The 72,089-nt window shown below is 38.7% G+C and overlaps 1 protein-coding gene across 1 annotated transcript; it reads right to left on the bottom strand.

The window, feature by feature from the left end:
* Positions 1 to 36,500: 36,500 nt before the first annotated feature.
* LOC121986635 lies at positions 36,501 to 37,612 on the bottom strand. Its single transcript, XM_042540589.1, has 4 exons — positions 37,544 to 37,612; positions 37,278 to 37,457; positions 37,007 to 37,201; positions 36,501 to 36,533 (listed from the first exon to the last, which is right to left on the bottom strand). The coding sequence occupies exons 1-4, from the start codon at positions 37,610 to 37,612 to the stop codon at positions 36,501 to 36,503; spliced, it is 477 nt and encodes a 158-aa protein (XP_042396523.1).
* Positions 37,613 to 72,089: the final 34,477 nt, after the last annotated feature.

Genomic DNA, 72,089 nt, shown 5'->3' with positions numbered 1-72,089 from the left:
AATATTCTTGCAGATGCTTTGTCTCGTAGGTATACCTTGATCTCTACTTTGAACACTAAATTGTTAGCATTTCAATACATTAAAGATCTATATTCTAATGATCATGACTTTAGAAATGTGTTTAAAGTTTATGAACATGTTGCATTTGGAGAGTTTTATTGGAATGAGGGATTTCTTTTTAGAGTGAATAGGTTGTGTGTGTCTAATTATTCATTGAGGGAATTATTAATCCAAGAAGTACATGGTGGGGGACTAATGAGACATTTTGGAGTAAGAAAAACTCTAGAAATATTAGTAGAGCATTTTTTTGCCACACATGAAACGAGATGTGGTCAAGTTTTTTGAGAAGTGTATTACATGTAGGCAAACAAAATCTAGATCTTTACCTCATGGATTGTATACACCTTTACCAATTCCTAGTGAACCTTGGGTTGAAATTTCCATGGACTTTGTTGAAGGACTACCAAGGTTAAAATGAGGTATGGATTCTATTTTTGTAGTTGTGGACAGATTTTCTAAAATGGCTCATTTTATTCCTTGTAGGAAAATAGATGATGCTAACCATATTGTTGATCTATTTTTTAGGGAGATTGTGTGGCTTCATAGAGTACCAAGGAGCATAGTTTTAGATCATGATGCAAAGTTCCTAAGCTACTTTTGGAAGACATTGTGTGAAAAGTTGGGAACAAAGCGTTTGCTTTCTACAACTTGTCATCCACAAACAGATGGACAAACTGAGATAGTAAATCAAACTTTATCTACTTTATTGAGAGCTATCATTCAAAAGAATTTAAAAGGTTGGGAAGATTGTTTACCACATATTGAATTTGCTTATAATAGATCTGTGCATTCTACTACTAATTTTTTGTTAGTTAGAGCCCTAGAGCCAATCATTTGATGATTGTATGGACTCATGTATATCATATTCTTATATATATATTAAGGCATTTGGTTTTTGGTTATTATGCTTATTTGTATTAGTGCCAGATAAAATAAGTATAGTAGCGTCCTTGAGTAGAAGGTTCATACCTATATCAATCGATTAATTGAATCGATAGTGAGATGATATAGGGACTAATGACTCGCCATGAGAAAGTATCATGGATCGTTATATGAGTGTCATATACTTTCTCATGTGGCTATTAGTATGACTATTAGTCCTTAGACCTGAAGTCACCATGGATCCCTACATAAGGAGTTATGTACTTTGGTTTCGTCAAACGTCACCCGTAACAGGGTGGACTATAAAGGCGATTACTGGGTATGTAACAAATTATGCAGAGGGATGTGAGTGATGTAGATGGGATCTATCCCTCCCATATGACGGGAGCGACATCAATATTCTTGATAGAGTTAGACCACGAAGTGCATGGCCATGCCCAAATGAGTCAATATGAGATATTGAGCTCATTTATTTTAGTGAGTCTACTTGGAGTTCAAGATTTAGATTGATCAGAGGATGACACGGTCTATGCCTCACATTGATCAATCTAGATGTCTAGGATAGAAGGACAATGTCACATATTGTGAGGAGTCACAATTAGTAGTCACAAGGTGATGTTGGATCTCGACATTTCTTGTAACTTGGGTAGCAATGATGTATTGCTAGATGCCGCTCATTGCTTATGTTTCTAAAGGAGTTTAGAAACATTGCCAACGTTACAATAACCTATTGGATCACACACAAAGAACAAGTGGATGGAGATTAGGTTCATATGATGAACCAATTGGATTAGGTTCATATGATGCACCAAAGATTGGATTCAAATTAGACTTATTGAGTTAGACTCAATTAGATTCAATTGTTAAATGAGTCTAATTTAAATTTGATTCATTGAGTCAATTTATATTAATGAATTGAGATTCATTAAATTGAAATTGACTTGAATCAAAGGTTGGATTTAACTCAACAAGGAAGAAATTGGTCAATTTTGACTTGACCAAATGGAATTTGAAACATCAAGTTTGACTTGATGTATTGCCACATCATAAGGATGACTCATCCTTGCCATATCACCTCCACCTCATGAGGTATGCCACCTCATGGGGGTTACACTCTTCCCTTGGGTTTTAATGTGGCCGGCCACATTAATGAAGGGGGTTACATTGTGTGGCCGGCCACACAAATGTTGAGAGGAGTTTTGATTTTGGTATTGATGTGGGCATTCATTCTATTATCTTCTTCCTTGCTTCTTCCCTCTCTTGGCTGGTGGTTGCCGTGACTTCCTTGGTGAGGAGAAGGTGGTTGAGTGAATCCAAGAGCAAAGGTAGAGTGAAGGTCACAAAGGAAGGATACTACTAGTGAGTGTATAAGATTTCTTTTGTACCTTCTTCTTTTTCTTCCTTTCCAATCCCATTCGAGAGCTCCAGAAAGTGCTAGCACACTTGGGGCTTTCTTCTCCATCCTTTGAGTGTGAGAGACACTCCTTGTTCGTGTGGATATCACTAGAGAAGTATCTACCTTGATACTTTGGAGATCCGACAAGTACCTTGGACGAGCGGGATTTTGCAAGGGCACGCATCGAAGGTAAAATGGTTTTTCCTTTGTAGATCTACTGTAGATCGTAGTATAAAACTCGTATTTGTGGTTTCAAAATTTTTCCTTGCACGGATCTACGGCTTTGGGTGATTCGGGGTTTCCGCGACGCGAAAAGCGGTTTTCGCGGCCCGAAAAACCCAACATTTTTCACCTTTTTAAGTGGTATATGGGTTCAACCCTTTAACTCTTTTAGATTTGCCACCATTTCCTATCTCTGAGAGTGCCAATTTAGATGGTACCAGAAAAGCTATGCTTGTGAGGCAACTGCATGAGAAAGTTTAATTACAAATTTAAAAGAGGACTAAACAATATACTACGTAAGCCAACAAGGGATGAAAAAAAGTGATCTTTGAACCCAGAGATTGGGTTTGGGTTCATATGAGGAAGGAAAGATTCCCTACTAAATGTCATACTAAGTTGCATCCACGAGGAGATGGTCCATTTCAAGTCATTGCTTCAATCAATGATAATGCATACAAGCTTGACTTACCAGGTGAGTATAATGTGAGTGCTACATTTAATGTTTTTGATCTTTCTCGCTCTGATGTAGGGGATCAAGATTCAAGGACAAATCCTTTTGGGGAAAGGGGGAATGATGGAGACAAAGAAAGAGAATAACAAGTTGCCCAATAAGCTAACGATATGGATCATGCTCAACCAACTTTAGATATTAATGATAATCTATTATACATCAATGGAGGCTCAATTAAAAGGGCTAAGGATAAAAAGATGAAGGAAGCACTTAATGTGCTAATTGAAGATGTGAAGGCCAAAGCTACCATTGAAGAAGGATTGACCAAGAGCAAGTCATCCGGCTTAGTCAACCTAATTCAAGCCTTAGATGAGCTTAATTAGCACTTAAGTCTCATGTCTATGTAGTAGGGATATGTAGGCTCAATTTAGACTCAATTTCTACCTTTATTTGGGTTGTATTAATGGCATAAGCTTAAAATGGCTAAGTAATATACATAGGTCTTTACTAAATGGCCTTTCTTTTGGCCTTTTAGAGAGTTTTAGTCCCCCTATAGCTATAAATAAAGGGGGTGATGGCCACACATGTATCTTGTAACATATTTTCAATATAAAGCATGGTGAGGCTCTCACTTGTTGGTCTTCATTGAACTAGAACTGATCAAGGCATTCCCTTGTGGCGTTCGAAGGCTTATCAACCACCATCCCAAGTTTATGTCATCTTCCATCTTCTATACCAAGGTGTTGCTTTCCTAAGCATTGGGTCGAGGTTCTTTTCATCAATCTTATCGATTATACCTTTCTTTCTTTCTTCTTCAATTCGTTGTGGGGTCTTTAGATATCTTTCTCATTGGATTCACATCAATTTTGATTTTTGTGGTTCCAAGTCCAACTCTATGATCTGATCTACACTGATTAGATCTAGAGATGGAACTAATGCAACAGGGTTTGTAGTAGATCTGCCACTCTAAAGCATGACTTCACTAACATTTCCTTTTGGGTTCGGAATGGTCTAAGAAGGTAACTGACTAGACCCTTATAACTATAGCTAATTTAGGTTGGAAGGAAGCTGACTTATTTGTCAATCTATGTTCTGTATAGATGCATCCATCCTCTACTGATTTTGTTGTTTCCATAGTAGAAGTTGCTACAAAAGAGCTTTTATTTTGTGTCCTGTTGTAAGAGTGGAAGTTGTTATTGGTGCGAACTAGTTGCAATTGGGTTGTTTTGAAACTTATTCAGCCTCTGAAATGCATATGGTAGAGATGAATTTTCATACCTTAGATTTGGGTCATCTCTCCGGCCTGGATTGTATGGAGCAGACATAGGATGAGAGCTTCACCAAAGCCTTGAGTCACAATCACTCTGCTCTCAAACTACTGTGAATTCTCTACCATATTTGAAATAAGTTCCCTAACTTGACTTGGATTCTTGTTCACCAAAGCACCTCCATTGGATGCATCTATCATACTCCTGTCCATGGGAAGCAGTACCTCATAGAAATACTAGACAAGTAGTTGGCTGTTGATTTGATGTCGGGGCAACATGAACATAATTTCATGAATCTCTCCTAATAGTCATATAGAGTCTCCCCCAAAATATGTTGAATGCTGCAGATACTTTTCTAGATAGTTGTAGTTCTGGAGGTGGGAAAGAACTTCTCCAAAAAAGTCTCTTTTATATCGAGCCAACATGTGATATATTCAGCTGGGAGTAAATATAACCAGTCTCTAGTTGCTCTTACTATTGAAAAGGGAAAGGTTTGAAGTTTAATATCCTCCTCTGAAATGCCATGTGATTTCATAGTAGAGCAAACCATATGGAACTCATGTTGATGACTATTAAGATCTTCCCCTGATAGCTTGTGAAATTTGGGAAGCAAATGTATGATACTAGATCTAATCTCAAAATCTCCATCTAAATAATCACTAATGAACTTAATAAAATGTTAATCCTTTAATTCATTAATTAATTAATGGATTATTTAATCATAATAATCAAACTTTAATTAGCATAGTTAATCAATTAAACCAAACAATTATTCAGTAAATCAATTAACTAACTAATAAATTATTTAACCCAATCAATTAATGTCATTAACAAGATAATCTAATAATTAATCAATCAATAACATAATTAATTTTCTTTCAATTAATTCCACCAAATATTCTACCAAACATTCAATCTATTCGTGAATTAATCCCATTATTTAATCATTAAATTGATTTCCTAACTTAATTAGTATTTAGTCGATTAATCAATCAACCATTAAAAAAACCTAATTTAACATGTACCTACAATATTATCAAACATGATTACTTTCATAAGCCATCGTATAAAGTTATCATGATAAGAATTAAGAAGAAACATAAATATTAACCTAGAATCCAAAATTCACACACATTACTTATAACATTATTATGATAAGAAGTAAGAGGACACATACACATGCCTAAACCTAATCTGAAACTTATCAAAAACCTAGAACCCAAAATCTACATAGAATGCCCAAGAACTCCAAAAGACATAGAAACTAATTAAAGCATTAACAAACTAGGGAACATGCCTTCAATCTTTAGCTACTAACTACTCTCTCTTCTTTGTCTTCCCTTAGAGCTCTAGAACTGGTGGAGAACAATGGGGAGGGGAGCTTCTTAGGGCCGGCAAAAAACATAATGAGATGGAGCTTTTGAAGGTAAGGGTTTTTAAAGTGGTTAGAAGCTTAGGACTTGGTCTCTTTTTTCCTTCTTCTACAAGAAACATTGAACCTAGTCCTATTAAAATTACCACATAACAAATTTATGAAAACATCTAAATTTCATCAACTAAGTTATATAAATTTTATTATACTAGGTCATATAATTTTTTTATATAAAAATTTATATTCATGTGTTATATAAATTTTTATCTATATACTAAGTCTTATAACTTTTATAATGTAAAGTCATGTATAATTTTTTTATATAAAAATTATAACTCTATGTTATATAAATTTTTATATACACACTAAGTCTTTATAAATTTTTATTCATAATAAAAATTTATATCCATGGTTATAAAAAATTTTATATATGTATACTAAGTCCTATAAATTTATATAAAAATTTATTCACATGGGTTATATAAATTTTTATATATTTACTAAGTCATTTATATAAAAATTTATTCACATGGGTTGTATAAATTTTTATATATTTACTAAGTCATTGAAATTTATATACATGGGTTATATAAATTTTTATATACACATTTGATTTTTAATTAAATTTTATACATATTTATATTCACCTATCTTTTTAATTGATCAATTCAAATTCCATAAATGTAAGTTGACTTAATTAATTAAATCTAACTAACTCCATCTATTTAAATTAATAAATTCTTAATTAATCAAATAAATCACCATAATTAAATAATTTTGAATTGTAATTAAATTGTAATTAATCAAATAAATATCCTTAATTAAATAAATCCAAATTATAATTAAATTACAATTAATCTAATAAATCTCATTAATTAAATAAATCTAAATTCTAATTAAATTATAATTTAATCCAATAAATCTCCTTAATTAAATAAGTGATTTCGGACACTACACAATCTCTCTCAAAAGAACTAGCTTACAACAAGGAAGAAGAAGAAGAGAAGATTACAAACTTTGAAATAACTTCTTCTTCTTTGAGTAGCTTGAAAATCTAGCAAGGAGGAGAGCTTTAGTTGATGTTGAGCACTTGAGAGCAATGTAACAGTGTTTGCAAGAGCGATGCACGTTTTACATTGAGAAGCTCTTTTAAATGTCTTCAAAAATATAGTCGTTTCTCATGGAGATGCCGCCATGAATTGATTAGGGTAAATCTCCAATCAATTCTAAAATATCTGTTGAGCACTACCAACTCTAGATCAACGGTGTAGATTATTTCATTTGAATCCCAATCGATTGGGCTAAAGCCTTAATAAATTGAATTCACCAATTGATTAGAGCATCTGTTTCTTAAATTGACTAATTAAATTGGTTTAAGTAAATTGATGAGGCACTACCTCATCAAAATTCCCATATGTGTGACCAGCCAGATAAAGATCGGATGGGTTAAAGGCACTTAACCTCATCAATTCCCATATGTGTGGCAAGCCAAAAAAGACCAACCGGGTTAAAGGAACTTAACCTCATCAATTCCTATATGTGTGACCAACCAAATAAAGATCGGTCAGGTTAAAAACACTTAACCTCATCAATTCCCATATGTGTGACTGGCCAGATAAAGACCGGCCGAGTTAAAGGCACTTAGCCTCATCAATTCCCATATGTGTGATTGGCTAGATAAAGCCCAACTAGGTTAAAGACACTCAGCCTTATCAATTACTATATGTGTGACCAACTAGATAAAGACTAGTAGGCTTAAAGGCACTTAACCTCATCAATTCCCATATATGTGACCGGCCAGATAAAGGTCGGCCGAGATAAAGGCGCTCAGCCTCATCAGGTCCCATATGTGTGATCGTCCAAATAAAGACTGGCCAAGTTAAAGGTACTCAGCCTTGTTAGCCTTTATATATGTGACCAACTATTCAGACTTAATGCCCCTAGCTTCATAAATCTTTCTAGGTACATCCGACCAAAGTGCACATATGCCCGATCAAGCAAAGATTGATCGGGCATACGACAGTTATATTTATGTTATTATCAATCGCCCGAATGGAATTGCAACACAACATATGTTATTATCAAAGAGATTTCCTGGGATCCTGATACACTCTACCATTCACCTGCAAGTATATTAATGTTGTGCAGTGTAACACCCATAGGGTCCTAAGCAAAAAAATTCTAGAATATTCTATCATGAATAAAGAAAAATATATATGCTTTAGTTGAATTTTGCTCCTAGCCGAACACTTAAACAAATAAAATAGAAATAAAAATATATAAGGTCTAGGACTTGAACTCTAGATCTCTCATTAGATGCCTGAATAAGATAACCACTAGACCAAGAGAAATTATTGTTAGGAAATAGAGGGAAGCCATAATTAAATGTAAGAAGAAAAGACTCTTCTCTTAGAAGGAGAAGTGAGAGTTGTCTTCTCCCTCTCTAATCAAGAGATGCTCTAGAATATTCCTTTCTTACTCACCAAGAAGGGATATATCTAGACTTTTCTCTTAATTATGAAAAGAGTAAAAGAAAGGAGGAAGAAAAATATATTTTCCTTCCTCCTCTCATAATGAATAAAAGGAGGAAATTAATGATGAGTTGTCATTTGCTCTCATTCTCCTCCTACTCTCCCTCACCGTGACCTCTCTCTCCCTCTCATCCTCTTGCCGAGACCAAGGAGCAAGGAAGCTCTCCCCTAGGAAGGATTCACAAGCAAGGTTCCCTCCTTAGAGAATTTAGCGAAGGATGTGAGTATTCCCCTCACTGCAGTACAAGTTGTTGTCGAATGTCGAATCGATCGTTAAGTTTTTTTCAAGAGTTTTCAAAACCGTAAAATTTTCTTGTGGGTTTTGATGGATGATCTTTTAGGGTCAACAAGTTTCAAGTTATGTTTTATAAAAAAAAAAGAAATCTAAACCCTCACTATGAATATTTCGGCCAATAGACAAAAGAGGGTTAAGGCTAGGTTCTTTTTCTTGTGAGAACATGCTTGATTTCATACTTATATGATATGTGAATTTTATGTGTTGATAGTTAAGTTCTCATTCTTCATGTTGTGACAAAAACAAGGAGATTTCTATACATATGTTTCGGCCAACATGACTTATAGGCCTTAGGTCAAGAATTTTGCATAGAAACCATAGTAGTTGTACTCTTTTATGATGTAGGAAAAGTTATATGTGGATAACTTAATTTTTTATGCTTGATATGGAATGAAAAATCATGAAACCCTACTGATATGTTTCGGCCAAATTTAGATAAATAAGTTAGGGTTATAATTTTGAACTCAAATAGTCTCATTCATGAAGTATGGTAACTTGTATGTGCTTGTACAATGCCTTGTATATACTTAGATTAAGTTTGCATGTTATATGGTTAAGTTTCATGCTTCATATGGAATAAAATGATATGAAACCCTACTGATATGTTTCGGCCAAGTTGAGATAAATAGGCTAGGGTTAAAGTTTTGAACTCAAATAGGCTTATTCATGAAGTATAATGCCTTGTATATGCTTGTAAAGTGCCTTGTATATGCTTAGATCAAATTTGCATGTTATATGTTTAAGTTGTATGCTTCATATGGAATGAAATGATATGAAACCCTACTGATATGTTTCGGCCAAGTTGAGATAAATAGGTTAGGGTTAAAGTTTTGAACTCAAATAGGCATATTCATGAAGTATAATGCCTTGTATATGCTTGTATAGTGTCTTGTATATGCTTAGATCAAATTTGCATGTTATATGGTTAAGTTGTATGCTTCATATGGAATGAAATGATATGAAACCCTACTGATATATTTCGGTCAAATTGAGATAAATAGGTTAAAGTTAAAGTTTTGAACTCAAATAGGTTTATTCATGAAGTATAGTGCCTTGTATATGCTTGTATAGTGCCTTGTATATGCTTAGATCAAATTTGCATGTTATATGTTTAAGTTGTATGCTTCATATGGGATAAAATGATATGAAACCCTACTGATATGTTTCGGCCAAATTGAAATAAATGGGTTAGGGTTAGAGTTTTGAATTCAAACATGCTTATTCATGAAGTATAATGCCTTGTATGTGCTTAGGTCAAGTTTACATGTTATGTGGATAAGTTTTATGCTTCAAATGGAACCAAATGATATAAGAACCCTACTGATATGTTTCATCCAAATTGAGATAAATGGATTAAGGTTAGAGTTTTGAACTCAAACATGCTTATTCATGAAGTATAATGCCTTGTTTGTGTTTAGATCAAGTTTACATGTTATGTGGGTAAGTTCTATGCTTAATATGGAATGAAAGGAGGATGAAACCTACTGATGTGGTTCAGCCAAGATGGATTAATTGGGTTAAGAAAGAGTTTAAACCTAACTAAACATGTTTATGTATTCTCATGATATGTAGCCTTTGATATATGAGTAGATTAAGCTTTCATGCTTCATGATATGATGAAAATATGCCTTATGATATGTTGCATTGCTATGTCTTATGATATGATATGCCATGTTAATGATATGATATGCTAGACTCATGATATGATATGCCATGTTCATTATATGTATGCTAAGTTCATGAGATGATATGCCATGTTCATGATATGTATGCTATGTTCATGAGATGATATGCCATGTTTGATGATATGAAAATGACATGTTATACTTTATGTTATGATAAGAACATGTTATGTTTCATAATGCATGTATGAATGACTTATGTAAGAAGAAAAGCCTAAAGAGTTGCTTCCCTTAAGCTGGGACCAAGAGCACTCTTCATGTTATGGAAAAGAGTTGCTTCCCTTAAGTTGGGATCAAGAGCACTCTTCATGCTATGGTAAAGAGATGCTTCTCTTAAGTTGGGATCAAGAGCTCTCTTAATGATATGACAAGAATTATGACATGTATGATATGATGAGATATGATATGCATGATATTTTACTTTGTTTGGCTTGTACCAAGGGTGGGCTCCATAAGTGCCCCGGGGTCGACGGACTATGAACGGACCTCGTTAAGGGATGGGCTCCTCAGTACGCCCCTAGGTCGACGGACTATGAACGGACCTAGATCCCTAGTAAGTTCGGGGCTAGCTACCCTGTCCTAGGGATTGCGCGCATTTATGTTTACATGTGGTACAAGCCAGGGCCCTTCTCATGATAATGATATGATATTCAAGTATGTATACTATATGTTTTGAAAGAAGCATGATGCATATGTGCATTCCATGATACATGTTTTTAAAAATATACATATTGCATCTACATGCACATATTTATGAAATTATGTTTATGCACCCATTATGAACAGGTATGAGTTATGATACATGTTTACATGATACGATAAGCTTCATGATATGTGCTTACAGAATGTGATATGAATCATGATATACACTCACATGATATACTTTGATATGTTATGCTCCTTATGTGATATGATATATAATGTTCTGTTTCCTCTCATGTTATGTTATGAGATGTTATGGTTTTTACATGATAAGATAAGTTCTATGTTATGATTCTCCATGCTATGTTATGCTATGCTATGATTTCTACATGTTATGTTATGTTATGTGTTTTTTTTCGAATTTATGGGTAGGCAAGGACCTCACTAAGCCTTTGGCTTATAGCTACACGTTTTCCTTGTACTGCAGATAAAGGCAAGGAATGGATCAATTAAGGGGAGTAGCAGGAAAGGTGATGGATGTGTGTGGAAGTGCTCGGTGGATAGATCTACTTAAGTTTTGGAACTTATAATTAGTTAAGCTGTGCATGTGAACTAAGTTGGACCCTATGCTTATGATGATGATTTCAGCTAGTATTTCATACACTTATGATATTTTATTCATGTTAGAATGATGATGATATGATGAAATGTTCAGTATGCTTTGATTCATATGCCATGTTAAGTAAACTAAATGCATATGATAAAAGAAAGAAAAATTTTAAATAAGTCTTCCGCTGCCATGAATCCATGTGCATTAGTAATTGATGTCTATGTTTCAGTGACGTCCGTCCCTCCGGGGTGGCCTTAGTGCTACCTGGAAGGGCGGGCATTACAGTATGGTATCAGAGCAGGTTTACCTTCCACTACACACACATCAAGCCTTTATCCTGGCGCTCCAAGTAAGAATTTTATGCTTAAATTTTATTTTGATGTGACATTTATGCTTGATCTATTTCTTTATGATGTTTGATAATATGCATGCTTATTATCTTATTTATTTAGTTATCACATTTTTAGCTTAGATATATATGATGGTAGATTAGGAACAATAACAACCTTTGGGTAGCCTGGTTATGAATAACAATAACTTATATTAGCTTATTGTGATTATTGAAGATAAAGCATGGTTAGAACACGAACTACCCGAGCAGATGAGACGGTACCTCCACCCGATCTGATGCATGTGATTACCGAGCTCCAGCGTCAGGTCACGGAACAGCAACAAACGATCAATCCTGTTACACCACAAGGAACCTGAATGCGATACCTATTATACCTGCGGCTGTACCAGTACCTCCGGCACCGGTACCACCGGTAGCTCCTATTCCAGTGGTCCGACAGGAGGCATACCTGATTCAGTGGCAGAGGTTGAAGCCAGAAGCCTTCTCCGGAAACTGTGAGCCATGGGATGCTCAGGCGTGGCTTAAGACTGTGGAAAGCATCGTGGAGCTTTTAGATTGGCCCGAACACGAGAAGGTTAAGTGTGCATCGTTTTGTCTTACAGGCGATGCCAGAATGTGGTGGGACCGAGTCAAAGCAAGGAGACAGGTGAATCAGATGAGATGGACAGACTTCGAGACTGAATTCCTTGAAGAGTTCTTCCATATGCGGGTAACCAATAAACACTACGACGAGTTCACCGAGTTTCGGCAAGGTGACCTATCAGTGAATGGGGCCGTGAAGAAATTTAACCGATTAGCACGCCTATGTCCAGAGATGGTCAGTACAGAAAGAGAAAGGGTCAGACTTATGCTGAAGATGCTCAGACCCGAGATAGCCTTAAATGTGGCCGGCGGCGTTAATAGACCACAGACCACTGAGGAATTAATTAGTAGTGCTCTGATCACTAAACACTATCAGAAGGCGATGAATGAGGGTAAGAGTCAAGTTCAGAAACCTCAACATATCAGAACCAACTGGAAGGGAAACTCCAACGGTAAAAGAAAATAATGGAACAGTTCTCAGGGTGGTTCAGCGAACAAGAAACCTATGTTTCCTCAGTGCACCACCTGCGGAAAGAAGCATCCGGGAAAATGCCGTGTGGGCACGAATAAGTGCTACAGCTGCGGATTGGAAGGACACTTGGCCAGAAATTGTCCTACTCAGATGCAGACACCTCAGCAGCAAAGTATCCAGAACAGAGGTGCCCCCTCACAGCTACATCTAATGCAAGCTGCACTAGAAGGCCCTCAGATAAGCCAAGGAAGACTGGAAGCCCCGCCAGCTATGACGAATGCCAGGATCCACTCCCTCACTAGAGAAGATGTGGTGAACGCTTCGACTGTTGTCACAGGTCAGATACTCATTTTCAGTCAGTATGCTACTGTATTATTTGACACTGGGGCAACACACTCGTTAATCTCTACACCCTTCACAAGTAAGATAGATGCCACCGCAAGCCTTAGATGGCAAATTTTTAACGACCCTACCTTCAGGAGAAGTAATGCCATCCACTCATATGCTGCGAGCCGCACCTATCCGAATTGCAGACAAGGAACTATACTGTGATCTGATAGTGCTGGATATGCAGGATTATGATATAATATTGGGCATGGATTTCTTGAGCAAATACGGAGCTTCGATTGAGTGCCGTAAAAGAAAGGTGGTCTTCCGGCCCGAGGCAGAATTGATATTTGAATTTAGCGGAATGCCAAGGGGAGAGGCTGAGAAATTCCTATCAGCTCTGGAAGCACGGAAGCTATTGAGCAATGGATGCACGGGGTTTCTAGCTCATGTGGTCGATGCAAGTAGAGCAGAGGATCAGAAGCTAGAGAATGTCAGAGTTGTATGCAACTTTCCAGATGTCTTCCCCGATGAACTGCCAGGGTTAGCACCTGACAGAGAAATTGAATTTGAGATCGAGTTGATTCCTGGAACTAAACCAATCTCTAAGGCACCCTACCGTATGGCGCCAGCTGAATTGAAAGAGCTACAGGAACAGTTACGGGAGTTACTTGACAAAGGACTTATTCGCCCTAGCCACTCTCCATGGGGAGTTCCCGTACTATTTGTGAAGAAAAGGGATGGATCTATGCGAATGTGCATAGATTACCGAGCGCTAAATAAAGTAACAATCAAGAACAGGTACCCTTTACCTCGGATTGATGACTTATTTGATCAATTGAAAGGTGCCACCATCTTCTCCAAGATTGATTTGAGATCTGGCTATCATCAAGTGAAAGTGAAACAAGATGATATACCAAAGACGGCCTTCCGAACGAGATACGGACATTATGAATTCGTAGTAATGCCCTTCGGAGTTACAAATGTGCCTGCCCTATACATGGAATTGATGAATCGAGTGTTCTCGGAATATCTCGATAAATTTGTGATAGTCTTCATCGATGATATTCTTATCTACTCGAAGACCCAGGAAGAGCATGCTGAGCACCTGAGCATAACATTACAAATTCTCCGAGAGAGACAATTGTATGCCAAATTCTCAAAGTGTGAATTTTGGCTTGACCAGGTGTCATTTTTGGGTCACGTGATCTCTAAGGACGGAATTATGGTAGACCCAAGCAAGATAGAAGCCGTGAGTAACTGGAACAGACCAAAGAATGCCAGTGAAATCCAAAGTTTCCTCGGACTAGCCGGCTATTATCGGAAATTCGTAGAGAGTTTTTCCAGAATTGCAGCCCCCATGACGGCCCTCACCAAGAAGAACAAGAGGTATGAATGGACGGAGGATTGTGAAAGAAGCTTCGCGGAGTTGAAGAGAAAATTGACTAGTGCCCCAATTCTCACTCTTCCAGAAAGTAACGAGGGATTCGATATGTACAACGATGCTTCCAGATTGGGACTCGGAGTTGTACTTATGCAGAATGGAAAAGTCATTGCGTATGCCTCTCGACAACTTAAGGAGCATGAAAAGAATTATCCCACACATGATTTAGAGCTAGCCGCTGTAGTCTTTGCTCTCAAGATATGGAGGCATTATCTATATGGGGTCCAGTGTAAGATTTATACAGATCACCAGAGTCTGAAATATTTCTTTACACAGAAAGACCTAAACATGCGACAACGGAGATGGCTCGAGCTAGTCAAGGATTATGACTGCGAGATCTTTTATCATCCGGGAAAAGCAAACAAGGTAGCAGATGCGCTCAGTAGGAAGTTCTGAGTTACCGGAATTCTTATTTTAAGTTCGAGGATGAACTTTTATGAGGTATGGGAGACTGTAACACCCATAGGGTCCTTAGCAAAAAAATTCTAGAATATTCTATCATGAATAAAGAAAAATATATATGCTTTAGTTGAATTTTGCTCCTAGCCGAACACTTAAAGAAATAAAATAGAAATAAAAATATATAAGGTCTAGGACTTGAACTCTAGATCTCTCATTAGATGCCTGAATAAGATAACTACTAGACCAAGAGAAATTATTGTTAGGAAATAGAGGGAAACCATAATTAAATGTAAGAAGAAAAGACTCTTCTCTTAGAAGGAGAAGTGAGAGTTGTCTTCTCCCTCTCTAATCAAGAGACGCTCTAGAATATTCCTTTCTTACTCACCAAGAAGGGATGTATCTAGACTTTTCTCTTAATTATGAAAAGAGTAAAAGAAAGGAGGAAGAAAAATATATTTTCCTTCCTCCTCTCATAATGAATAAAAGGAGGAAATTAATGATGAGTTGTCATTTGCTCTCATTCTCCTCCTACTCTCCCTCACCGTGACCTCTCTCTCCCTCTCATCCTCTTGCCGAGACCAAGGAGCAAGGAAGCTCTCCCCTAGGAAGGATTCACAAGCAAGGTTCCCTCCTTAGAGAATTTAGCGAAGGATGTGAGTATTCCCCTCACTGCAGTACAAGTTGTTGTCGAATCGATCGTTAAGTTTTTTTCAAGAGTTTTCAAAACCGTAAAATTTTCTTGTGGGTTTTGATGGATGATCTTTTAGGGTCAACAAGTTTCAAGTTATGTTTTATAAAAAAAAAAGAAATCTAAACCCTCACTATGAATATTTCGGCCAAGAGACAAAAGAGGGTTAAGGCTAGGTTCTTTTTCTTGTGAGAACATGCTTGATTTCATACTTATATGATATGTGAATTTTATGTGTTGATAGTTAAGTTCTCATTCTTCATGTTGTGACAAAAACAAGGAGATTTCTATACATATGTTTCGGCCAACATGACTTATAGGCCTTAGGTCAAGAATTTTTCATAGAAACCATAGTAGTTGTACTCTTTTATGATGTAGGAAAAGTTATATGTGGATAACTTAATTTTTTATGCTTGATATGGAATGAAAAATCATGAAACCCTACTGATATTTTTCAGCCAAATTTAGATAAATAAGTTAGGGTTATAATTTTGAACTCAAATAGTCTCATTCATGAAGTATGGAGACTTGTATGTGCTTGTACAATGCCTTGTATATACTTAGATTAAGTTTGCATGTTATATGGTTAAGTTTCATGCTTCATATGGAATAAAATGATATGAAACCCTACTGATATGTTTCGGCCAAGTTGAGATAAATAGGCTAGGGTTAAAGTTTTGAACTCAAATAGGCTTATTCATGAAGTATAATGCCTTGTATATGCTTGTATAGTGCCTTGTATATGCTTAGATCAAATTTGCATGTTATATGTTTAAGTTGTATGCTTCATATGGAATGAAATGATATGAAACCCTACTGATATGTTTCGGCCAAGTTGAGATAAATAGGTTAGGGTTAATGTTTTGAACTCAAATAGGCTTATTCATGAAGTATAATGCCTTGTATATGCTTGTATAGTGTCTTGTATATGCTTAGATCAAATTTGCATGTTATATGGTTAAGTTGTATGCTTCATATGGAATGAAATGATATGAAACCCTACTGATATGTTTCGGCCAAATTGAGATAAATAGGTTAAAGTTAAAGTTTTGAACTCAAATAGACTTATTCATGAAGTATAGTGCCTTGTATATGCTTGTATAGTGCCTTGTTTATGCTTAGATCAAATTTGCATGTTATATGTTTAAGTTGTATGCTTCATATGGGATAAAATGATATGAAACCCTACTGATATGTTTCGGCCAAATTGAAATAAATGGGTTAGGGTTAGAGTTTTGAACTCAAACATGCTTATTCATGAAGTATAATGTCTTGTATGTGCTTAGGTCAAGTTTACATGTTATGTGGATAAGTTTTATGCTTCAAATGGAACCAAATGATATAAGAACCCTACTGATATGTTTCATCCAAATTGAGATAAATGGATTAAGGTTAGAGTTTTGAACTCAAACATGCTTATTCATGAAGTATAATGCCTTGTATGTGTTTAGATCAAGTTTACATGTTATGTGGGTAAGTTCTATGCTTAATATGGAATGAAAGGAGGATGAAACCTACTGATGTGGTTCGGCCAAGATGGATTAATTGGGTTAGGAAAGAGTTTAAACCTAACTAAACATGTTTATGTATTCTCATGATATGTAGCCTTTGATATATGAGTAGATTAAGCTTTCATGCTTCATGATATGATGAAAATATGCCTTATTATATGTTGCATTGCTATGTCTTATGATATGATATGCCATGTTAATGATATGATATGCTAGACTCATGATATGATATGCCATGTTCATGATATGTATGCTAAGTTCATGAGATGATATGCCATGTTCATGATATGTATGCTAAGTTCATGAGATGATATGCCATGTTTGATGATATGAAAATGACATGTTATACTTTATGTTATGATAAGAACATGTTATGTTTCATAATGCATGTATAAATGGCTTATGTAAGAAGAAAAGCCTAAAGAGTTGCTTCCCTTAAGCTGGGACGAAGAGCACTCTTCATGTTATGGAAAAGAGTTGCTTCCCTTAAGTTGGGATCAAGAGCACTCTTCATGCTATGGTAAAGAGATGCTTCCCTTAAGTTGGGATCAAGAGCTCTCTTAATGATATGACAAGAATTATGACATGTATGATATGATGAGATATGATATGCATGATATTTTACTTTGTATGGCTTGTACCAAGGGTGGGCTCCATAAGCGCCCCGGGGTCGACGGACTATGAACGGACCTCGTTAAGGGATGGGCTCCTCAGTACGCCCCTAGGTCGACGGACTATGAACGGACCTAGATCCCTAGTAGGTTCGGGGCTAGCTACCCTGTCCTAGGGATTGCGCGCATTTATATTTACATGTGGTACAAGCCAGGGCCCTTCTCATGATAATGATATGATATTCAAGTATGTATACTATATGTTTTGAAAGAAGCATGATGCATATGTGCATTCCATGATACATGTTTTTAAAAATATACATATTGCATCTACATGCACATATTTATGAAATTATGTTTATGCACCCATTATGAACAGGTATGAGTTATGGTACATGTTTACATGATACGATAAGCTTCATGATATGTGCTTACAGAATGTGATATGAATCATGATATACACTCACATGATATACTTTGATATGTTATGCTCCTTATGTGATATGATATATAATGTTCTGTTTCCTCTCATGTTATGTTATGAGATGTTATGGTTTTTACATGATAAGATATGTTCTATGTTAAGATTCTCCATGCTATGTTATGCTATGCTATGATTTCTACATGTTATGTTATGTTATGTGTTTTTTTTCGAATTTATGGGTAGGCAAGGACCTCACTAAGCCTTTGGCTTATAGTTACACATTTTCCTTGTACTGTAGATAAAGGCAATGAATGGATCAATTAAGGGGAGTAGCAGGAAAGGTGATGGATGTGTGTGGAAGTGCTCGGTGGATAGATCTACTTAAGTTTTGGAACTTATAATTAGTTAAGTTGTGCATGTGAACTAAGTTGGACCCTATGCTTTTGATGATGATTTCAGCTAGTATTTCATACACTTATGATATTTTATTCATGTTAGAATGATGATGATATGATGAAATGTTCAGTATGCTTTGATTCACATGCCATGATAAGTAAAGTAAATGCATATGATAAAAGAAAGAAAAATTTTAAATAAGTCTTCCGCTGCCATGAATCCATGTGCATTAGTAATTGATGTCTATGTTTCAGTGACGTCCGTCCCTCCGGGGTGGCCTTAGTGCTACCTGGAAGGGCGGGCGTTACATGCAGAACGTGATTGAGTAGCTCAATCTGACATAGGGCAAGGGAATATACAGAATGCAACTGAATGACTCAAAAAAGAGGCTGGCTTAAGGATCAGCCAAGATATATTCAGTGTAAAGTATATCAGCTAAACAATAGGCTGGCTTAAGGACCGACCGAGATATATTTAATGAATTATATTACCCTAACAAAGAGGTTGACTAAATGATCGGCTGAGATATACTCAACAAACAGGCAACAGATAAAATTTTAACAGCCTATCAAGGTTATCGGGGAATATTCCTTGGCCACTTCTAACGGAGGTTAGCTAAAAAGACATACTACCTCGACAATTTCATTAAGGGTCTAAGCCATAAACGACAAAAGAGGTACATTTGTGGGTAGAAAAAGATTCCTCAAACTGTTACTACGTATTATCCAGACTGTACTTTTTTCATCACATAACAAACTCCAACGCATGATGTTACCTCATGATCATGGAGGTTGTGAGAGGTGGTATATAAAGGGGGGTCCTCTCCGTTGGTATGGTACACATCATCTGCAACTAGAATCTATGATTATATATATATATATATATATATATATATATATAGGAGTTATATAAATTTTATACACCTATTAATTGATTCAACAACAATTATTAAATTATATAAAGTTTATATACATTCAAAATTTATTCTATAATTTTGTAAAAGTAGGTGTCCTAAAATTTAAATCACATAATCCATAATTATCATTAAACCTACATTATTTAAATTAGAAGTTGTAACTTACTCTAATCATGCATGGAGTTAGCGGGGATAGTTTCGGACACTACATTTTGTAGTGAAATAAGAAAATCAAAGGAAAAGTCGCGCCCAATTTGATGTGAACTCAATGAGAAACATATCTCAAGAACCCACAATGAATTGAAAGAAAGGTCTAGATTGATAAAATTGATGAAAAGAATCTCGACTCGATGCTTAGGAAAGCATGAACCTTGATATAGAAGATGGAAGACGCCACAACCTTAGGATGGTGGTTGATAAATCTTCAAACGTAACATGGGAATGCCTTGATAAGTTCTAATTCAATCAAGAACGAACAAGTGAGAGTCTCACCATGCTTTAGATTAAAAATATGCCAAAAGATACATGTATGGTCATTACCCCCTTTATTTATAGCTATAGGATCACCAAAAAGCCCTAAAAGACCAAAAGAAAGCCCATTTAGTAAAGACCAACGTGAACTACTTAGTCATTTTAAGCTTATGGCATTATTATGACCCAAATAAAGGTAGCAATTGAGTCTAATTGAGCCTACATATCTCTACTACATAGATATGAGACTTAAGTGCTAATTAACCTCATCTATGGCTTGAATTAGGTTGACTTATCTGGATGACTTGCTCTTCGACAAACCTTCTTGAATGGTAGGTTTGGCCTTCACATCTTCAATTATTGGCACATTAAGTGCTTCCTTCATCTTTTTAGCCTTAGCCCTTGTAATTGGGCCTCTATTGATGCATAATGGATCATCATTCATATCTAGAGTGAGTTGTGCATGAACAATATTTTTAGCTTGTTAGCCAACTTTTTATTCTCTTTATTTGATTCCATTATTCCCCCCTTCCCAAAAGGGGTTTTCCTCAAATCTTGATCACCTATATCAAAGGGAGAAAGATTATAATAATTAAATATAACACTCACATTATACTCACCTGATAAGTCAAGCTTGTATGCATTATCATTGATTTGAGTAATGATTTAAAATGGACCATCTCTTCGTGGATGCAACTTAGTATGAAGTTTAGTAGGTAATCTTTCCTTCCTCATATTAACCCATACCCAATCTCCGGGTTCAAAGATCACTTTCTTTCGTCCCTTATTGACTTGCGTAGCATATTATTCAGTCCTCTTTTTAATTTGCAATCAAACTTTCTCTTGTAGTTGCCTCACAAACTCAGCTTTTCTAGTACCATCTAAACTGGCAAGCTCAGAGATAGGCAAAGGTGAGAAATCTAAAGGAGTTAAAGGGTAAACAATCTTTTCAACCTTTTAAATTCTTTTGAATGATAGCTCTCAATAAAGTAGATAAAGTTTGATTTACTACCTTTGATTTACTATCTCAGTTTGTCCATCTATTTATGGATCACAAGTTGTAGAAACAAAAGCTTTGTTCCCAAATCTCCCCATAGTTTCTTCCAAAAGTAGCTTAGGAACTTTGCATCATGATCTAAAACTATGCTTATTGGTACTCCATTTAGTTGCACAATCTCCCTAAAAAATATATCAGTAATATGGTTAGCATCATCTGTTTGCCTACAAGGAATAAAATGAGTCATTTTAAAAAATTTGTCCACAACCATAAAAATAGAATCCATTCCTCATTTTGACCTTGGTAGTCCTACAACAAAGTCCATGGAAATATCAACCCAAGGTTCATTAGGAATTGGTAAAGGTGTATATGCAATCCATGAGGTAAAGATCTAGATTTTGCTTGCATCTAGTTTCATGTGTGGACAAAAGAAATGTTCTACCAAAACTTCTAGAGTTTTTCTTACTCCAAAATGTCCCATTAGTTCCCCACCATGAGTTTCTAGGATTAATAATTACCTCAATAAACAATCAGGCACACACAACCTATTCACTCTAAAAAGAAATCTGTTATGCCTATAAAACTTCCCAAATGCATCATGTTCATAAACTTCAAACATATTTCCAAAGTCCGGATCATTAGAATATAGATCTTTAATATATTCAAATCGTAACAATTTAGTGTTCAAAGTAGAGAACAAGGTATACCTTCGAGATAAAGCATCTGCAATAATGTTTTCCATGCCTTGTTTATACTTAATCACATAAGGGAATGATTTAATGAACTCCACCCATTTTGTATGAAATTTATTCAACTTACTTTCGCTATTCAAATTCTTAAATGATCCATGATAAGTGTGAATGACAAACTCTTTGGGCCACAAGTAATGCTGCCAAGTCTCTAAAGCCCTTACCAATGAATACATCTCCTTGTCATTTTGTATGAAATTTATTCAACTTACTTTCACTATTCAAATTCTTAAATGATCCATGATCAGTGTGAATGACAAACTCTTTGGGCCACAAGTAATGCTGCCAAGTCTTCCCTTACCAATGAATACATCTCCTTGTCATAAGTTGGATAGATCAAAGCTGCTCCGTTGAGTTTCTCACTAAAATAAGCAAGGGGTTAACCTCCTTGTATTAGGACAACTCCAATACATATTCCTGGTGCATCACACTCAATTTCAAAAGTTTTAGCAAAGTTAGGAAATGTAAGTAATGGTACAGAACTTAGTTTTTTCTTAAGTAAGTTGAAAGCTGAAACTTATTCACTATCCCAATAAAAGCCAACATTCTTTTTAACAACTTCAGTCAAAGGTGCATCTATAGAACTAATATTTTTTAACAAATATTCTGTAGAAACTTGTCAACCCGTGAAAGCTACGCACCTCAGTTATCGTTTTTGGTGTTGGTCACTCACAAATTGCCTTAACCTTTCCATCATCAACTATTATTCCTTTAGCACTAACAATATAACCAAGAAACTCTATTTGACTAGTGCAAAAAAAATATTTTTGAATGTTAGAATACAATTTTCCATTTTACAAAACAAGTAGAACTTTTAGAAAATGATTGAGATGTTTATCTACATTTTACAATAAATCAAGTAGAACTTTTAATATAAGCACGTAAAATATTGTTCATTAATCTCATGAAAGTACTAGGTGCATTAGTTAGTACAAATGGCATGACTAATCATCGTACAAACTATACCTAGTCTTAAAAGAGATTTTCCATTCATCTCCCTCACGCATGTGAATTTGATAATAGCCAGAATTCAAATCAATTTTAGAGAAAATGCAAGAACCATGTAGTTCATCTAGCATATTATCTAATCAAGGAATAGGATGATGATACTTTACCGTAATCTTGTTGATAGCCCTGCAATCAACACACATTCTCTAGGTTCCATCCTTCTAAGGCACAAGAAAAATAGGAACTACACAAGGACTCAAACCTTCTCGGGCATACCCTTTTCTCATCAACTCTTCAACTTATTTTTGAAGCTCCTTCATCTCCATTGGATTGCTCCTATAGGCTGGTCGATTAGGAATGGCTACTCCTGGGATGAAGTCAATCTGGTGCTCTATTCCCCTAAGTGGTGGCAATCTATCAGGAACTTCTTTAGGAAAGACATCATCACATTCCTGCAAAAGAGATTTAACAACACTAGGCAAAGAAGGGTTTAGACTATTAGTGTTGAAATAAGCCTCCTTGTACAAAAGTATAATTATCGACTGTAGAAAATAAAAGCTCTCTTAACCTCTCTTTCTTTTGCATAAAAGCTCCCTTTTTTACTCTCTTGCTCTAGATTTTTTTTTCTTTTTCATTCTTTTTTTCACTCCTCTCATCCTCAAATTTTCTTTTCTCACACTCATTTTCTTTTCCCTTTTTTTTCTCCCGCAATCTTTTCTTTTTTCACTCTGATTTTTGATCCTCAATTGCTCCTCTGATCCTCAATTGCTTAGGAGTTAATGGTACAAGAGTTACAAGTTTACCATGCATCTTAAAAGAATATTTATTTGTGAACCCATCGTGAATGACCCCTCCTATCAAATTGCCATGGCCTATATAAAAGCAAATGACTTGCATGCATTGGTACATCACAAAGAACATCATCATGATACCTACCAATGAATAATGAACCAACACTTGCTTAGTGACCTTAACTTCCTCGCAACCATTCAACCATTGTAGTCTATAAGGTCTAGGATGTTTAGTGGTAGGTAAGCATAATTTCTGAACAAAGATTTACTAGCTACATTAGTACAACTTCCCCCATCTATAATCATATTACATACCTTGTCTTTGATGTGACACCGAGTATGAAATATGTTATCTGATGAACTCTTCATCTTCTCTGATGAATCTTTATCTTCAACAATGACTATTAGTATTTATCTTAGTGGATTCTTGATTAGATTGGGCCCTAATAAGGTCTAAAAGTAATTTTAGAATTAAGGCTCAAACCCATACAATTTTGGTCAAATTAAAATAAATCAATCTCCAAGGAAACATGCTCTTTATGTGTGACCCAATAGGTTTTCATAGCGTTGGCAGCATTCCTAAAACCATTTTAGATACACAAGAATGAACCACATCTAGTAACGCATCATTACTACCCAAGTGATGAGTGATCTATGCCCAAGGGTTGAAGATAGGAGAGATCAATTATCACTTCCGGAAGGCCCAATTACAAGACTACGGGCAAAGCGTTTCAAGGAAGCACTAAATGGGCTAATCAAAAAATATTGGGAGGACTATGAGCAAGGAGAAATCAAGATAATCGCAACTGCTAGTCGTGGCCTAATCCACGTAATCGAGCATAATCATCCATGACTGGCCGTGCTTAAAGGAAGAACGCTAATAAGCATGCGAAGCATGGGAACTCTTTCATGCATGAAGACTTAAGTATTTTAGATTGTTTAATGAAGCATGCGACTTGGGACTCTAATTGTGCATGCATTTATTTTGTTTTGGGTTTCTAGATAGCATGCATGAGGAATGCAACATTGGGACTCTAATTGTGTATGTACTTATCTTGTATTTTTCCTTGTTCACTCCCATATATAAGGGAAGGACATCTTAGTATGAAGCAACTTAGTTATTGGTGAGATTGTGAGCTCTCTTAGTTCTTGAAAGAACTTGCTGAACTTATCGAGTCTACTCTCGTGGCGTTCAACCCATCGAAACTTATCACCCCTAGGTGTGGCGTTTCTTTTCTTGGTTATGGGCCAAGACTCACACTCTTGTCATTTAGTTCTTGGGGTTCTATCCACCTTTGTTTCGGGTTCCATCACATTTATTGGTGGGGTTCGTATCATCTGCCTCCTTTTGTATAAAGAGGCACTCCTTAGCACTAACGACCTTAACGATTCTTTGCCTAGTGTTATTGTTTCTCTCTTACAGGAATTCGAGGAGGTCTTTCCTGAAGAGGTTCCGCATGGTTTACCTCCCATTAGAGGAATTAAGCACCAAATTGACTTCATACCTGGTGCATCCATTCCGAATCAACCTGCCTATAGAAGCAATCCGAAGGAAGCAAAGGAACTTCAGAGGCAAGTTAATGAATTATTAGAAAAGGGGCATGTTCGAGAAAGCATGAGTCCTTGCGTCGTGCCTATTTTACTAGTTCCCAAGAAGGACAGAACATGGAGGATGTGTGTGGATTGTCGAGCCATCAACAACATCACAGTAAAGTATCGCCATCCAATTCCTAGGATTGATGATATACTTGATGAATTGTATGGTTCTTGTGTGTTCACAAAAATTGATCTTAGAAGTGGATATCATCATATTAAGATGAAGAAAGGTGATGAATGGAAAACTGGTTTTAAAACTAAGCATGGCTTATATGAATGGTTAGTAATGCCTTTTGGCTTAACTAATGCTCCTAGCACTTTTATGCGTTTGATGAACCATGTTTTGCATGCTTTCTTAGGAAAATTTGTAGTTATATATTTTAATGATATTTTGATTTTTAGCAGAAGCTTAGAAGAGCATGTTACACATTTAAGGTTAGTTTTGAGTGTGCTAAAAGAAGAAAAGCTTTTTGCTAACCTCGATAAATGCACCGTTTGTACGGAGAAAGTCATGTTTCTTAGTTTTGTTGTTAGTACTAAAGGTGTTGAGATAGATGAGGAAAAGGCGAAAGCAATCCAAGAGTGGCCAACATCGACAATAATTAGCCAAGTGAGGAGTTTCCATGGTTTGGCCAGCTTCTATCGATGGTTTGTTCGTGATTTTAGCAATATTGCAGCTCCTCTTACTAAAGTCATCAAGAAAAATGAGTCATTCAAGTGGGGAGAGGAGCAAGAGAGGGCCTTCAACACTTTGAAAGAAAAGCTAAGTTCTGCTCCTTTACTAATCCTACCAGATTTTTCTAAAACCTTTGAAATCGAATGTGATGCTTCTGGTGTTGGTATAGGTGCTGTGCTAATGCAAGAAATGAGATCCATTGCTTATTTCAGTGAAAAGTTGAGTGGAGCCACTCTCAACTATCCTACATATGACAAGGAAATGTATGCATTGGTGAGAGCATTGGAGACATGGCAACATTACCTATGGCCCAAAGAATTCGTGATTCACACAGATCATCAATCTCTAAAGCATTTGAGAAGCCAACATAAGTTGAACCGATACCATGCTAAATGGGTAGAATTCATTGAGACATTTCCTTATGTGATCAAATACAAGCAAGGAAAGGAGAACGTAGTTGCTGAAGCACTATCTCGAAGGTATGCTTTACTGTCCACTGTAGATGCGAAGTTACTTGGATTTGAATATATCAAGGATTTATATACTAACGATACTGATTTTTCTGATGTGTTCAAAGCATGCGATAAGGTTGCATTTGGTAAGTTCTATAGGCATGATGGGTTTTTATTTCATGAAAATAGATTGTGTGTGCCTATGTGTTCGTTACGTGAATTATTCACTAGGGAAGCCCATGGTGGTGGATTGATGGGTCATTTTGGCGTTACTAAGACATTAGGGGTTTTACAGGATCATTTCTTTTGGCCTCATATGAAACGTGACGTGAAAAGACTTTGTGAGATGTGCATCACTTGTAAACAAGCTAAATCTAAATTGAAACCCCATGGCTTGTAGACTCCTTTGCCTATACCTAGTGAACCTTAGACTGATATTTCAATGTACTTTGTTTTGGGATTACCCCGGACCAAGAGAGGGAGAGATTCAATTTTTGTTGTGGTAGACAGATTCTCTAAAATGACGCATTTCATTCCATGTCATAAAACCGATGATACATCGCATATAGCTGAATTGTTCTTTAAAGAGGTTATTAGGTTGCATGGCATGTCTAGGACCATTGTCTCTGATAGAGATGCAAAATTTTTGAGTTATTTTTGGAAGACTTTGTGGTAGAAATTAGGAACTAAATTGTTGTTCTCTACTACTTGTCACCCCCAAACTGATGGGAAAACTGAAGTGGTCAATCGAACCTTGTCCTTTTTACTTCATGCAGTCATTAACAAGAATTTGAGAATATGGGAAGATTGTCTACCTCATGTTGAATTTGCTTACAATAGGAGCATACATTCTGCGACTAAATTTTCTCCATTTGAAATTGTTTATGGTTTCAATCCCTTGTCACCATTAGATTTGATTCCTTTAGCTGTAAGTGAGCATATAAACTTAGATGGTAAGCAGAAGGCCGATTTCGTAAAGAAGATTCATGAACAAGCACGACTGAATATTGAGAAAAGAACTCAGCAATACATGCAACAAGCTAACAAGGGGCGCAAGAAAATTGTGTTTGAACCAGGAGAATGGGTTTGGTTGCACCTTCGAAAGGAGCAATTTCCGGACAAACGTCGTTCTAAACTTCTACCTCGAGGGGATGGCCCATTTCAAGTATTAGAGCGTATCAATGATAATGCCTACAAACTTGAACTACCAGGTGAGTATGGCGTACATTCCACTTTTAATGTTGTTGACTTATCCCCGTTTGATGCAGGTGATGATTTGAAGACAAATCCTTTTCAAGAAGGGGAGAATGATGTATGCCCAAGGGCTTCGATAGGAGAGATCAGTTATCACTTCCGGAAGGCCCAATTACAAGACTACAGGCAGAGCGTTTCAAGGAAGCACTAAATGGGCTAATCAAAAAAATATTGGGAGGACTATGAGCAAGGAGAAACCAAGATAATCGCAACTGCTAGTCGTGGCCTAATCCACGTAATTGAGCATAACCATCCATGACTGGCCGTGCTTAACGGAAGAACACTAATAAGCATGCGAAACATGGGAACTTGTTCATGCATGAAGACTTAAGTATTTTAGATTGTTTAATGAAGCATGCGACATGGAACTCTAATTGTGCATGCATTTATTTTGTTTTGGGTTTCTAGATAGCTTGCATGAGGCATGCAACATTGGGACTCTAATTGTGCATATACTTATCTTGTATTTTTCCTTGTTCACTCCAATTTATAAGGGAGGGGCATCTTAGTATGAAGCAACTTAGTTTTTGGTGAGATTGTGAGCTCTCTTAGTTCTTGAAAGAACTTGCTGAACTTATCGAGTCTACTCTCGTGGCGTTCAACCCATCGAAACTTATCACCTCTAGGTGTGCCGTTTCTTTCCTTCGTAGGCTTGATTCATGCCAATTCTTGGTTACGGGTCAAGGCTCACACTCTTGTCATTTAGTTCTTGGGGTTCTATCCACCTTTGTCTCAGGTTCCATCACATTTGCTGGTGGGGTTCGTATCAATGAGAATATCAAGATTCGACCTAACTTATCTGTGTCCATAATATTGTATAACTCAATCCTTCTATCCTCGATATCTCGATTGATCCATGAGGCATAGACCATTAATCATCTTATCAATCTTTGTGTTTCTTAATTTCCAAGTAGGCTCACTTAACCAAATGAGCTCAATATTTCATATTGACTTATTAGACCATGGTCATACCTTTAAGTAGCCCTACTTAATCAAGGGGCCCATAGATATCTCACTTTTGTCATATTGAAGGGATATATCTCATCAACATCACTCACATCCCTCCGTACAACTTATTGCATACCCAGTGATCAAATTTATAGTCAACCTTTTTACAGGTAACGTTTATCGATACTAATGTAGGGAATTATAGTGACTTTAGGTCTAAGGACTATTTATACTAATAGTCACTATGAGAATATTTATGACACTTAAATATATAACGATCCATGAAATATTATTATGAAAGGATAATTTAGTACATATTCTCTAATATATACTCATGTGTTAACTTGATATCTTGTATCCATGACTTTTAAGATGAGGTCATCAGTTGACCTACATGCTAGTCTCAATGCATTAATATTGCCCTTGTATATTAATGCTTGATTATGAATTATTAAGAGTAGTGTTCTATATATATTTACAGCCTCCCACTATCAATTCAACAAATTAATATGTTGTACACTAGAACCTACTAACCTAGGACATTATACTTATTCAACTAGCATAGATGTAAAGTAAATATAATAACCATAAACATTAGTGTTAAGACTGAACTTCATAATTTTTTCATAGGGTTGATACTAATAATATAATCGTTAAATATCTAAGTTAGAGTTCAGACCAAACTTCCATGATACACATTAAGGAGTTATTCATAATAATGCACATCAAATGAGCTATCATTTGTCACTTCTACAAGGTCCAGTTACAGGACTTCAGGCAAAGCATTTCAAGGAAGCACTAAATGGACTAATAGAAGAACAATTGGCTGATTATGAGAAAGGAAAGATCAAGATAAGTCCAAGTGTCGATCAAGGCTTCATCCATGTGATCGGGCTTATCCATCAGTGACTTAGCTTGAATGGCGATATATGGACTCTTAATGGCTTGCATGCATGAATTGATTCTCTTAAATTGCTTTTATGCATGCATTAATACTCTTAATTGCTTGTATGCATGCATATGGACTCTTAATGGCTTGAATTCATGCATTGATACTCTTAATTTCTTTTATAAATGCTTTGTAATCTTAATTGCTTGCTCCCATTATATAAGGGAGGGAGATAGTTTATGGAAAGGAACTTTTTGTTGGGTGAAACTCTTATGTGTGTGATCTCTTAGTTCTTGAAAGAGCTTTTTGAACTTTGAGTTTATTCTCATGGCATTCAATCCACTAAAACTTATCACCCTTAGGTGTGGTGTTTCCTTTTCCTTCTTAGACTTGGTTCATTCCAATTCTTGGTTTGGGTCAAGTCTCAAACTCTTGTCTTCTAATTCTTGGGGTTCGTATCATCTAGTATTAAAGCTTAGGTTTTAAAGGCAAGTGCAAATCTATCTTTAATTGCTATTCTGCACAAAAAAAATTCATGGTAAAAAAAAAAGAAAAGAAAAGCACAATGAAAAATAGTGCAGCAAAACAAAAGAAGAAGTTGCTTCTGTAAGTTGAAGTTTTGTAAAGTAACTTCAACAACCCATTTCTTGTTTTCTCTTACTCTCAATTGTTGGTGCATGATACAACAAATCGAACCAGAGTTTTAATATTGTCAAAGGTTCAAGTTAAGTCTTGTTGTGATCTAATAAGTTAATTAAGTGTGCAGGATATTTACTCAACCAAAAAAATCTTAGCAGATCATGAAAACCAAGAAGGAAGTTCAAGTGAGTCGAGAGGACCCGACACTTGGTAGGGAAGCTCGATAGGTCTAGAGGAAATGGTATTGAGAGGAAACTTTGGTGAGCTGATCTGATGCTAATCGATAAAGTCTAAACAATTCTGTAGGACCAATGTTTGGCATGTAAGTTGAGACAAGCAACTAGAGAGGAGTAACGATGAGGTTGTGTTCTAGAAAGGAACAAGTTTAGGTCACTGAACTAACTGAAGAAATCGGGAAGGTTTTCTAAGTTGAGATCAAGATAGTTTTACTGTCAATTACTACTTATGCATTATATATTACTGCCCTAACTTTATTTTATAGGAATATTTTACTTAACTCTATTTTATAGGAATTGGTCTGATTGGTCTACTGAACCCATGGATCGGACGACTGAACTAGGTTGATATAGAACAGAGATCAGTCCGAAGCAAAGTTTGACAAAGTGACTAATCGGTTGACCGAACTAGTAGATCGATCGACCAAACAAAGGTGACATGGTAGAGATTAGATCTATCCACAGTAAACATGGAAGTTAGGCCAATCGGTCGAACGGACCCAAAGATCAGTTAACCGAACAATTAGAGAATTAATGGCAAATCTGGCGAATAGGGAAACTGCACAGATTGATCGACCAATCAAGGGAATCAGTTGATCGAACAATAAATGTTCATAAATGTGTAGAGATCAGATCTCATCGAAGAAGGAAAGCAAGGGGTTTAGTCGACCGATGGGAGGATCAGTTGACTAAAAGGATCAATCGATCTACTGGTTTTTCGATTGACCAAACTAGGCTTATATAAGGGGAACTTGAGGTCCGAGGCAATGTATCAATTCTCAGTTCATCTCTGTGTAAAATTGTTGTTCGTTCTCTTACTATGTGCTCCATCCTCACAAGCAAGCTGCTCCATCAAGAAGTACCAACAGAGCTTCATCTTCTAATTATTGTCGATATAATTTTAATTAAGCTTGCATTGTTTTACTTTATAAAAGTAGTGCCCGAGGCACTCCATCAAGATAGTACGTAGTGTATTACTATCTTTTCATTTGTATGAATTTCTTCTTTATGAAGATTTTGGGAAGAAGAATTATAGTAATATTGCCCAACAGTGCAATCAAGGATCGAGAATCTTGGAAAAGGCGTTGAAATAGGCTCCGAACCAAGTAATCACCTGAGTCACCTGTCCTTCTTTTGCTATCTTATTTTCTACTGTCTTACTTTGATATTTGGGTTATAAATAATTGCTAAAAGAAAAGTTTTAATGAGCAATATTTACCCCCCCCCCTCTATCGTTTCTTTTCAATCCATCAATTGATATGAGAGCAAGTTGCTCTAAAATTACTTAACAGTATTTCGAGCAAATTTTAAACACTATTTCTTTTTATTAAAGGGATTTTTCTTATACATTTATTTCTTTTTATCTCACACTGCTAATCCCAAGATGAGAATCTTGGAAATTCTTTTTGTTAATTTTGTGATTGCAAGAATGTCGAACTCCTACTAAGAAGGTTACAGCACGATCCACCCCCCACTATTCAAAGAGAAAAACTTCAGTTACTCGAAAAATAGAATGGAGTCCTACCTCAAGTAAGATATTGAGGTTCATCATACTTAAAGGATACACACCTCTGATGGTAGATGGAAAGCCAATAGAACCAGAAGACTGGACTCGTTGAATGATTAAGAAGGCATAACTAAACTACAAGGCGATTAACACCATCCAGTGTAGGCTCTGTTAAAGCAATCCCAATGATCCATACGACCATGTGTTTTGATGTTTGGGCAAAGGGTTTAAGTTAGGTTCACCCTTGTATTTGATATGTGTATATAAGTGTGCATGTTTGCAGGATACACATATGACTCAGCTTGATGGCTTCGGGTCCGGTGAAGGATGGAGCATCCGAGGGACCGTGGACAAGGCAGCAAGGACAAGAGCCAAGGGAAGCGACTTCGAGGCATACACGAAGGATGGCATTGGGGATGAGTCATGATCTTGGATACATCCTAGGGACGAGAGCCAAAGGAAGTAGGCTTGAAGGCTAGAGGTCAAGGCAGCAATAAAGGGTCAAGTGAGTCGTGAGGGTACGAGTGCATGAGAGATTATACTAAGGGTAAAATATTAGGTTTAGGGTTTTACTGTAGCAGTTACTGTAGTAGTACTGCAGCAATTACTATAGCAGTACTGTAACAGTCGACTGATGTTTCCATCAGTTGTCTGGTGTAATCGACTTGGTAGTTGACTAGGAGCGAACAGAATACTTCTGTTCACTCGACTAGTGTGGAGCAGCCGACTGGTACTTTTACCAATCGATTGGTATCTAGCCGTTGGGATGTAACGGTCGAATCTCCACAAAGGACAGTCGACTAGTATGCGGAGTTTTCCAACCCGTGGCCTATATAACCAAGGCTTGGAACCTTGGTTAAGGCTAACGAAATATTGGTGCAGGAAGCATCCAACGATTAAACCTATATTTTGATTATGTCAAAAGGTTCAAGTTAAGTTGTTTTGTTATTTAATGTACTTGAATAAGCTTTGCAAAAAAGTCCTAAGTGTTCTTAGGCAAAAGTCCTAACTGTGGTTAGGCAGGTGAAAAACCTTAGGGATGGTAACCCTAGGTCCTAGGGGGTGGTAACCCTAGGTGGAGGAAAACTCTAAGGGGTGGCAACCTTAGGTCCTAGGGGTGGTAACCCTAGGTGGAGGAAAACCCTAAGAGGTGACAACCTTAGGTTCTAAGGGGTGGTAACCCTAGGTGGAAGAAACTCCTAAGGGAACCTTAGGTCCTAGGGGGAGGTAATCTTAGATGGCGAAAAACCCTAGGGGCACTACAAGAAAATTAGTCTATCATGACACACATAAATGTCCTTATAGCATATTTATGGTGGCATTAACGTTTTGGTGACATTTGCCAAAAACGCCCTATAAAGTGATGTCGTCTTAGACCCTCCTCAATTTCCTGACATTTTATAATGTTGTTATACAATATCAATGCTAACAGCAAAAGTGTCCTAATTTAAAGATATAACGACACTCTAAAATGTCAAGAAAAGTCATTTTCTAAGGACATTTTCAGATGTCGTGTTATCATCATAACAGTGATAAAACTAAATGTCACTAAAACTCATTTATTATGATATATATATTTTTTATAAGGACAATAAAAAATGTCAGTAAAGATAATTTATAAAATCATTTTAAATGTCACCTTAACTAATCTATTATGACATTAACAAATGTCATTATAATAATTAATAAATATATTTAAAATGATCATTAATATTTATATATAATATATAACATGAATTCAATATTTGTACATCATCACAATCCATCCATCATTTAGAATAGAAAAAAAATCATAAAATATAATTTAAAGTGCAAATAGATAATCTAAATTCATCCAACAAATATTTGAGTCAAAGTTACAAATGCAAACTAACGACAAGTTCTTTACATCCAAAACTAACAACACACTACACTCAAAATATTAAGTTTAGAACAGTCTTATAAAATAAAAACTAACTAGGCAGACCATCTTCAACCATCGTATTGCTTCACAAAAATCCAAGTACCTATCACCTACAAATACAATGAATAAATTTGTATTAGTGAAATAAAACAATGAAGACAAAAAGTTAATAGAAATAATGATAAAGATTAAATATCATAACAAATGAGAAAATGTAAAATATCATTTCATATTCACCTAATAGTAATCTTCGTTTACTGTTAACTGCAAATACATTTCATATTTATGTAAAATTATAATTACATGATAAATATAAAAAATTAATAATATTTCAATGAAAAGTAGAAAATATATCAGATGATAAGGCCAAGATATCATTCCTCCAAGTGCATCCTCAAACTTCTGTAAAAAATCATAAGGTCTAATTAAACTCTCTTCTGGTTCCTGGACAACTTGTATTCTTACTTCGCACCAATTTGGTCCTAGTGCTTGTCTCCCTACTATAGTATTTGGATCCATGCTATGGAGCACTCCTTTTGCCATAATTTTCGTTGAATCAAATAAACTTTTGATCAAAACAGAACATCCAATCTACATAAAAGTGTAAAAGAGTTAAAAATTTAAAGAGTTTGAAGATATGTGAAACGCATAATAGAAAATGAAATTAAATAAACCTTACTCGTAAAGATGGATGATGAGGAACAGACATTTGTGGATTACTATTTGGTGATGTGTGTTGATTACTATTGTAATTTGAAAAATGACTCTGGTATGATTGCTCATAAATTTTAGCTTCTAACATTGCAATATGTTGGCCTTGCTTTTTAATTTGCTCATCCATTTTTTCTAATTTTGTCTGTTGTTCCATCACTAGTCGATTGCATGTGCCACAACTAGGAACTTCTCCCAATTAATCAGATGGACCAACACCATCACCAAGCATACATACTTGACCAGGTCTATCTGGTCCCATGATTTGAGCAAATATATCATTCTGATTCACTGGATCATTAGAATATTCAGGAAGTTGATTTGTTAATTCATTCATTGCAGCGTTTATCAAAACATAACATGTTGATACTTATTAAATATATAATGATAATTAAAATAAATCATTTTTGCTACAATATAGTTGAAGAGTATAAAAATAGCTTACCAATCTTTCTGCTACAATATTACTTGAAGGACTTCCATTGGCATGAGTAAAGCAAGCCTTGAATAATTCAACTCGTGATGGAGGGTATCCCTTTTCTTTTTCCTGCAAATATTCAAGTTCATCTCAATCTAACAAACATGTGCCAAATTAGAAAACTTTTTAAACAAGTCAATATTCACTTTTTTGTAAAATCATTGTGTTTCCACGATTAGATAACTTTTATATCTAAATTCAAGTTGTTACAGCATGTTATCCATGCATAGACTCACAATAGCTCTAGTTCTATACTATATAAACATGTGCCAAATTTTTATAGTAATTTCAATTTGGTAACTACAATAATTAAAATGCTTATTTGAGCTAGTTGGTCATGATTTGCTTACTAAATTATCTATCTTTCTTTAGTAAAAAGTGACGAATGAATGCAATTATTATTCTTGAACATTCTAGTGGGGATACTAAAACTCGTATAGAATTATAATATGAATACCCAGTGAGTATAACCTTTGATGAATCCATCAACCGTCAAATGATCATAAGCAACCTCTCTTGAAACAAATATACCAATCTTACACCGCACACAAGGACATAAAATCATTCCATTTATGTTAGCATTAGAAAATGCAAATTGTAAGAAAGACTCAACTCCATTTCTATACTCCTCAGTTTGTCTCGGTAAAACCATCCAACTCTTATCCATAACGATTCTAAAAAAAAAATTATTAAAATCAATTTAACAATATGATAAATTGTTAAATTATAAAATGCATATATACTAAATTTAACATTCATAAATAAAGAACTAAGTTACAAGTGAAATTCAAGTATAAGAACTATAGACCACAAATATAGTTTAAATGAAATTTAAAGAGACATGGGATAAGGCTTTACAAATCAAGAATGAAACATCATCACATAAGAGGATACAACAATATATGGTATCTCATAATTTACCTCACCTAAGAATAATACACAGTACAAAAGAAAAATATACAATACAAAAAAAAAAAAAAGGTAACAAGGAAAGACCTTTAAAGCTAAAGCTTCTGGTGTCTTAGACTAAAACCTCCACTCGCCTCACAGCTTCCTTCTATTCCTGCAATTGAGGTTTTAAAGTTTTCAGAATTTCCTAACGCTTGTTGATCAATGATAAGGAGAATGGTTTGATTAATTTAAGGGTTTCCAGCTTTAGCCATATCAAGAGAACAAATCAATGTTTGGAACTTTTTTTGAGTTGCTGAAGAAGATAGAAATGAGAAAAAGCTTTCAATCAAAAAGAAATGAAAGCAGTCATTAGTCAAAGCAACACTTCAGTAGGAGAGTCTTAGTGCAACGATAAAGTTGTTGCTATGTGAGTCCTCGGGTTTGAGTCACAGAAACAATCTCTTACAAAGTGCAAGGTAAGGTTGTGTACAATTGACCCAATGTGGTCTGATCCTTTCTCGAAATCCTAGATTGACGGGAACTATATGCACCGGACTGTCCTTTAGTCAAAGCAACACTTCTAATATGGGTTATATTGATAATTAAGCTAGCATATGAAATTACTAACTACTGATTTCCCTGTGTAACGATCCAGAGAAATTAAGAGCTTAGATATCATTTTTTGAATTTTAAGCATGGGCACCAATGTTGTAAGAATAAAGACACACAGACTTCATATAGCATAAACAGCACAGTGGATTTTAGTTAAATCTAGTGAAGAAAATTCTCAGTCAATACATCTCTTCTATCATGACACAGAGATTATCCTCACAATGTCTGGCTAAAACTACAGGCATCTACCTAGATATTCAGAGATCTTCAGGCATCTCACATTACAATTAATGCCCTAGACTAATGTAGGGAAATGTAGTTTATTATTGATGTATAGAAACTTTTTCATTGCAAAAAGAATTCTCAAACTGTTGGCCTTCTATTATAATGAAGATATATGATTGACTGGCAACCATGAAGCATGGAAGAACAATATCCGTGTTGAATTCTAAAATGACATTTACCAACATATAGGGATCTCACATTGCACAATTGATGTCCTTAGTAAATTAAGATAGTACAATGTAAAAAGAGTTCTCACATTGTTTGGCCTTGTTATTAAAATAAAGATATATACAGATGACTGAAAAAAATAAATGCAGCAGAGGAACATAAAGACTAAAAGGTTATCAATTAACATAAAAAAAATGAAATAATAATCAAACTGTAGATATGGAACCTGGATTAACTAAATTCCTATAAAATATTGCAGAACAGCTTACCCTTTCAGTTACTATGTTTTTAAGTTCTCGCCATTGTCCATATGCTTTTTGGTGAAGAGCATCAGCATCCCTGAATTGTTGAGGAAGAACTCTCAAAATTTTTTGTTCCTCATCATACTTCTTCCTGGCAACATTTGCATTTGCTTCAGTTCGCAGCACCTCAGTTCTAAGAGAATCCAATTCCTTCTTCAAAAGCTGCAGGCATAAAATAAGTTTTAAATCAAGATGAAAGGAAAACATTAAAAAGATTATGACAGTACAACAAAAGTACATTAAATCGCTCATCAATCTGTTCCTTTTGATCAAATGCCTCATCCATTTCAGTAATTGAGCCCATATTAGAAGTGAGTTGGCCTCGCTGTTGCCTTAACTGTTTAAGATCATGAATATATTTCTTTTCTTCTTTCAGTGGCATGGTTACATGCTGAAGATCAAATTCCATTGATTGTATCTGAACAACAAAACATGTAACTAGATGAATAAAAGGAGGAACAAACAGTCAAAACACTTTCAGGAAGGATCACCTCAAAATCTTACCTTGGCATCAAGTTCCTCAATGGACTGTACATTTTTCAGCTTGTTTAACATTAATTGGAGTGACTCCATCTATTGGAGTTTGGCACTAACTGCAGCTCTTGTAGTTCTGTCTTCAGCTTTTTCATTTTCAAATTTCTTCCAGAATTCATTACATATCACCTGAGGATAAAATAGATCAATAAAAATAAAAACTAAAGAGAAACTAATCTAATGTCCTATCGAGATTCTTTGCCTCAAAAGTTAATTAGCATGGAACTGTATGTAACTAATACCTTCTGCTTTTCAATAGAAACTTTGATAGAATCCCTTCTTTGGGTTTTCTCATTTACTTCTGACTGTGCAGTTTGTATGCTTGCTGAAAGTTGATTGTCTTATTTCCAATTATGACCATTTCAGAACCATGCATGGATTAAACAAACTCTATGTAATCATTTAAAGATTACATGAAAACGACATAAAAATGTTTTGAAATTACATCAGACACCTCTCCAAACTACAAGCAATGCAACAAGGAATTATTTGTATTGTTGGGGAATCAATCATCCTTACTTTCATGGAGGTAGGGTTCGGATTGAAAAAATTAATAGTACACAAAAACAAAAGGTAACATGTAACAAAGAAATACCTTTAAAACTTCAAATTTCTTAAACCAAAACCTCCACTCACTGTGCTGTGGAGGAATCGTGGTGGAGACGAGCGATGGTGTAACGTCCGAAAATTCTCAAAACTATTTTAGGAATATTCTATGATTTTTTCTGGAATTATTAGATATTTTTCCGGAATTTTCCGAGTAGCGGAAGTAGCAAAAATTATTAGAAAAGTAAAATGGCTTAAGCGGGAATCGAACCCGGGACCTCTCGGGTCCGCTAAACCTTTAGTTAGCCTTAGTAACCGGTGAACCCAGCAGGGCCGTGCTGAGAGGAAGGAGAATCAAATATATTTATAATTGAGTTGGGCCAAAATACCCACTTAATATAAATAGGAAAACATAAGTTGGTTTGGTTTATTTTTGTGTTGGTTCGGCAACTTCTCCTTCACCCTAACCTCACCGACGCCACCTCTCCCTCTCCTCCCTCTCTCGGCGCCAACCACAAGGAAGACCTAGGGTTCTCTCCCTAGGGCCCCAAGGACATCTTCCGACGATAACTCCGGCACGAGGACGCTCTCCTTCGCGAGGGGAACGCTTAGACGCGAGAAGATCGTCGAGAAGTCGTCTCCACTGGAATTCTAGCGAATAGAATTGTAAGGAAATTAGCGTACCAGGTAAGAAACCCCTCACCTACAGTATAAGTAGCTCTCGCGTGTTTTCTTTTATGCATTAGATTAGTTTTATTGAATTTTGTCAGCATATAGTGTGTATTTTAACTCTTCTCACAGATTTAGGGATTAGGGAGCATCTCTAGATGGGCCGAGCATGTGTATCCTCTGTAGATAGGGGTTTAGACGCTGCTGGGTGCCTAGAGGTGGTCTCCCTGATCGAGAGGAGAGTTAGAGAGCGCCAAATGCTCGATAAAATGCCTAGCACAGCCTTATGATACAGTGGGCATTTAGTTAAATGCCATAGAACATGTTAATTAGCATGATCAATTTTTATTTCAGCTTTTACGAGACTAGATGTCCAAATGGGTGGGCTCCCACAGTCGCCTCTAGGTTCAGACAACCTAGTTCTAGGTTCAGATAACCTAGATTCAGCAAAATAGTATTAGCTATTTCAGTATTTTACTTTTCAGTGGCACTGTACTGGATTAGATATCCATTGGGTTGGGCTCCCATAGTCGTCCCTAGGTTTAGCTAACCTAGTAAACCCTACTAGATTCGGAACTTGCAATCCCGGGTCTAGTTAGGGATGCGCGCACAGCAAGTACAGTTGCTAGGGCCCATCAGCAGCATGTTTAGTATTTTCACTTACTATATATATATGGTTTTCAACCTTTCACAAATTAGTTCGTGAATTCAGTACAGTCCTAGCAGTGGCTCAGTATTAGCTTAGCTCAGTTTTTAGTATCAGCTTAGTTCTTCATTGATACCATGTGATTGATATCATGTTCAGCTTTAGATATGCCATGATTGTATGCTTATATGCCATGCCATGTTTAGTTTATTCAGTATACTTAGCATATCCTTTCAAACAGCATGATTTAAAATCATATTTGCATTGTATGCATGTTTTAGTGAGGTAGTTGGTTTCTTACTAAGCTTTTTAGCTTACAGATACTATTTTCCTTATACTGCAGATATAGGTAAAAGGAAAATGGACTAGCAGTGGAGGCTGGAGGTCAATGCAAATTAAGATGTGTGTGGAAGGAACTGGAATAAAGATCCTAGGGATCTAGTTTTATTTTATTATGCATTAGAACGTGTTCAGTATGCATTAGTACTTATAGCAAGCGTTATCTTATGATTCTGTTAGTTAGCATGAGAACAGTTTAAAACCTTGTTAGTTTTGGTTTCCATATGTTTACATGCCATGAATTAGTATTCTATGCCTTAATTATGTTTAGTATGTTAGTCATTACCTAGTAGAATGTTTCTCTTAGCTTTTATAGTGTTGTGTAATGACTTGGGCACGCATCAGTGCTGATATCAGGGGCCTGATACGAAATCAGAAACCCCTGATCGGTCAGCAGACCGATCAGGGAGTCTCTGATCGGTCGGTAGACCGATCAGGGACCTGGTTTCTACGAACAGAAGCTTTCTGTTCGTTCCCTGATCGATCCGTGGATCGATCAGGAGCTGGGTCGCGAAAAAATGGCTCACTGATCGGTCAGCAGACTGATCAGTAAGCCACTGATCGGTCTCATTGACCGATCAGGGACCAGCTGGATCGGTCGGCAGACCGATCCAGCAGCGTACAGGATTGCAGTGTAGTTTATGGATCGGACGGTTGAACGATCCGGAGTTTCCTACCGTGCCAGTATCAGTAGATCGGTCTGTGGATCGATTCGAAGTTTATTATCAGTTGTAAACACCTCCCCTAGCATGTGTACAACTCCTAGGTACACCCAGAACACTAAGTTAAACATTACAGCATTTAGTTCAGTGAAATTTTAAATTAGCCAGTTTTCATTCCGCATTAATAGTCCAGCACAACATAATGTAGCGATCGGCTTCGCAGCCTAGCTAGTAGGAGGCGGGTCGTTACAGAGTGGTATCAGAGCAGTGTTCCATACTTCCTACACACACATCAGCATTGAACCTACAACTTCCAAGTAAGAATACCTCTACTTTATTTATGCTTTCTGTTTCCTTGTTATAGATCATGTTTATAAATTAACTGCTGCATGATAGTATGTGATAGTATATAACATGATAACGATAGTTATACAATTATGATTGTAATAGTTATTCATGTTCTGTCCTCTATGTCTTTAGCAATGGCACGAGGACGCCCAGCTAGAAGGACACTAGATACTGAGCCCCAGCAAGAGGCAGGCAGTTCAGTGCCTCCTCCCGACCTTACAGCATTAGTGGCTCAGTTACAGCAGCAGCTAGCTGAACAGCGACAGGAAATAGCCACCTTAAAGGCTAATCAGCAGAGTACCCCCACAGTCACCCCGGAACCGAACCTGACGACTCCAGAAGTCTTAGAGGTTCCACCAGCCCAGCCTACAGCGCCAGCGCCAGCACCAGTACCAGCCTATCTGATCCAGTGGCAGCGAGTCAAGCCAGAGAACTTCTCAGGCACTAGTGAACCATGGGATGGACAAGCCTGGTTTAAAACACTGGAGAGCACGATGGAGCTTCTGGACTGGCCAGAACACGAGAAGGTGAAGTGTGCCTCCTTCTGCCTGACAGGAGACGCACGCATGTGGTGGGAAAGAATCAGAACGAAGCGCCCAGTGAACCAGATGTCATGGGCTGACTTCGAGAAGGAATTCTTCGAGGAGTTCTTTCACATACGGGGTACGAACCGCCACTACGACGAGTTCACTGAGTTTCGTTAGGGCAACCTTTCAGTTGAGGAAGCCGTGAAGAAATTGAACAGGTTGGCTCGTCTATGCCCAGAGCTAGTCAGCACAGAGAAGGAACGAATCCGGTTGATGCTCAAGATGCTGAGGCCAGAGATAGCAGTGAACGTGGCTGGTGGCATACATAGGCCACAAACCACAAAGGAGTTAGTGAGCAGTGCCTTGACCACAGAGCATTACCAGAACAGCATAAAGCAGCAAAAGCAAGTCTCCTCAGAGTCCAAAGGCCAAGGAAACTCTCACACTCAAAAACAGCAAGGCCACAGCTCTAACTGGAAAGGGAACTCCAACAGCAAGAGCAAATCAGGGAGTGACCCAAAAGGAGGACCATCTAGCAAGCGACCCAGTTATCCAAAGTGTGCTACTTGTGGGAAATTCCACCCAGGGGTTTGTCGCAAGGGCACACAAGGATGCTTTGAATGTGGACAAGAAGGGCACATGGCCAAGCAGTGCCCGAACAAGACCGGTCTTCCTCAGCCACAGCAAATTCAGTATTCAGGCCAGTCAGCTCAGTTATATCAGATGCAGGCCGCTCTAGAAGGTCCACTTATCAGCCATGGCAGATTAGAAGCCCCTCCAGCGATGGCGAATGCGAGGATCTACTCACTCACCAGAGAGGACGTAGCCAATGTCTCGACAGTTGTCACAGGTCAGATTAGCATTTTACAGTATAGTGTTACTGTTCTATATGATACTGGGGCAACCCATTCATATATAGCCAGGATGTTCTCCAAAAAATTAGAAATACCCCCAGAGGTACTCAGTGGTCAGTTTTTAACGGCACTACCTTCAGGAGAGATCATGGCATCCACGCACTGGCTCAGAGCAGTGCCGGTCATTATAGCAGACAGAGAGCTCTTTTGTGATCTGATAGTGCTAGAGATGACCGACTATGACGTTATCTTTGGAATGGACTTTCTGATCAGATACGGTGCTACCATAGAGTGCCGTAAACAGAAAGTCATCTTCCAACCTGAAGCGGCAGTGCAATTTGAATATAGCGGGGAACCAAAGAGAAAGGCCAAGAAGTTTCTCTCAGCTATGAAAGCACAGAAGCTACTGGATTCAGGATGTACAGGATTCCTAGCACACGTAGTCAACGCCAGCCAGGACAAGAACCAACAGCTAGTAGAGGTTCGAGTCGTATGTGACTACCCAGCAGTCTTCCCTGAAGAGTTACCAGGCTTAGCACCAGACAGGGAGATTGACTTTGAGATAGAGCTCATTCCCGGTACAAACCCTATCTCCAAAGCGCCTTATCGCATGGCTCCAGCAGAACTGAAGGAACTTCAGGAGCAACTACAGGAGCTGCTTGACAAGGGTTTCATACGCCCGAGTCATTCACCATGGGGAGCGCCTGTATTGTTCGTGAAGAAGAAGGATGGAAGCATGCGACTGTGCATAGACTACAGATCACTGAACCAAGTCACGATCAAGAACAGGTATCCCCTTCCCAGAATCGATGACCTGTTCGACCAGCTGAAGGGAGCAGTAGTGTTCTCTAAGATAGATCTCAGATCAGGTTATCATCAGGTAAAGGTTAAAGAAAGGGATATACCCAAGACAACATTCAGAACCAGATACGGACACTACGAGTTCGTAGTCATGCCCTTTGGCGTGACCAATGCTCCAGCTACATTCATGGATCTCATGAACAGAGTATTCAGGGAGTATTTAGAAAAGTTTGTTATTGTGTTTATCGATGACATTCTTATTTACTCAGGAACTCAGGAGGAACACTCAGAGCACCTGAAACTAGTATTGCAGACCCTTCAGCAGAACCAGCTATACGCCAAGTTCACGAAATGTGAATTTTGGCTAGATCAGGTGTCCTTCCTGGGTCACATCATCTCAAAGGATGGTATTATGGTAGATCCTAGCAAGATAGAAGCAGTAAGTAACTGGAAGAGACCTAAGAACGCCAGCGAAATCAGGAGCTTTCTGGGATTAACAGGATATTACAGAAAGTTTGTAGAGGACTTCTCCAGGATAGCCTCCCCACTGACAGCTCTTACCAGAAAGAACAGGAAATTTCAGTGGACAGAAGACTGTGAGAACAGCTTCAGAGAGCTAAAAAGGAGATTGACCAGTGCTCCCATTTTGTCTCTACCAGACAACACCAGCAGCTTTGACATCTATAGTGATGCCTCTAAGTTGGGACTAGGAGCAGTACTAATGCAAAACGGCAAGGTGATCGCCTATGCCTCCAGACAACTCAAGGATTATGAGAAGAATTACCCTACTCATGACCTTGAGCTTGCAGCAGTAGTGTTCACTCTCAAAATTTGGAGACATTACTTATATAGAGCTCAGTGCAGAGTGTATACAGATCATCAGAGTCTGAAGTACTTCTTCACTCAGAAGGATCTGAACATGCGACAGCGCAGATGGCTTGAGCTGGTTAAAGACTACGATATAGACATCCTCTACCATCCAGGGAAAGCCAATAAGGTAGCCGACGCACTTAGCAGAAAATCCAGTGCTACCTTATTATCTCTTACAGCCATGTCACCGCCCCTACAGAAGGAGATCGTAGATTTCGGTCTCGAACTCATCATTGGACAGCTCTCTACTATGACCTTAGAGTCTACCTTGCTTGGAGATATTCAGTCAGCTCAGGAGCAGGACCCTGAAATTCAGAAAATCAAGCAAGGGCTAGCAGAATCAGAAAGTAGAGAATTCAGAGTGTCCGATAGTGGGGTGTTGTATTTTGGTGACAGACTCCGTGTTCCAGATCAGGAGGAGCTACGGAGACAGATTTTAGATGAGGCTCACAAGACTCCCTATGCGATGCATCCAGGTTCCACCAAAATGTATCAAGACCTGAAGAACCATTTTTGGTGGCCCGGGATGAAGCGAGACATCGCCAGATATGTTAGCATCTGCCTCACCTGTCAGAGGGTCAAGGCAGAACATCAGCGACCAGGAGGAGTTCTGCAGCCTATACAGATTCCAGAATGGAAGTGGGAGGATATCTCTATGGATTTCATAGTGGGACTGCCCAGAACCACGAATGATTTTGACGCCATCTGGGTAATAGTCGACAGGTTGACTAAATCAGCCCACTTCTTAGCTATCAAGATATCCTACTCCATGGAGAAGCTAGCTCAGTTGTATCTCCAGGAGATCGTCAGACTACATGGAGTCCCACGAACCATCATTTCAGACAGAGACAGCAGATTCACATCACACTTCTGGGAGTGTGTACAGTCAGCGTTGGGCACTAAGTTAAAGTTCAGCAGCATTCCATCCTCAGACAGATGGTCAGACGGAGCGAGTAAATTAGGTACTCGAAGATATGCTCCGAGCGTGTGCCCTAGACTTCAAGGGAAGTTGGTGCAAATATCTGAGCTTAGCAGAATTTGCATACAACAACAGCTATCAGGCCACTATTGGCATGGCACCTTACGAGGCTCTCTATGGGTGGAGGTGTAGATCTCCAATCTGCTGGTATGAGAGTGGTGAACAGAAAGAACTAGAACTTCAGACAGATCTAGTAATAGATACCACAGCAGCTATACAGCAGATCCGCAAGAGGATAGAGACAGCTCAGAGCCGCCAGAAAAGCTATACTGATACACGGCGCAGACCCTTAGAGTTTTCAGTCGGGGATACAGTGTTCCTCAGAGTAGCTCCCATGAAGGGAGTGATGTGTTTTGGGAAGAAGGGCAAACTTAGTCCCAGATATGTGGGACCATACCTTATCAGCAGAAGAGTGGGCAAGGAAGCATATGAGCTAGAGCTACCCCAGGAAATGTCAGCTGTCCACAACGTATTTCATGTCTCTATGCTGAAGAAGCATACCCCAGATGCCACCCAGGTGATTGAGCCCCAGTCGGTACAGATCCGCGAAGACCTCAGCTATGATAGATAATAGACCGAGCAGTTAAGAAATTACGGAACAAAGAAGTACCATTAGTCAAAGTTATTTGGCACAGTCACACAGCAGAAGAGGCAACTTGGGAGACAGAAGTACCCAGAATTATTCTAAGTTCGAGGACGAACTTTTTAAAAGGTATGGGGGATTGTAACGCCCGAAAATTCTCAAAACTATTTTAGGAATATTCTATGATTTTTTCTGGAATTATTAGATATTTTTCCGGAATTTTTCGAGTAGCGGAAGTAGCAAAAATTATTAGAAAAGTAAAATGGCTTAAGCGGGAATCGAACCCGGGACCTCTCGGGTCCGTTAAACCTTTAGTTCGCCTTAGTAACCGGTGAACCCAGCAGGGCCGTGCTGAGAGGAAGGAGAATCAAATATATTTATAATTGAGTTGGGCCAAAATACCCACTTAATATAAATAGGAAAACATAAGTTGGTTTGGTTTATTTTTGTGTTGGTTCGACAACTTCTCCTTCACCCTAACCTCACCGACGCCACCTCTCCCTCTCCACCCTCTCTCGGCGCCAACCACAAGGAAGACCTAGGGTTCTCTCCCTAGGGCCCCAAGGACATCTTCCGGCGATAACTCCAGCACGAGGACGCTCTCCTTCGCGAGGGGAACGCTTAGACGCGAGAAGATCGTCGAGAAGTCGTCTCCACCGGAATTCTAGTGAATAGAATTGTAAGGAAATTAGCATACCAGGTAAGAAACCCCTCACCTGCAGTATAAGTAGCTCTCGCGTGTTTTCTTTTATGCATTAGATTAGTTTTATTGAATTTTGTCAGCATATAGTGTGTATTTTAACTCTTCTCACAGATTTAGGGATTAGGGAGCATCTCTAGATGGGTCGAGCACGTGTATCCTCTGTAGATAGGGGTTTAGACGCTGCTGGGTGCCTAGAGGTGGTCTCCCTGATCGAGAGGAGAGTTAGAGAGCGCCAAATGCTCGATAAAATGCCTTGCACAACCTTATGATACAGTGGCCATTTAGTTAAATGCCATAGAACATGTTAATTAGCATGATCAGTTTTTATTTCAGCTTTTACGAGACTAGATGTCCAAATGGGTGGGCTCCCACAGTCGCCTCTAGGTTCAGACAACCTAATTCTAGGTTCAGATAACCTAGATTCAACAAAATAGTATTAGCTATTTCAGTATTTTACTTTTCAGTGGCACTGTACTGGATTAGATATCCATTGGGTTGGGCTCCCATAGTCGTCCCTAGTTTTAGCTAACCTAGTAAACCCTACTAGATTTGGAACTTGCAATCCCGGGTCTAGTTAGGGATGCGCGCACAGCAAGTACAGTTGCCAGGGCCCATCAGCAGCATGTTTAGTATTTTCACTTACTATATGTACATGGTTTTCAACCTTTCACAAATTAGTTCGTGAATTCAGTACAGTCCTAGCAGTGGCTCAGTATTAGCTTAGCTCAGTTTTTAGTATCAGCTTAGTTCTTCATTGATACCATGTGATTGATATCATGTTCAGATTTAGATATGCCATGATTGTATGCTTATATGCCATGCCATGTTTAGTTTATTCAGTATACTTAGCATATCCTTTCAAACAGCATGATTTAAAATCATATTTGCATTGTATGCATGTTTTAGTGAGGTAGTTGGTTTCTTACTAAGCTTTTTAGCTTACAGATACTATTTTCCTTATACTGCAGATACAGGTAAAAGAAAAATGGACTAGCAGTGGAGGCTGGAGGTCAATGCAAATTAAGATGTGTGTGGAAGGAACTGGAATAAAGATCCTAGGGATCTAGTTTTATTTTATTATGCATTAGAACGTGTTCAGTATGCATTAGTACTTATAGCAAGCGTTATCTTATGTTTCTGTTAGTTAGCATGAGAACAGTTTAAAACCTTGTTAGTTTTGGTTTCCATATGTTTACATGCCATGAAATAGTATTCTATGCCTTAATTATGTTTAGTATGTTAGCCATTACCTAGTAGAATGTTTCTCTTAGCTTTTATAGTGTTGTGTAATGACTTGGGCACGCATCAGTGCTGATATCAGGGGCCTGATACGAAATCAGAAACCCCTGATCGGTCAGCAGACCGATCATGGAGTCTCTGATCGGTCGGTAGACCGATCAGGGACCTGGGTTCTGCGAACAGAAGCTTTCTGTTCGTTCCCTGATCGATCCGTGGATCGATTAGGAGCTGGGTCGCGAAAAAAAAAATGGCTCACTGATCAGTCAGCAGACCGATCATTAAGCCACTGATCGGTCTCATTGACCGATCAGGGACCAGCTGGATCGGTCGGCAGACCGATCCAGCAGCGTACAGGATTGCAGTGTAGTTTATGGATCGGTCGGTTGAACGATCCGGAGTTTCCTACCGTGCCAGTATCAGTAGATCGGTCTGTGGATCGATCTGGAGTTTATTATCAGTTGTAAACACCTCCCCTAGCATGTGTACAACTCCTAGGTACACCCAGAACACTAAGTTAAACTTTACAGCATTTAGTTCAGTGAAATTTTAAATTAGCCAGTTTTGATTCCGCATTAATAGTCCAGCACAGCATAATGTAGCGATCGGCTTCGCATCCTAGCTAGTTGGAGGCGGGTCATTGCAGATGGAGGCCGGCGGCAGTGGCGACAAGGATGCGTGAACGTGGGTGAGAGGAGTGGTGACGGCGAGAATGGGTTATGGTGGAAAAAGGGTGAGGAGCAGCGATAGAGATGATGAGTGTGGGGGAGAGAAGTGGCGACGATAAGAGCAGGTTAGAGAGGAGAAAGGGAGAGGAGGTAGCGGCGCTTGAGCGGATCTGAGCGGTGACTGCGAAAATTAGGGATTGTCTGCAAGAAGAAACAATCGGCGCTTGAGGGAACAGAAACCTCGATCTGGCAAAATCTATAACGCGGCTGTGGAATAAAATACACGAATAGGTTTTACTTTAAGTATGTTATATGGTGACATTATTAAATTTTGTCACCATATATAATCTAAAATGATATTTTAATACTTAAAATAATCTCTTTTGATATATGTTATTATAAAATATTTATAATGACACTAAAAATTAAATATCATAAAGAAAGTGTCATAATAGATCATATTTCTTGTAGTGGGGGTGGTAACCCTAGGTAGAAAGTCTAGTTTGTCTAGAGGGTCAGACTGGCATCAGGTAACTTCTCCTGAAAGAGTAGGTAAGGACGCGTTCCTCGGAAGAGGGAACAATAGACATCGGTTCAACCTAGGGTTTTCGGTCGAAAATCCGAAATTAGAAACGGATAGTCCGTGACTATCAAACTTTCATATTATTATGATTATTGTGTGTGCTAACTTTGTTTTGCAGGATATGTGGTTGGTTTATGGACTAACATGTTTTGAAGAGACAAAGGAGCAAGATTAGCCTCGGATGAACAGTACTCGAGGCGCCCTCATGGAGCTTGAGGTGCCTCGGGTGCAAAGGAGCAGAGTTTGCGCGTAGTGGAGCTGGAGGCGCCCTCATGGTGGCTTGAGGCACCTCAGACAACATTGGAGGCGCCTTCAAGGCTTATGGAGGTGCCTTCAACAGGATAGACACAGACTTCTTCTCAGCTTATCCACGCGCGGCTGACTCGGCGGAGGCGCCCTCAAGGGGCTTTGAAGCGTTTCCAACAACCCTTATAAGGAGCACTTGACCAACAGCTCAAGACAATAGTTCCCAAGCGATCCTTCTTCCGTGTACTGCTCAAGAGACGTTCCAGAAGTGATGTAATAAGTCACTGACAACCCGGAGCTTCAGTTTTATGTTCTATTGTTGTTGGTATAATTTCTAGTGCACTTAATTGTAATATTCAATTGTACTCTTTTGTGATAATATTATAGTTGTTGCCCACAGTAAGCGATCAACGATCGCGAGTCTTGGAGTAGGAGTCGCCCAAGGCTCCGAACCAAGTAACCACTTAGGTATTTCTGTGTGTTTTGCTTATTTCCACTACATTACTCATCGAATTTCGAATACGAAACAAGTGAAAGCCACAAGCACTATTCACCCCCTCTAGCGCTTTCAATCCAACACAAAATAGAGGTGGTTAACCCCTATTAGTAGTCTACCAGTGCCCTAACTTGTAAAGAGTTCTTGTGAGAGTTGTGGTGAGGTTTCTCCACCCACAAGGAGCTACGTGAGCTAGCCGGAGGTCTTCTAGGGAGTAATCCACCGAAGGATAGGGATCATCCCCCTTACAGACAGCCGTGGAGTAGGAGCCTTATCTCCTAACCACATAAATTGGCGTGTATTGGTTTGCTTGCTTATTATTGTCTTTAGTTTTCATATTTGTAGTTAATATTAGATTTCCGCTGTCTATACTAACATACATAGGAAGCGAGGATTTGGAGGTGCCATCCATTCAACCCCTCTTCTAGCCGGCCACCGATTCCCTACAAGTGGTATTAGAGCGAGGTCGCTCTCAGTCGAACTAACCACCGAGGAAGCAAAGATGACCGGCTTGATAGATTCGCCAAAGTTCGAAGGAGGAAGCTTATGGGACATTACCTATTGGATGATGAAGATGGAGATCTTTTTCGACACGGATTGGGACACCATGATGGTGGTAAAGGAACTGTTCGAAGTCCCGAAGGATAAGAAAGGGAAGACGCTCCGACCATGATATTGGACGGAGGAGCAAACCACACGATGGAAGGAAAATTCAAAGGTAATATCTATTTTAATTGATATGTTGCCTTCTAATGTGATGACTTGTGTAGGTGAGTATGAGAATGCTCACGATTTGTGGAGCAAGATAAAGAAGGTTCAATGGGAAGAACCTATGCCTACACAAGAAAAAGGGCCCAATGAGATAAGCTTAGTTGCTCAAGAAGAGGAGGTGAAGTAACCGGAAGTTGAGTCATGCTCAACATCTGAGGAGGGGAAAGAAGATGAGGCATCATCAACATCCTCAAGAATTGAATGAGAATTCAAGATAAGTGAATAAGAAGAAGAAATCTTGGAAACCAACTTAGTGAGCATCTCCACTGAAGTGATGTCAAAGGACCATATAATATGCATCGGGTGCAATGAGAAGGGACACTACAAGAGTAGATGTCCATTGGGTAAGAAAGAGGTAAATCCTAAACCCATTCAAGTTAATTTAAACACTAACAAGGGTTGTAGGAATTAAGAATCCCAAAGAAGGAAAATGTGAATCGTATGCTTCACATGTGGGGAGAAGGGACATTACCACAAGAAGAGGGAGATCAAGAAGTTGGAGAAGAAGAAGAGAAGCTCAAATCAAGGGGGAGCTTCAAGGGTAAGGGAGGTATACCCTAACTTGAAATATAATTCAAATTCTTTTGTTCCCATTCATGCTAGGAAAAATAATGATAATCATTATGTAGCAATGAAAAATTTTGGATTTAGATATCATGATAGAAGTAGGGTTAATGTAGATCAATAGCCTAAGGTATCCATTCATGATAACTCTAGAAATAGTAGACCTAAGGAGACCCAAGATATTAATCCCAAGAAGGGTAGACATATGCCTAGAAAGGGTAGGTATAAGAATGTCCATGGTAGACATGTTGACTCTAGGATTAGGAACCTAGAAAGGGAAAATCAAGCTTTGAAGTCAAAGCTTGATAAGTTGGAGAAAAACTTAGAAAGATTCAAGGTTTGATCTAAGGGTTTAGGTATGGTGTTGGGTAGCCAAAGACCCAATAATGATAGATCGGGTCTAGGATACCGATCTAGTATCTCCAAAGCTAAGAAAAAGTCTTATGCTAGGGTTGCATATGACTACAGTAAGGAGAAGCCAATAAATGGAAAGAGAAAGTCATTTAATGATAAGAAGAAATTAACCAAGGACAAGGTGTCCAAGGTTAAAAAAGTTAGGTTTGTAGGCCAAGTGTCACCAGAGGTGCACCGATGTGGCCTACCTATTGTAGATGAGTCACCTATAGAGGTGGCTAAGGTTAAGAGCTCTAGGGAGAGCTCTAAGAGTCAAGTTGGGACCCATGGCAAATGGATCTCAAGTGGGTACTACTTGGGAGTTTAGGTTGGGTAATTGAATGTGCCAAGTGGTTTGGAGATGGACTTGTGTCTCAAACCTAGGGATTTGGCACAATTGAGTTGTATTTCATGCAAGGAAATATGACATTGGGGTCAGATTGCATGATAATTGGTTTTAGATGTATAGATGTCATATAATCCAATGCTAGGGATGCATTGTGGTTTAATATGGGCAAATACATCAAGAGGAACTGAAAACTAGGACTTTAGGTCAAGGTTCAATTGAATCATTTAGCTAGTTTTGAGGTTTGTGCTAATCTTGAGATTGTTGGGATTTTCGGGGCGCGAAAACCGCTTTTCACGTCACGGAAACCCCGAATCACCCAAAGCCGTAGATCCGTGCAAGGAAAAATTCGAAGACAATACAAGTACGAGTTTCAAAAACTTTAGATCTACTCCTAGATCTATGTGTTGAGAGTTTTTACCTTTGAAGCGTGCCCTCGCAAAATTCCCGCTCGTCCAAAACGCCGGATCTCGAGAGTATCAAGATAGATACCCCTCAAGAAGTATCCTCAGGAACACGTAGGTGGAGAAAACCAGACAAAAGGTGTGCTAGCACCTATGTATGGTTCGGCCAAGTTGAGGAGGAGAGGGAGAGCTTGAGAGGAAGAAGGAAGAAGATACACCCTTGAATGAAAAATTGAATTCCCATTCAAACCAAAAGTGGCCGGCCACTTCCCATAGTGTAACTCCCCATTAAATGCAATTAATGTGAAGCTTTTAAGAAAATGACTTTGTAACTTCCATGAGGTGGCACCCATGATGATGTGGAGTAACATCATTGGTCCACTTCAATGCTAACTCACCAATGAGGTGGCATCATGTCAAGTCTAACTTGACTTTTAATCTTCCTCTCAAGTCAAGTCAAACTTGACCAAATCTCTTCCATGGTTGATCGAATCCAACCATTTGATTCAAGCCAACTTAATATAATGAATCTAATTCATTTAATTAAATTGATTCAATGAGTCAAAATCTAAATTAGACTCATTGAACACATGAATCAACTTGAGTCGAACTCAAGTTAGCCCAATTAGGATTACTCTTAATCCAATTTGATTCATCAAATGAATCTAATCCTCTTGGTTCATCATATGAACCTAATCTCCATCTAATTGTCCTTAGTGTGTGACCCTATAGATTCTTGTAACATTGGTAATGCCTTAAACCCATTTAGGAGCATAAGTAATGAGCGGTATCTAGCAACACATCATTACTACCCAAGTTACAAGAATTTCGAGATCCAACATCACCTTGTGACTACTAATTGTGATTCCTCACAATATATGACAAGTGTCCTTCTATCCTAGATATCTAGATTGGTCAATGTGAGGCATAGACCGTGTCATCCTCTGACCAATCTAAATCTTGAAATCCAAGTACACTCACTAAATCAAATGAGCTCAATATCCTGTATTGACTCATTTGGGCATGGCCATGCACTTCGTGGTCTTACTCTATCAAGAATACCGATGTCTCTCCCGTCATATAGGAGGAATAGATCCCATCTACATCACTCACATCCCTCTGCATAATTTGTTATATACCCAGTAATCGCCTTTATAGTCCACCCAGTTACGGGTGACGTTTGACGAAACCAATGTACATAACTCCTTATGTAGGGATCTATGGTGACTTCAGGTCTAAGGACTAATAGTCATACTAATAGCCACATGAGAAAGTATATGACACTCATATAATGATCCATGATACTTTCTCATGGCGGGTCATTCAGTATACATTCTCTAATGTATACCCATGTGTCAACTTGATATCTCTATATCCATGACTTGTGAGATCAAGTCATCGAGTTGACCTACATGCTAGTCTTATTACATTAACATTGTCCCTGAATGTTAATACTTGAATAGGAATGATTAAGAGTAGTGTTCCCTATATAATCTCACTATCGGTTCAACTAACCGATTGATATAGGTGAGAACCGTCTACTCAGGGACATTTTTATACTTAGTTTATTTGGCACCAATACAAGTAAGTATAATAACCAAAATCCAAATGCCTTTATTTATATAGAATATGATACAATAAGTCCAAAATACAATCATCAAATGATTGGCTCTAGGGCTCTAGCTAACAATCTCCCACTAGCACTAGTGCCAATCAGTATAGGCTCTAAGTCCAAATGACCTAGTGTGACCATCATACTTCTTATGTGCCAAAGCCTTGGTCAAGGGATCTGCGATGTTAGCCTCTGTAGGTACTCTGCAAATCTTCACATCTCCTCTCTCGATGATCTCTCGAATGAGATGGAAGCGCCGTAGTATGTGCTTGGTCCGCTGGTGTGAGCTTCCCTGCGCTATAGCTCCATTGTTGTCACAATAGAGCTCAACTGGGTCAGCGATGCTAGGAACCACCCCAAGTTCAATGATGAACTTACGGATCCAAACTGCCTCCTTTGCTGCCTCGATGCAGCAATATACTCAGCCTAATCAGCTACTGTATCCTGCTTCGATCTCTTCCAGATGACAGCACCACCATTAATGCAAAATACGAACCCCGACTGTGATCTATAGTCATCCTAATCGGTCTGGAAGCTAGCATCACTGTAACCCTTTACAGCTAGCTCATCACTGCCTCTATATATCAAGAAATATTTTTTAGTCCTTCTCAAGTACTTAAGAATATTCTTGACCGCTATCTAGTGACTTTCACCTGGATCTGACTGGTATCTGCTCGTCATGCTCAAAGCATACGAGACATCAGGTTGAGTACATAGCATGGCGTACATGATCGATCCTATGGCTGAGGCATAAGGGATCTGATCCATGCGGTCTCTCTCCTCTCTAGAAGAGGGACCTTGAGTCTTCGAAAGACTTACGCCATGTGACATCGGCAGAAATCCCTTCTTGGAGTTCTGCATGGTAAACCGAAGGAGTACCTTGTCAATGTATATACTCTGACTTAGGCCAAGCAATCTCTTAGATCTATCTCTAGAGATCTGTATCCCTAGAATGCGGGATGCCTCACCTAAGTCATTCATTGAGAAGCAACTCCCTAGCCAGGTCTTGACAGACTGAAGCATAGGGATGTCCTTCCCAATGAGTAATATGTCATCCACATACAATATGAGGAAGACAACTATATCCCCTACAACTTTTTTTGTAGACACAAGGTTCATCTTCGTTCTTGATTAAACCAAACTGTTTGATTGCATCATCGAATCGAAGATTCCAGCTTCGAGAAGCTTGCTTTAGTCCATAAATGGACCTATACAGCTTGCATACTCTGCTAGTATGCTGTGGATCTACAAAACCCTCAGGTTGTGTCATGTACGCATCCTCGATCAGGTTTCCATTCAGAAACATGGTTTTGACATCCATCTGCCATATCTCATAGTCATGGTAGGCTCCAATAGCAAGCATGATCTGAATGGACTTAAACATCGCTACTGGAGAAAATGTTTCATCATAGTCAATACCATTAATCTGCTTGAAACCATTAGCTACCAAGCGACCCTTATAGATAAGTCCATCCATGTCAATCTTTCTCTTAAAGACACACTTGCACCCAATGGGTTTTACCCCTTCAGGTGGATCAACCAAAGTCCATACTTGGTTGGTGTACATGGATTCCATCTCGGATCTCATGGCCTCTAGCCATTTCTCGAAATCTGGTCTCATCACAGCTTCCTGATAGGTGGTAGGCTCATCCTCTATGAGCATAACGTCATCATGGTCAGATAAGAGAAATGAGTATCTCTTAGGCTGACGACGTACCCTATCAGACCTACGAAGAGGTATGTCTACTTGAACTGGTTGTTGTTCCTCAACTCTTTGTGGAATAACATCATCCACAACACTTTGTGGTTCCAGTTCAACTTCCATCGAGGCTTCAGTGCCATCATTCGCATCTTGAACTTCTTCAAGATCGAACGTGCTCCCACTAGTCTTTCTAGAAACAAAGTCCCTTTCTAGAAAGACCCCAGTCTTTGCCACAACTACCTTGTGCTGACTGGGAATGTAGAAGTAATATCCCTTAGTTTCCTTGGGATAACCAATGAAATAGCACTTGTCAGATTTGGGTCCTAATTTGTCTGAGACTTGACGTCGTACGTAAGCCTCACAACCCCAAATCCTCATGAAAGACACCTGGGCATCTCTCCCAGTCCATATCCTATATGGTGTCTTTATCACGGCCTTTGATGGAACTCGGTTGAGTATAAAAGCTTCCGTGTCTAGAGCATAGCCCCAAAGGTATGCCGGAAGATCTGTGTGACTCATCATAGATCGTACCATATTTAATAGGGTACTATTCCTCCTTTCTAATACACCATTCCACTGTGGTGTTTCAGGAGAAGTGGCGACGACAAGAGCAGGTTAGAGAGGAGAAAGGGAGAGGAGGTAGCGGCGCTTGAGCGGATCTGAGCGGTGACGGCGAAAATTAGGGATTGTCTGCAAGAAGAAACAATCGACGCTTGAGGGAACAGAAACCTCGATCTGGCAAAATCTATAACGCGGCTGTGGAATAAAATACACGAATAGGTTATACTTTAAGTATGTTATATGGTGACATTATTAAATTTTGTCACCATATATAATCTAAAATGATATTTTAATACTTAAAATAATCTCTTTTTATATATGTTATTATAAATTATTTATAATGACACTAAAAATTAAATGTCATAAAGAAAGTGTCATAATAGATCATATTTCTTGTAGTGGGGGTGGTAACCCTAGGTAGAAAGTCTAGTTGGTCTAGAGGGTCAGACTGGCATCAGGTAACTTCTCCTGAAAGAGTAGGTGAGGACGCGTTCCTCGGAAGAGGGAACAATAGGCATCGGTTCAACCTAGGGTTTTCGGTCGAAAATCCGAATTAGAAACGGATAGTCCGTGACTATCAAACTTTCATATTATTATGATTATTGTGTGTGCTAACTTTGTTTTGCAGGATATGTGGTTGGTTTGTGGACTAACATGTTTTGAAGAGACAAAGGAGCAAGATTAGCCTCGGATGAACAGTACTCGAGAGGCCCTCATGGAGCTTGAGGTGCCTCGGGTGCAAAGGAGCAGAGTTTGCGCGTAGTGGAGCTGGAGGCGCCCTCATGGTGGCTTGAGGCACCTCAGACAACATTGGAGGCGCCTTCAAGGCTTATGGAGGCGCCTTCAACAGGATAGACACAGACTTCTTCTCAGCTTATCCACGCGCGGCTGACTCGGCGGAGGCGCCCTCAAGGGGCTTTGAAGCGTTTCCAACAACCCTTATAAGGAGCACTTGACCAACAGCTCAAGACAATAGTTCCCAAGTGATCCTTCTTCCGTGTACTGCTCAAGAGACGCTCCAGAAGTAATTTAATAAGTCACCGACAACCCGGAGCTTCAGTTTTATGTTCTATTGTTGTTGGTATAATTTCTAGTGCACTTAATTGTAATATTCAATTGTACTCTTTTGTGATAATATTATAGTTGTTGTCCACAGTAAGCGATCAACGATCGCGAGTCTTGGAGTAGGAGTCGCCCAAGGCTCCGAACCAAGTAACCACTTAGGTATTTCTGTGTGTTTTGCTTATTTCCACTGCATTACTCATCGAATTTCTGAATACGAAACAAGTGAAAGCCACAAGCACTATTCACCCCCTCTAGCGCTTTCAATCCAACACAAAATAGAGGTGGTTAACCCCTATTAGTAGTCTACCAGTGCCCTAACTTGTAAAGAGTTCTTGTGAGAGTTGTGGTGAGGTTTTTCCACCCACAAGGAGCTACGTGAGCTAGCCGGAGGTCTTCTAGGGAGTAATCCAACGAAGGATAGGGATCATACACCTTACAGACAGCCGTGGAGTAGAAGCCTTATCAACTAACCACATAAATTGGCGTGTATTGGTTTGCTTGCTTATTCTTGTCTTTAGTTTTCATATTTGTAGTTAGTATTAGATTTCCGCTGTGTATACTAACATACATAGGAAGCGAGGATTTGGAGGTGCCATCCATTCAACCCCTCTTCTAGCCGGCCACCGATTCCCTACAAATGGTATTAGAGCGAGGTCGCTCTCAGTCGAACTAACCACCGAGGAAGCAAAGATGACCGGCTTGATAGATCCGCCAAAGTTCGAAGGAGGAAGCTTATGGGACATTACCTATTGAATGATGAAGATGGAGATATTTTTCGACACGGATTGGGACACCATGATGGTGGTAAAGGAACTGTTCGAAGTCCCGAAGGATAAGAAAGGGAAGAAGCTCCGACCACGATATTGGACGGAGGAGCAAACCACACGATGGAAGGAAAATTCAAAGGTAATATCTATTTTAATTGATATGTTGCCTTCTAATGTAATGACTTGTGTAGGTGAGTACGAGAATGATCACGATTTGTGGAGCAAGATAAAGAAGGTTCAATGGGAAGAACCTATGCCTACACAAGAAGAAGGGCTCAATGAGATACGCTTAGTTGCTCAAGAAGAGGAGGTGAAGTAACCGGAAGTTAAGTCATGCTCAACATCTTAGGAGGGGAAGGAAGATGAGGCATCATCAACATCCTCAAGAATTGAATGAGAATTCAAGACAAGTGAATAAGAAGAAGAAGTCTTGGAAACCAACTTAGTGAGCATCTCCACTGAAGTGATGTCAAAGGACCATATAATATGCATCGGGTGCAATGAGAAGGGACACTACAAGAGTAGATGTCCATTGGGTAAGAAAGAGGTAAATCCTAAACTCATTCAAGTTAATTTAAACACTAACAAGGGTTGTAGGAATTAAGAATCCCAAAGAAGGAAAATGTGAATCGTATGCTTCACATGTGGGGAGAAGGGACATTACCACAAGAAGAGGGAGATCAAGAAGCTTGCACATTTAAAGAAGTTGGAGAAGAAGAAGAGAAGCTCAAATCAAGGGGGAGCTTCAAGGGTAAGGGAGGTATACCCTAACTTGAAATATAATTCAAATTCTTTTGTTCCCATTCATGCTAGGAAAAATAATGATAATCATTATGTAGCAATGAAAAATTTTGGATTTAGATATCATGATAGAAGTAGGGTTAATGTAGATCAATAGCCTAAGGTATCCATTCATGATAACTCTAGAAATAGTAGACCTAAGGAGACCCAAGATATTAATCCCAAGAAGGGTAGACATATGCCTAGAAAGGATAGGTATAAGAATGTCCATGGTGGACATGTTGACTCTAGGGTTAGGAACCTAGAAAGGGAAAATCAAGCTTTGAAGTCAAAGCTTGATAAGTTGGAGAAAAACTTAGAAAGATTCAAGGTTGGATCTAAGGGTTTAGGTATGGTGTTGGGTAGCCAAAGACCCAATAATGATAGATCAGGTCTAGGATACCGATCTAGTATCTCCAAAGCTAAGAAAAAGTCTTATGCTAGGGTTGCATATGACTACAGTAAGGAGAAGCCAATAAATGGAAAGAGAAAGTCATTTAATGATAAGAAGAAATTAACCAAGGACAAGGTGTCCAAGGTTAAAAAAGTTAGGTTTGTAGGCCAAGTGTCACCAGAGGTGCACCGATGTGGCCTACCTATTGTAGATGAGTCACCTATGGAGGTGGCTAAGGTTAAGAGCTCTAGGGAGAGCTCTAAGAGTCAAGTTGGGACCCATGGCAAATGGATCTCAAGTGGGTACTACTTGGGAGTTTAGGTTGGGTAATTGAATGTGCCAAGTGGTTTGGAGATGGACTTGTGTCTCAAACCTAGGGATTTGGCACAATTGAGTTGTATTTCATGCAAGGAAATATGACATTGGGGTCAGATTGCATGATAATTGGTTTTAGATGTATAGATGCCATATAAACCAATGCTAGGGATGCATTGTGGTTTAATATGTGCAAATACATCAAGAGGAACCGAAAACTAGGACTTTAGGTCAAGGTTCAATTGAATCATTTAGCTAGTTTTGAGTTTTGTGCTAATCTTGAGATTGTTGGGATTTTCGGGCCGCGAAAATCGCTTTTCACGTCGCGGAAACCCCGATTCACCCAAAGCCGTAGATCCGTGCAAGGAAAAATTCGAAGACAATACAAGTACGAGTTTCAAAAACTTTAGATCTACTCCTAGATCTATGTGTTGAGAGTTTTTACCTTTGAAGCGTGCCCTCGCAAAATTCCCGCTCGTCCAAAACGCCGGATCTCGAGAGTATCAAGATAGATACCCCTCAAGAAGTATCCTCAGGAACACGTAGGTGGAGAAAACCAGACAAAAGGTGTGCTAGCACCTATGTATGGTTCGACCAAGTTGAGGAGGAGAGGGAGAGCTTGAGAGGAAGAAGGAAGAAGATACACCCTTGAATGAAAAATTGAATTCCCATTCAAACCAAAAGTGGCCGGCCACTTCCCATAGTGTAACTCCCCATTAAATGCAATTAATGTGAAGTTATTAAGAAAATGACTTTGTAACTTCCATGAGGTGGCACCCATGATGATGTGGAGTAACATCATTGGTCCACTTCAATGCCAACTCACCAATGAGGTGACATCTTGTCAAGTCTAACTTGACTTTTAATCTTCCTCTCAAGTCAAGTCAAACTTGACCAAATCTTTTCCATGGTTGATCGAATCCAACCATTTGATTCAAGCCAACTTAATATAATGAATCTAATTCATTTAATTAAATTGATTCAATGAGTCAAAATCTAAATTAGACTCATTGAACACATGAATCAACTTGAGTCGAATTCAAGTTAGCCCAATTAGGATTACTCTTAATCCAATTTGATTCATCAAATGAATCTAATCCTCTTGGTTCATCATATGAACCTAATCTCCATCTAATTGTCCTTAGTGTGTGACCCTATAGATTCTTGTAACGTTGGCAATGCCTTAAACCCATTTAGGAGCATAAGTAATGAGCGGTATCTAGCAACACATCATTACTACCCAAGTTACAAGAATGTCGAGATCCAGCATCACCTTGTGACTACTAATTGTGATTTCTCACAATATATGACAAGTGTCCTTCTATCCTAGATATCTAGATTGGTCAATGTGAGGCATAGACCGTGTCATCCTCTGACCAATCTAAATCTTGAACTCCAAGTACACTCACTAAATCAAATGAGCTCAATATCCTATATTGACTCATTTGGGCATGACCATGCACTTCGTGGTCTTACTCTATCAAGAATACCGATGTCTCTCCCGTCATATAGGAGGAATAGATCCCATCTACATCACTCACATCCCTCTGCATAATTTGTTATATACCCAGTAATCGCCTTTATAGTCCACCCAGTTACGGGTGACGTTTGACGAAACCAATGTACATAACTCCTTATGTAGGGATCTATGGTGACTTCAGGTCTAAGGACTAGTAGTCATACTAATAGCCACATGAGAAAGTATATGACACTCATATAACGATCCATGATACTTTCTCATGGCGGGTCATTCAGTATACATTCTCTAATGTATACCCATGTGTCAACTTGATATCTCTATATCCATGACTTGTGAGATCAAGTCATCGAGTTGACCTACATGCTAGTCTTATTGCATTAACATTGTCCCTGAATGTTAATACTCGACTAGGAATGATTAAGAGTAGTGTTCCCTATATTATCTCACTATCGGTTCAACTAACCGATTGATATATGTGAGAACCGTCTACTCAGGGACATTTTTATACTTAGTTTATTTGGCACCAATACAAGTAAGTATAATAACCAAAATCCAAATGCCTTTATTTATATAGAATATGATACAATAAGTCCAAAATACAATCATCAAATGATTGACTTTAGGGCTCTAGCTAACAATCTCCCACTAGCACTAGTGTCAATCAATGTAGGCTCTAAGCCCAAATGACCTAGTGTGACCATCATGCTTCTTCTGTGCCAAAGCCTTGGTCAAGGGATCTGCGATGTTAGCCTCTGTAGGTACTCTGCAAATCTTCACATCTCCTCTCTCGATGATCTCTCGAATGAGATGGAAGCGGCGTAGTATGTGATTGGTCCGCTGGTGTGAGCGAGGTTCCTTCACCTGTGCTATAGCTCCATTGTTGTCACAATAGAGCTCAACTGGGTCAGCGATGCTAGGAACCAGCCCAAGTTCAGTGATGAACTTGCGGATCCAAACTGCCTCCTTTACTGCCTCTGATGCAGCAATATACTCGGCTTCTGTTGTAGAATCAGCTACTGTATCCTGCTTTGAACTCTTCCAGCTGACACCACCACCATTAATGCAAAATACGAACCCCGACTGTGATCTATAGTCATCCTGATCGGTCTGGAAGCTAGCATCACTGTAACCCTTTACAGCTAGCTCATCACTACCTCCATATATCAAGAAATATTCTTTAGTCCTTCTCAAGTACTTAAGAATATTCTTGACCGCTATCCAGTGACTTTCACCTGGATCTGCTCGTCATGCTCAAAGCATACGAGACATCAGGTCGAGTACATAGCATGGCGTACATGATCGATCCTATGGCTGAGGCATAAGTGATCTGATCCATGCGGTCTCTCTCCTCTCTAGAAGAGGGACCTTGAGTCTTCGAAAGACTCACGCCATGTGACATCGGCAGAAATCTCTTCTTGGAGTTCTGCATGGCAAACCGAAGGAGTACCTTGTCAATGTATGTAGTCTGACTTTGGCCAAGCAATCTCTTAGATCTATCTCTATAGATCTGTATCCCTAAACTGCGGGATGCCTCACCTAAGTCATTCATTGAGAAGCAACTCCCTAGCCAGGTCTTGACAGACTGAAGCATAGGGATGTCCTTCCCAATGAGTAATATGTCATCCACATACAATATGAGGAAGACAACTATATCCCCTACAACTTTTTTGTAGACACAAGGTTCATCTTCGTTCTTGATTAAACCAAACTGTTTGATTGCATCATCGAATCGAAGATTCCAGCTCCGAGAAGCTTGCTTTAGTCCATAAATGGACCTATGCAGCTTGCATACTCTGCTAGTATGCTGTGGATCTACAAAACCCTCAGGTTGTGTCATGTACACATCCTCGAGCAGGTTTCCATTCAGAAACGTGGTTTTGATATCTATCTGCCATATCTCATAGTCATGGTAGGCTGCAATAGCAAGCATGATCCGAATGGACTTAAACATCGCTACTGGAGAAAAGGTTTCATCATAGTCAATACTATGAATCTGCTTGAAACCTTTAGCTACCAAGCGACCCTTATAGATAAGTCCATCCATGTCAGTCTTTCTCTTAAAGACCCACTTGCACCCAATGGGTTTTACACCTTCAGGTGGATCAACCAAAGTCCATACTTGGTTGGTGTACATGGATTCCATCTCGGATCTCATGGCCTCTAGCCATTTCTCGGAATCTGGTCTCATCACAGCTTCCTGATAGGTGGTAGGCTCATCCTCTATGAGCATAACGTCATCATGGTCAGACAAGAGAAATGAATATCTTAGGCTGACGACGTACCCTATCAGACCTGCGAAGAGGTATGTCTACTTGAACTGGTTGTTGTTCCTCAACTCTTTGTAGAACAACATCATCCACAACACTTTGTGGTTCCAGTTCAACTTCCATCGAGGCTTCAGTGCCATCGTTCACATCTTGAACTTCTTTAAGATCGAACGTGCTCCCACTAGTCTTTCTAGAAACAAAGTCCCTTTCTAGAAAGACCCCAGTCTTTGCCACAACTACCTTGTGCTGACTGGGAATGTAAAAGTAATATCCCTTAGTTTTCTTGGGATATCCAATGAAATAACACTTGTCAGATTTGGGTCCTAATTTGTCTGAGACTTGACGTCGTACGTAAGCCTCACAACCCCAAATCCTCATGAAAGACACCTGGGCATCTCTCCCAGTCCATATCCTATATGGTGTCTTTATCACGGCCTTTGATGGAACTCGGTTGAGTATAAAAGCTGCCGTGTCTAGAGCATAGCCGTACCATATCTAATAGGGTACGATTCCTCCTTTCGGATACACCATTCCACTGTGGTGTTCCAGGAGGAGTGAGTTGGGATAGAATCCCACACTCAGCTAGGTAGTCACGAAACTAATGGCTAAGGTATTCTCCACCTCGATCTGATCGAAGTATCTTAATACTCTTGCCAAGCTGGTTCTGTACTTCATTCTTGAATTCTTTGAACTTTTCAAAGGACTCTGACTTATGTGTCATCAAGTACACATAACCATATCTACTGAAGTCATCAGTAAACGTGATGAAGTACCTATAACCGCCTCTAGCAGCGACATTGAAAGGGCCACATACATCACTATGTATGAGTCCTAACAAATCAGTCGCTCTTTCGCTGTGCCCACTAAAGGGAGTCTTGGTCATCTTGCCTCGTAGACATGACTCGCATATCTCATATGATTCAAAATCAAATGATTACAGCAAACCATCCTTATGGAGCTGGGATAAGCGCTTGTCATTTATATGACCTAAGCGACAGTGCCAGAGATAGGTGTGGTTCATATCGTTCGATTTGAACCTCTTGGTACTAACGTTATAGATAGAGCTCTCAAGGTCTAGAATATAGAGTCCATTCATCAGAGGTGCACTACAATAGAACATATCGTTTAAATAGACAGAACAACATTTGTTCTTTATTATAAACGAGAATCCTTTCTTGTCCAAACAAGAAACTGATATAATGTTCTTAGTCAATGCAGGCACATAACAACAATCGTCTAACTCTATTATAAGCCCAGAGGGCAGAGATAGAAAATAAGTCCCTACAGCAACAGCAGCAACCCGTGCTCCATTGCCTACTCGTAGGTCTATCTCGCCCTTTGTCAATGCTCTGCTATTTCTCAGTGCTTGTACATTAGTACAAATGTGCAAAGCACATCCGGTATCTAATACCCACGACGAAGAAATAGAGAGGTTGACTTCTATAACATTTATACCTGAAGTAGAAATCTTATTTCTCTTCTTGTTAAGATCTTCCAGGTATCCTGTGAAGTTCCTCTTCCAATGCCCTGCTTGTCCTTGATATAGTTGACGAAGATGTTCAACCATATCATAAGCACACATCAACTCATGTTGCTTCTGAAGCTCAGAGTTCATGGTTGCGAGCATTAGACAGGACACATCTAATGCGTCATCTTGATGCTTCTTGTAAGCATCCCGGTCAGCTCGCGTGGCAGTGGCAAGAGGAGCCTCCGGAATGGGCTGCTCCAGACTTACGTTCCTGAGTAAGAACTATTCTCAGGTTCCTGTACCAGTCCAGGAAATTTGCTCCGTTGAGCTTGTCCTTCTTAAGAACAGAACGCAGGGAGAAAGAGTTCGTATTCGACGTCATGGTTATCTACAACAGAAAATTTGTAGAAATAAATATCATATTCTTTTAAAATCATTTAATTAGGCCTTTAATTAAATGATGCTCCCACTGAATTCTATAATTCTTGTGGGACAAGATCCACATCATACTAACCCTTAAGTTAGCTTTGGCTAATACACCCAAGGCTTAGTATGATCGGTAGGTAACGATTACCAATTACATCTCTATGCAACTCTTATTTATAAAATCAATATCCGCATTTATATTAAAACTCGAGTTAGCTTTGGCTAATACGCCCGAGAGTTAATATAGATGTGATTTTGACCTATCTTTTCCAACCGTTGGAAGAATGCCTATAGTTGACTCGATCTAACCGAGCAACTAGGAATACTCAATCTAATTGAGTTTGTATTCACCCATGCGTTGATAGGCAGGACCAAGATTATCCCTCCGTACCCTACCAAGATAATATGTATTGCTCTGCTTTGGCATATTCAACAATACATGTGATCGAGGTAGTGATAGGTATCACGACACGGTTAGGCATTTAGAGTTAGTTCGATCGAGATCTAATCTAATCGAAAAGGATGCATCTTGTGCACGACTTAGATCTAATCTAATCGCAAGGGTGCATCATGTGCACGACTTAGATCTAATCTAATCGTAAGGCACTAATTAATTAATTACTTATTAAACATGCATCATATACATAAGCAATTAACTAATTAATCTATTTGTGATTTAGTCATGGCCCCACTATGATCTTCTCAAGCCAATGAGAAGATCGAATGGTCAACCTAGGGTCAATAGCTTCTCCAAGCTCCTCCCTTTGACCACCTTGTGTTGCTCGTGCCTGCCTCGGAACTCCGTCTCGTGTGGACCCTTCACCGCTCGAATTTGTACATTACAATTTGAAACTCGAGTTACATTCGAGTCTAAATCTAATTTACAACCAGAATATATGAGAAAGGCACGACGCGCAGGTCGCGGAAAAATAAAAACATACAACACGCGCAAACACATAACGGCACGCATGCCATATTATGAATTACAACACAATCCAATCATATTGGGTTTTTGGGCCATGACTATCACAAAATCAATATAAAATTCAAAATTATATATTTTCATAATTTTCTATAATTTTAAAAATAATTTTTTTACAAATTTTACGAGTAAAATTTCCCGACGGTCCCGTTTAGCGGTTTCGGGCGCAATCGCGGAACGGATCCCCTTGCGGGGCCAGGGGCAGCGCACCTACCCACGATCTAACCATCGCGAGGGTTCCTTTGCGATCCAACAGCGCCTAAACTCGCTGTCCCAAAACGATTTGGGTCGAGACATTGCCGTTTCGGAAAAATCTTCCCGGCAGGTTCGTTTTTAGCGATTTCGGGTGCAATCGCGGAGAAAATCCCCTTGCGGGGTTAGGGGCAGTACCCCTACCCACGATCTAACCATTGTGAGTTGCTCCTTTGCGATCTAATGGCACCCAAGCCCGCTGTCCCAAACGGATTTGGGGCAAAATGAAGCCGTTTAAGGAAAAACTTCCCGGTAGCCGAAGCCTACAAGTGCCGAGATACTTGTGCTTCGCTTCTACGGAAAAATTACCCATAAAAACATAAAAAACTAAATTTTACAGAAAATAACAGAAGGTTTAGTTTTCATAAAACCAAAAATTAAACTCGTACAAGCCTTGCACGTGGCTCTGATACCACTGTTGGGTTTTTCGGGCCGCGAAAACCGCTTTTCGCGTCGCGGAAACCCCGAATCACCCAAAGCCGTAGATCCGTGCAAGGAAAAATTCAAAGACAATACAAGTACGAGTTTCAAAAACTTTAGATCTACTCCTAGATCTATGTGTTGAGAGCTTTTACCTTTGAAGCGTGCCCTCGCAAAATTCCCGCTCGTCCAAAACGCCGGATCTCGAGAGTATCAAGATAGATACCCCTCTAAAATTATCCACACGAACACGTAGGTGGAGAAAACCACACAAAAGGTGTACCTATGTATGGTTTGGCCAAGTTGAGGAGGAGAGGGAGAGCTTGAGAGGAAGAAGGAAGAAGATACACCCTTGAATGAAAAATTGAATTCCCATTCAAACCAAAAGTGGCCGGCCACTTCCCATAGTGTAACTCCCCATTAAATGCAATTAATGTGAAGTTATTAAGAAAATGACTTTGTAACTTCCATGAGGTGACACCCATGATGATGTGGAGTAACATCATTGGTCCACTTCAATGCCAACTCACCAATGAGGTGGCATAAAGTCAAGTCTAACTTGACTTTTAATCTTCCTCTCAAGTCAAGTCAAACTTGACCAAATCTCTTCCATGGTTGATCGAATCCAACCATTTGATTCAAGCCAACTTAATATAATGAATCTAATTCATTTAATTAAAATGATTCAATGAGTCAAAATCTAAATTAGACTCATTGAACACATGAATCAACTTGAGTCGAACTCAAGTTAGCCCAATTAGGATTACTCTTAATCCAATTTGATTCATCAAATGAATCTAATCCTCTTGGTTCATCATATGAACCTAATCTCCATCTAATTGTCCTTAGTGTGTGACCCTATAGGTTCTTGTAACGTTGGCAATGCCCTAAACCCATTTAGGAGCATAAGTAATGAGCGGTATCTAGCAACACATCATTACTACCCAAGTTACAAGAAAGTCGAGATCCAACATCACCTTGTGACTACTAATTATGACTCCTCACAATATATGACAAGTGTCCTTCTATCCTAGACATCTAGATTGGTCAATGTGAGGCATAGACCGTGTCATCCTCTGACCAATCTAAATCTTGAACTCCAAGTAGACTCACTAAATCAAATGAGCTCTATATCCTATATTGACTCATTTAGGCATGGCCATGCACTTCGTGGTCTCACTCTATCAAGAATACCGATGTCTCTCCCGTCATATAGAAGGGATAGATTTCATCTACATCACTCACATCCCTCTGCATAATTTGTTATATACCCAGTAATCGCCTTTATAGTCCACCCAGTTACGGGTGACGTTTGACGAAACCAAAGTACATAACTCCTTATGTAGGGATCTATGGTGACTTCAGGTCTAAGGACTAGTAGTCATACTAATAGCCACATGAGAAAGTATATGACACTCATATAACGATCCATGATACTTTCTCATGGCGGGACATTCCGTATACATTCTCTAATGTATACCCATGTGTCAAGTTGATATCTCTATATCCATGACTTGTGAGATCAAGTCATCGAGTTGACCTACATGCTAGTCTTATTGCATTAACATTGTCCCTGAATGTTAATACTCGACTAGGAATGATTAAGAGTAGTGTTCCCTATATCATCTCACTATCGGTTCAATTAACCGATTGATATAGGTGAGAACTGTCTACTCAGGGACATTATTATACTTAGTTTTTTTGGCACCAATACAAGTAAGTATAATAACCAAAATCCAAATGCCTTTATTTATATAGAATATGATACAATAAGTACAAAATACAATCATCAAATGATTGGCTCTAGGGCTCTAGCTAACAGAGATTTGTGATAAATATATTTTATATATATATTTCTCAAGTAGATATTGATAAAATATGCCTCTCTACAAAATTTGAGAATTTTTGGAGGTCTATGAAATTTCTGGTGTATTTCTAAAGTTGGTCAGAAAAGGTTGATTTTTACAGAAATAGGGTACCAGTCGACTGGTAACAATGTTTTTGAACACATAATGTCTTTGTAAGGTCATTTTTATAAGAGCAGTCTGCCAGTACTTCTGGCAATCGAAGGATACCATTCTGAAATTGTTTTCATCATTGGATTTTGAACGGGTCAGCTCGTATATGTGTATAAGATCCATGGGGAATAAATACATGAGTTTAGGGTAAATTTTATGATTATGTTTTCAACAATTGGGATAATGTTGGAGCTTTTTAATGTTAGACAAAGGGGGAGAAATAAAATTTAGTTGGGAAAACCTGAAAATACCTCTGTAGTGGTGAAAATCCTAGCTCGGGAGCTTAGGTGTAGGGGAAGACTTGTGATAGGTTCTTAAATAGCCTTATGGGAAATTCCTAGTTCAATAGGGAGCATGGTGTAGGGGGAGCCTTGGGATAGGTTCAAATGCATGTTGTATTGTTTTTGTTTCGGCGGTGTAAGTCCAAGTGTGTAGCCTTGGCAACGTAAGTCCATTCAGCGGTGTAAGTCTAAGTGTGTAGCCTTGGCAACGTAAGTCCATTCGGCAGTGTAAGTCTAAGTGTGTAGAATTGGCATAGTAAGTCCATTGTTTATAGCATGTTTATTTGCTAGTTGTTTTCCCTAACTTAAATGTATTGCCAAACATCAATAAGGGGGAGATTGTTAGAGCAATCCCAATGGTTCGTGCAACCATGTATTTTGGTATTTGGGCAAAGGGTTTAACCTAATTCACCCTTGTATTTGATATGTGTATATGAGTGTTCAAGTTTGTAGGATACACATATGACTCAGCTTGATGGCTTCGGGTCCGGTGAAGGATGGAGCATCCGAGGGACCGTGGACAAGGCAACAAGGACAAGGGATGAGGGAAGCAACTTCGAGGCATACGCGAAGGATGACATTGGGGATGAGTCGCGAGCTTGGATGCATCCGAGGGACGAGAGACAAATGAACTAGGCTTGAAGGCTAGAGGTCAAGGATGCAATGAAGGATTAAGTGAGTCGTGAGGGTACGAGTACATGAGAGATTGTACTCAAAGTAAAATCCTAGGTTTCGGGTTGTATTGTAGCAGTACTACAGCAATTACTGTAGCAATTACTGTAGCAACTAACTGATGTTTCCATCAGTCGACTAGTGTAGTCAATTGGGCAGTCGACTGGGAGCGAACAGAATGCTTTTGTTCGCTCGACCAGTGTGGAGCAGTCGATTGGTACTTTTAACAGTCGACTGGTATCGAGCCGTTGGGATGTAACGGTCGAATCTCCACAGAGGGCAGTAGATTGATGGTTTTGTCAGTCGACTGGTATGCGGAGTTTCCAACCCGTGGCCTATATAACCAAGGCTTGGAAGCTTTGTTAAGATCGACGAAATAGAGGTGGTTAACCCCTATTAGTAGTCAACTAGTGCCCTAGCTTGTAAAGAGTTCTTGTGAGAGTTGTGGTGAGATTTCTCCACCCACAAGGAGCTACGTGAGCTAGTCGGAGGTCTTCCGAGGAATAATCCATTGACGGATAGAGATCGTCCACCTTACTGACAACCATGGAGTAGGAGTCTTATCTCTGAACCACGTAAATCGGCGTGTATTGATTTGCTTGCTTTTCTTTCTTATTCTTGTCTTTAGTTTTCATATTTGTAGTTAGTATTAGATTTTCGCTGCACATACTAACATACATAGGAAGCGAGGATTTGGGGACGCCGTCCATTCAACCCCCCTTCTAGCCGGTCACCGATCCCCTACAGGCTCACTATGGAAGAACTGAACTGAGTCGAGCCCTACGACAACACAAAAGAACTTTGAAATCATCTAGTAAAACTACTCGAGGGAACCAACGAATCATAAGTAAATAATAGAGATCTTTTATTGAATAATTTATTGAACATTGAAATGCTTCTAAGAGAGACGGCCACCCAACTGCACCCATGACTCAAAGACATCCTCAATGGCCTCCACTTGATCGAACACCACCTAGAAAATCATGACACAATAAGGTACGCACTAAACACCTTTCCACATAATGCTTTGTGGCCATCAATAATAGATGTCTACAAAGTTTCTAAGGATCTGTCAATTCCTAAGTTAGATAAATTATTTTGTAAATTAGAATTACATGATCAGTCTAACTTGAGTCAATTTGAGAAAGGAATTGCTATGTATGTAGGACCAAGCAAGGAGACGAAATCAAAAACAAAGAATGAATCAAAAAGTGAGTCTGACTCAGACTCAACAAATGAAGAAGAATTGGTCAACATGGTCTGAAGACTGCTGACAAGGAAGAAGTTCAAGAGGAGCACCAAGAAGGTACTGATCAACCAAACTCAAAATAAAAGATACAGTGGGGCAGAGGCTGGGATATCAAATCTAAAGTTACCTCTCTAGTTTCCACTGCCAGAACATAGTGCCCAAACTTCACGATGCCTCAGTAACATCTAACCAATCCTCCTTTCTTTTCCTAATTTTAGTTTATTTATTCAATTATTTTAATAATAGTGAAAAAGTCATACGACTGCACAAAGGGAGGCTAGATCCTTAAATCCCAGCAAAGATCCTAGGTTTTCAACTGATGATATGCGTCAATCATTTTCAAATAAAAAATTCAAAGTGATAGGAACTCATTGTCTTGACCTTCCATTTTATCAAACATATTATCAAGAGGTCATAGATATAACCCAGCATTTTCAACTTGGTAGCATTGTTTTCTGTTGACATGCATATAACACAATTCTGTGTTCTGAATTCTATCACAACTTATGTGAGATTAATTCCCATCACTATAAAACCAAAGTAGTAACCTGGGATATGCTATTTGACCTTGATATGTTTCTAAGATTCTTGTGAATTTGACCTTGATATGTCAACCGTATCTTTATTAGTGCTTCTCTTTCTGACGTACTACCCAACCCTTTCACTCATCTGACTCTTAATCTTATATATGATGACTTCTTTGAGGGGCCACATCCCAAAAAATGTCATCAATACCACAGAGTCCATGTGACAACTCACTTTATAAGATAGTTGTGTCTTGCAGTCATCCTCTGTCATCTAGAGATCAGGGAGTTTTGCATCTAGTGCATCTTTTTTTGATGTACGCACTGAGACACTGACTAGACTTTAACTTAGGTTACTGAGTGTTTAGGTCTATTATCTACTATTTGGGGTACAACACCTCGAATAAAGTTTATATGATCTAGTGTCATGTTCTCACTGCGTATATTGCATCACTAGGAGTAGGAGTTCATCGTGGTGACTTGATAGAGTTGTCTTATTTTGATCTAGTTAGGATCAGACAGTTGTCTTTGGCTGGGATCAGGACAAGCACAGAAGGACTAGTATATAAGTGTTGGGACTTACGAGCCACAAAAGTTGCTTTTTGCGTTGCGGAAACCTCGAAGTCTTGCCACAGATCCGTGCAAAGATATATAAAAATAAATCATGTACAAGTTTCTAACCTAGATCTACCTTAGATCTACATGAATAAGAAGCGTTACCCTTGTTGCGAAGCCCTTCGCTTATCCGGCTCGTCCAAAAAGGTTACCGGATCTCTAGAGTGTCAAGCGTACACTCCTCTATACGTATCCACACGGACAATATGTGAGAAGAACCACTTAGAGTGTGCTAGCACTCTTGGGTGGCTCGGCAATGGAGGAGAGGGAAAGAGAGCTAGAAGAGAGGAAGAATAATGATGATTCATTCATCATGAAAAATAAGAGTAAAATGGCTTAAGTATTTTCATCTAATGAAAATACTTAATGCTCATTAACTCCATTAATGAGCCTCATTAATGAGTTTTAATGAGTATTTAATGAATATTCATT

Source organism: Zingiber officinale, chromosome 5B (genome assembly GCF_018446385.1).
Source record: "Zingiber officinale cultivar Zhangliang chromosome 5B, Zo_v1.1, whole genome shotgun sequence".
NCBI lineage: Eukaryota > Viridiplantae > Streptophyta > Magnoliopsida > Zingiberales > Zingiberaceae > Zingiber > Zingiber officinale.
The sequence above is the reverse complement of the archived record's forward strand: the minus strand, read 5'-3'. Positions and strand labels throughout refer to the sequence as shown.

Coding starts and splice junctions, on each gene's coding strand:
- LOC121986635 (XM_042540589.1), bottom strand. CDS start 37,612: ATGGAGTCACTCCAATTAATGTTAAACAAGCTGAAAAATGTACAGTCC. Junction 37,458..37,543: donor TTGAGGAACTTGATGCCAAG/GTAAGATTTTGA, acceptor TTTGTTGTTCAG/ATACAATCAATGGAATTTGA. Junction 37,202..37,277: donor AGATTGATGAGCGATTTAAT/GTACTTTTGTTG, acceptor TTATGCCTGCAG/CTTTTGAAGAAGGAATTGGA.